We start from the raw sequence: 72,089 nt of genomic DNA on the forward strand, positions 1-72,089 counted from the left end.
AATTGGCTGGTGCACTGTGGTGGCGCACAGTGGCTGGTGCACAGAGGTGTCGCACAGTGCCTGGAGAACAGTGGCTGGTGCACAGAGCCTGATGCACAGAGGCTGGTGCACAATTGATGGCGCACAGCGGCTGGCGCACAGAGGCTGGTCACAGGAGTGGTGCACAGTGGCTTGAGCACAGTGGCTGGCGCAAAGTGGCTGGAATACAGTGGCCGGTGCACAGTGTCTGGTGCACATTGACTGGCGCACTGTGGTGGCGCAAAGTGCTAGTGCACAGTGGTGGCGCACAGTGGCTGGCAGACAGTGGCTGGTGCACACTGCAAGCCCACATTGACTGGCACACCGTATTGTCGCACAGTGGCAGGTGCATAGTGGGTGGCACAAAGTGGCTGGCGCACAGTGCTGGCGCACACAGGCTGGAGCACAGGAGTAGCGCACAGTTTCTGTCCATTTCCATTTTACTATTTTTGTAGTCAGGGTGTATACATGTTCCATATCTTAGAAGGTGATTGCAAAATACTTCTGCTTTATTTCCTTGTTATTCCAGCACAGATGATCCAGGTTTGTGATTCAGCAAGCATTATGTCCCACCATCCAAGTAGGAGGCACACCGTGACCATGACATTGCAGGTTCTAGAGATGTGCACTGCTATTGAAGACAAAGGTGTTTAAAAGTGTTCCCCTCTTTCTGTCAAATTACAGCAGAAGTTTTGGAAGGAGACGTGAGGTAAGAAATCAATCTAAGGACTTGTATGCATGCATATAAGCATAACCAATGGATGGAAGACACTGGGGTGGTGGTAAGGGCATGCATTAAGTGGGATGGGAGGGGACAAAAGGAAGATATTTATACATCTGATACTTTAATCAATTAAAAATTGAAAAAAAATAAAAAGTTAAAAAAATAAAAGTGTTTCCCTTTCTTATCCAATAACTTTCTACAGCTGTTAACATGGACACAGTTAATTCGTGTTTTTTACTGTAGTAAATTCTGAAATTGTGATGGCTGTGTCAGCAGTCCTGATAGAGATTATTCTGAATGTCAAACTAGAGGCTTTAAAGGATGGTTTTTATTTTTTAGACATTATAGATTTTTTTACAGAGAGGAAGAGGAAGGGATAGAAAGTTAGAAACATCCATTAGCAGCCTCCTGAACACCCCTCACTTGGGATGTGTCCTCAACCAAGGTACCTGCTCTTGACTGGAATTGAACCAGGGACTCTTAAGTCCGCAGGCCGATGCTCTATCCACTGAGTCAAATTGGCTTTAGCTCTTAAGGCCATTTATGTGAGAACTATGGTTTCTGGATATACTGTGTGTGAGAGATAGGATTGGATTTAATTGCCCGCCTTGTGTTACTCTAAGTTCACTTCCAGTTGCCAAAAGGAGTACTATATGCAGTATGGGCATTGTATTATCTTGGAGATCTTGTGTTCTTTTCTTATAGCTCACTTGGAACATTACATGCTTTCAGTGATGATGGATCACACTCATTTATCTTCCTTATTAAAGAAACAAAATTCTACATTTCTTTTTTTGTTGTTCCTCACCTGATGATATTTTCTCCAATTGCCCTTGGGGAGTGGAATGGAGGGAGTGGGGGTGAGATAGAGCCACATCAAGGGGAGAGAAATACCTTGAATTTTTCCTCATGTACAACCCTCAACCTGGTGTAGGAATGTACCCTGCAACCTAGGGGCATGCCCTGGTCCGGTCCTGCAAACAAATCCTACAGGGCCAAGGCTGGTACTCTTCTCACTTATGCATACCAGTCAGGTTTTTTTTTTTTTGTTGTGTTTTTTTTTTTTTTTTTTTTTTTAACATCTTTTAATCAGAGGGAGAAGTTGACAGAGTGAAGCATGGGAACAATACAATGGTAAGAATTTCAGCCTGTTTTCAGAAAAAAAAAAATCTGCATTCACATTTATTCATAATCAATTATTTAAGTTAAAATATTATTTGTCAGCTGCCTTTTTAATAATTGTAAGCTCCATTGCCAACCTCAGCATTACTATTATCTTTTCAGCACAGGCAGATAAACTTATAGGTTTCCCTAATATTTAGGACTTTATGGGGTCATGCCATACTGATGCAAAATTATTCAATAAGAGGTTCAAGTATTGTTATTTTGTCTCTGCTTTGTCAGGAGGCTTAGGTGGAACACCTTCTGCACAAAGGTCTCTTCTGACTTATGGTGGAAGCAGTCACTGAGATGATGAATATAGCCACAGATGAGATGTTTATGATGTGGGGCATGACAATTAATGCAGCAGAATATGGGTAACCTCTATAAGGGGTCCTGGTGTTGGCAGAGATCATAAGATTCACCATCTACTCATGCAGTACAGCAGCTCAACTTATCGGGCTCCTCTGGGAGACTCAGGAGGGAAGCTCCTGTGACAGAGGAAGTAGACACTGAAATTAAAAATGAATCTAAGGTATGGATGACATTTAATTTTTTTTAAAAAAATTGTCTTCTGTTATTTAAGAATGACCAAAGGCTAATGGTGGGATTGGGGAAGAAACAAGAACTGAAGGTGCCTTCACATCCTATGATTTTTCTGCATAAGGTGCAAAGTTTGAATTATTCAAGGTTATTTAATAAGCATTTATGTTAATTACAATAAACTTAAATATTTAAATTGAACATTTGTATTGTTAAAATATTTAGAATAAAGTTTTCAACACAATGGGATTTCTTGTCTGATTTTACTCAAAACACGTAGAAGCAACGTGTTTGGACAGTGAATTGAATTCTTGGCCCTAAATTCCCCAATATGTCTTTGACCATAGTGCATACCAGATTTTGAAAGAACTGCATACAGAATGAAGCAGTGTGCTATTTCTTTATGGCATACTGCCTTCTTTTCCAGTTAGGCAGGGCAAACAAAGCACATTTTCTTTGGAAAACCTAAATGGAAAAAAGGATTGAGGAATCTCCAACAAGGCTGCAAAGCAACTGTTTGCCTCCTTCCTATGGCATTTTGTATGCCTTCAACCTTTAAAGGAATAAAGTAGGGAGAAAAATTACATACAGAATGATATAAATGTTTGAAGAAGTCTTAATGTAAGCATCCTTTTGCTTATTGAATAGCATCAGCACCTTTCCGATATAGGAATAATAAAATTGAAACAGATTGTCACTTAAACCGAACCAGTTATCTTTCCTGACAATACCTCTGAATGACATGAACAAAAGTGCCCCTCAGTAGTGATATGTATTTTACTGTAGAACTACTCATGCACTTCCCTTCAACTGTTTGACATTTAATGTACTACAAAGGGTGTGCCCTCCTAAACATCAAGTTACCTGAAGCCTCCTTATATCTACCAGTGTATTTAAACAAACATCTCATTGGTAAGGTTTTTTATTTATTTTTTAAATTATATTTTATTGATTTTGTACAGAGAGGAAGGGAGAGAGATAGCAAGTTAGAAATATCGATGAGAGAGAGTCATCAATCTGCTGCCTCTTGCACACCCCCTACTGGGGATATGCCCACAACCAAGGCACACGCCCTTGACCAGAATCGAACCCGGGACCCTTCAGTCCCCAAGCCAATGCTCTATCAACTGAGCCAAACCGGTTTCGGCTAGTAAGGTTTTTAAAAACTCATGTCTTTGCCTTTTAAGTGTATAGTTATTAACTACACTTCCAATGAGAATTTTAAAAATTACCAGAAAATATGCTATTTCTTAAAAGTATTTTTATTACAATGGTGTATGTGAAGTTCGGTGAAAAATTTGAAAGCTGGAGCCTCAGTTTTTTTAAGGACTTTAAAGTCCAGCATGTAAGATTGGGGGCAGTGAGGGAATAAGCCCTGTTGGGTTTGGCTCAGTAAGCCCCTTTTCATTGCCACCTGATATGCTGCTGGCCTGATGAAACACTTAATAAAGCCACTTGGATGTAACATTTACTCAGGTGAATTTTACCAATGTAGGTTTGAATTGATAGCACATTTGGTGCAGAGAAGTACAAGAAGGCAAACAATGCAAAACTTCCCAGCATAGAATAGATCACATTATATAAATCCTATAGGGACATGGCTAGAAAGGAAGATTAAGGAGGAGAAAAGGCATAAAATTCTGACCAAGGAAAAGGGCTCCTCCTTCTATTTCTTAAATGGATATTGTGGAATCAAACCAAGCTATTTACATACTTTTAAATATATTTATTTTTGTCTTCAGAGAGGAAAGAAATTGTTAGAACCACCAATGGTGAGAGAATCATGCGTTGGCTGCCTCCTAAAAGACACTTACTGGGCTTGGAGCCCACAACCTGGGCATTGAACCCTGACCTCCTGGTTCACAGGTCAGAACTGAACCACTGAGTCAAGTGGACTAGGATTTGGCTTTTTTATTCAGAGTTTTCCCTTTGTCATCTGTCCCCCAGCTGTCCTAAATCCAACCTGCCTGATCACAGTGCAGATTGGTGTAATCTGGGATACATTCAATAGTAAGCAACCGACTGTTGTGCCTTACTCTCCCTGCTTGCTTTCCGATGGCCTGGAGACCGCCATCCATACAGTCTTCATGTACAGGATCCCTGTGCACCAGCCGTCACCACCTACCCAAGGCCCTTGTTTGCCCATCTTCACAGATGATGTCTCTATATAAACATGCACTTGCTAAGCCTCCTTGCCCTGATACTATGCCTTTTTGTGCATTTTGATGGGAAAGTTCATCAAAATAAATAATTTTGCTGGATTAACCAGTTGTGGTCTCCAGAACAAATAAAGTGTCAAGTGCAAGAGACCTGTTGAGGGACAACATGCAGCAATGAGTTTTCATTTATTTCATCTTGTTTTTTGGTGTGTTTTTAAATTCATTCTTCAGAGAGAGATGAATGGAGAGAAACAGAGAGAGAAGCATGCATTCATGTGAGCCAGAAATATTAACGGTTGCCTGGGGACCGGACCTGCCACCTGGACATGTGCCCTGACCAGGCATCAAACAGGTGATCCTTGTCACTCACAGGACAATGCTTAGCCCCACTGGAAAGGGTCACTAACTTACACTTTTCTTCCTTAACATGGCTAATAATCATTATAAGTGGCTAATAATCACTATTAATGCTAATAACAGTGAACAAGTCCAGAACAGGACATGTAGACAAGTGCTTTACATAAGTTAGCCCCACAGGTGAATCTCACCACAATGAAATGTGGCATGGTCTCTATAGTGGTGAGGAACCAACACCCAGATCATGAGATGTTTAGCCCATGCCCTTCCATCCCCCAAACCTGCACAATTTTTATACTTTTCCTCAAATTCCAGAGATTCTGATCCCAATTATGGACACTGTTCCCTGTCAAGCAGGGATAGGATGACAAGGTGCAAGCAGAGAAAGAGAGTGTTTGATTAAGAGATAATCTTGTTCTCTGGTCCTCTTTCATGGGGTTTGGGAGACTCACCGTCTGTTACAGATATCTCAGCATTTTCTCTCCTCTATAGAGGTAGCATATAGTGCCTTGCCGGTGTGGCTTACTAGACCTATGATCCAAGAGGATATAGTTCAATTCTCAGTTGGGGCAGGCCCCCAAGTTGAGGCCTTGATCCCAGGGGGCATACAGGAGACAGCCAACTAATGATTGTTTCTCATTATTGTGGTTTCTATCCATCTCTCCCTCTCCCTTTCTCTCTGAAATTATTAAGAACTGTACTAAAGAAATGGTAATATATGCTCCCAAGCTGATGGGCCCAAACTAGAAGAGTGGGAAGGAAGAGAAAATAAAGTAATGGCAATAAAAAGAAAGGAGGGCCAGGTGCTGTGTGTGGCAAGCTGCGAAGCTGCTGATACCCAGCAGAGAGCAGCAAGCACATGAGTGGCTGGCACTGAGTGAGAGACAGAAATAGCACATTAAGGAAGATGAGAGGAACACGTGGAGGCCTATCCCTGGGCCTGGGTGTGTGGCCTTCTCCCCAGGTGCTCCTATGGCTGAGTGCTGACTGAGCCAAATGAGACAGCCCAGGGCCAGAATGCAGTGGCATGTGGGCAGAACGCCTGTTTCTTGCTGGGCAGCTGACTGTCCTTTGACTATGGGAATCCAACCGCACAATATGACTTTTTTCTTTCACTTGGTTGAATTGTCCCTCAGGGAGGCCCTCCCAACTACCAAGAGTGAGCTTCACCTGTGTCAACTTAAGTGCTCTCCCAAAACTGGCTTAGGGTAGGCCACTTGTGAAACACAAAACTCAAGGCCTGTCACTGCTCAGAGTTGGTTTACCACAGCCTTGACTGATAGAAATGAAGATCATGTGGAAAGAGCCTTCTCACATTATGACCTAGCCTCCACAGAGGGTTTCATATTAGTAAGGGACACAGATATTAAGCAAAGATTTATGCCAGCTTACCAGTTTGTTGAAATGCTAAGCTGGCATAATGCTAGCATTTCAACAAATGCTAAGCTGGTATTGTCCCAATCAAGCAGGGGCTGAATCCAGGGGGATGACAGGTTTGGATTTGGAACTTCAGGCCTCTGACTAGCTGGCAGGATGATGTCCCTTTCAGTACTGGAGACCTGACTTGTGCACAGGGAAGCTCTACCATGGAGTGACCACAGGCCAGTGATGGAGGCTCCCAGTGGGGAGGAGTGTTTTAATCCATGGCCACTAGGAAGTTGTAGTTCAGTGGTGCTAATGGGAGCCACTTGTTCCAGTCCATGTGGATGACCTTCTGTGGGCTGATCCACTGAACAGTCACAGAGCTAAGGGAAGAGGTACTGGTGCCCCAGAAGAACCACCAAACCAGAAAGGATAAGTGGTAATGGAGCTGCTGGAACCAAACTCACCCACTAGTGTCTGTGCATCACAGATGCTCATGCCCTCTTATTGGACCAGCAACTGCAGATGGTAGAATTGGGTTAACATGCCATAGGGGACTCCAAATGGTTCACATTCAGTTTCCTTTATTACTGACATTTATTCACAACCATTCAAACAAAGGTAATCTTGCTTCTACCTGCCATGCCTGAATACCACCTCCCTAGAGTTTCAGGTTCACATCTCTAACTCCTTAGGACCCATCTCCCCAAAGAAAACATCTGCACCCAGTCCGCATCTCCCCCCACCACTGAGTAGTTGTGTGAAAATGGTTGCTGGATTCCTTTAAGATTCACTTATTTCTGGGCTTCAGTGTCCAAGGGCCCAGAGTAAAGCCTATGAGATGTGCACCCAGCTAGACAGGCATGTAACAGGGTCACAGAATGGGTTTTGGGTTATAGAAGGTTCTCTAGCCAGTGTGAGGACAGGGGTAAGCACAGAACCAGAACATGCCAGGGCGCCCCAACCCCTGCAGCATATGCTTCAGCCCCACATGCACCTGGGCAAGTCGGCCCAGGTCAATGATGTTGTTGCTCCTTTTCTCGTAACTCTCTAGGGGGGCAGGATACAGCACACAGTTCAGCTTGCTCAGCCCAATGGTGTGGCGAAGCAGGTCCTCCAGGATGGTCATGGAGATGGTGTTTTCACAGATGCTTAGGGTCATGAGCTGAGAGCAGTGGTTCAGGGCAGGCAGGAGGTCCATGAACTGGGAGTCCATGATCCCACACTCATCCAAGTCCAACTCCTGCAAGGTGGGGGAGGCTCTCTCTAACAGCAATTGGAGGGGCCCAGAACTGACGTGGGTCAGGTTGAGCCTCCTTAAATTCAGGACTTTCAGCTGGCTCACATTCAGATGCTGGGAGAGATGTCTCAAGTCACTTTCTAAGAGCATGCAGCTAGTGATGGACAGAGACTCCAAGGGGGTCTTCAGGCAGCTGGGGAGACACAGAGCAGTTAGGTGAGAGTGGGGGTGGAATGGTTATACAGAGGGAAGTGAGCATGAGACAGGCCTTAAGGTAAAGAGGCCCATGTCACCTTAGTGTCAGGTCTTCCAGATGATGATCAAGCCCAGGACCTTGCACAGTGAAAAGTGTGATTTAGTCAGTGCAAGTTTGAGTGTAATCCTTTCTCCATCTCCTACCTGCTCTGGGAGGGATTCAGCTCCATGAAACATCACACCCTTCATTTGTTCATCTGTCACCATACACCCAACCTCAGACACATAGGTGTTGTGAGCATGAATGATGGGAGGTAATGGTGAGAGGCTCAGAAAGAAGCTCAAGCAGTAGGCAACCAGTGAAATTTAGTATTGGAGACAGGAACCAACATGCCATCCATTTGGGCTCCCTACCAGCCACAGCCTGGACTCCTGTAACCCTCATCTCTTAGCCCATGAGACTACTGGCATAGTTGCAGAAAGAGCTAATCTGGATATGGTTGGGTATCATCCAGCTGGAGCTGCCATCCTGCAGGAACTTAGATCACTGCATCTTCTACAAACTACCTATACATTTTCATGATTCATCACTCAAGAATCCTGCATTCATGAGGCATTCCTTAGCAAGAGCCTTTGGCAAGCCTTGGAAAACAGGTGATTAGAAGCAGATTTGGATTGAAAGGCTGCCATCACCAAATCAATAAGTGTGGACTTAAATCCCTGAAACCTTACTTCTGATGGGCTTTCCTCTCCTCACTGCCATCCTCATGATTCCATTGCACAATCTTCCCTTACACACCACTTAGGATTCCCATGTTCCCATCACCTCACCCAAAGCCCCCATTACCTCCATTCCTATAAGGAGTATCTTCAGTAGCATCTTTCTTAGTTCAATCATCCTACCTTTGTTTGGGGGGGGGGAGTTACCTGACAACATGGAAGGGGACAGAACAGTGAACAAGACACTGATTGTGTGGACCCTCTAGTGACTCAGGCTCTGTAGCACTGCTGATGAATGGCACATAGGAGGTCCTATCACTTTGGAATGAAATGAGAAGGGGCTTGCTCTGGTCTGCAGAGAAACCTCGCCATCCCTCACCTGTGCATCAGTTCCAAGGGGCTTTTGAGGATGGCGACATCATCCAAATAGAGCTTCTGGATGCAGGAAAGCCTGAGTAACTGAGAGGAGAACAGGCTAACACAATGCTCCTCCTGCTCCAAGGTGGTGTGAGAAGACGTAAAGACATGAGAGAAGAGGAACTGACGCAGATTGCCCATCTGGCCCAGGAAAGGAGTGAACATCCTCAGAGTGGACATTTTCCAGGTACAATTTAACTTCAAATCCTGGACAGAGTTAAGCTGCACCATACACAGGATGTTAATGTTTTCCTTTGACACAGCATAAACCTTCAGCTTCTTACAGCAAAAGTGCAGCAAACCTCTCCTCTCGCTGACTTTCTTAATAAGGTAACTGAGGGACTCATCAAGGACACCTCTCTTGAGGCAAAGGTCTACTAACACCTCCATGGGGGCCAATAGTGGCTTTGGCCCCGTCCTTAAGCTGTCCAGTTTCCCCCTCTTCCAAATGGGCTGTGGGGCCTCATAATCCAGCAGTGAGCACACATCAGCACTGGTTCCTGCCCACACGATCCAGAACTCCTGATGAGCTCCCTTCTGTAAATTCAGCATCAGCATTTTCCACCTTCTGTGGAGAAAATAGGAGATAGACAGGGGTACATTAAGATATCAGGGAATAAGACCATGGCTATGAGTCTGGAAATCTTGACAGCTGGGCCAGACACCCAATGGGACTTTTACTCCTTACCCCAGAAATCAGATGCTCCTTGCACTACTGGGATCCTTCGTGGTCCCCATTTCTGGTACCTTTCAGTGCCACCAGGAAGGGGGTTTCATGTCCTTCCTGTCACCCTCTCATCTTCAACAGCTCTATATATCTGAAGCCGTTCTCAGAATTACCCCAGCAGTGGCGCCAAGGCCTCCCTGAGCTCTCCCTGTGGCCATATACAATCATATATCCCAGAGGTAACTGCTCAGACCCCTGGTGCCCAACCAGGCCACTGAATCGCCCTCACCTGGGTTGAGTCTCCTGGGCAAGCAGGGAATCTAGCCCATCGAGCACAGCCTGCAAGATATCATGGTAAGACTGCTGATGGTTCAACAAGGCCCCCAGAGGGAGGTAGGGGAAGGGCCAAGCCTGCACCATAACCTTCAGGCCATTGCTGTGCCTTCCAGCAAAGGCTGCTGTGAACAGAGGTGTGAACAGAGGTGCCACTTCACTGCAGCAATGGTGGAGGCTTCATCCCTTAGCAGGCTGTGGCATGCCAGGTCCAGGATCTGAGTGGAGCCTCACTATTCATCTTGATGAAGTCACTCTGAAAGAGATCCTGGGAAATGGTCAGGAGCAAGGCATCATGTCAGGTTAAGCATAAGCAACCCCATTCCCTCTCCCTTCAGAGGAGCCAGCTGAGGGCCAAAAGCACTGCTCTGACAAAAACTGGAGCGTCCCAACTTACACCAAATCCCATCTTTTGTTTAGGGCCACAAGGCCACTCAGCCCTGCCTCTCCTAGGCTGGTGCATGATATATACCTCATCAGGCACCAAGGAGTGGTGAGATGACCACTGCACCCCTCCCACATGTACTCACTGCCTACCTGTAATTATGCTGTGCAATGAGTACAGGGAAACCAGAAAGATGGTCCCACCCTTTTCAGGAAACCTTTCTTAGTATTGCTGAAGGACTGAAAGCCCATGGAGTAGTCAGCAGCCCCTGGTCCATAACATCTCTTGCTAAGCTACAATAAATTAAATGGATGGGGAAGATTAAGGAGCACCCACACAACGCATACCTTGTGTCTTCTGATATATTCTAAAAGAGTAAAAGCAGAGCAAAAGTTTTCATAGCATGGGGGAGCTAGAGATGAGAAAAATAACCATTAATTTGAGATGTACATTTATTGTGTGTCCCTTCTATGAATATTAGAATGACCACTTTATCCATGACAACAGAGGGCTCACATGCCACAACTAAGCCTACTCCCAAAAGAGACTGCAAGCCCTGGTCAGTGTTGCTCTGTTGGTTGGGCATTCCCCCTTGCACCCAAAGCTCATTTACAGGTTCCATTCCAAACTCCAGTACAGAGTAGGCAGGAGCCAGTTGATGGATGATTCATCAATCAATGTTTCTCTCTCTCTTTCTCCCTTCCTCACTTTCTAAACATCACTTGGCTTTTATTAAAGAACTCCCTTAAGACCTGTTGTTAGACACATAGCCTGGCCTCCAAAAAATCCAAAAGGGATATTGCCACTTTGGTCTGCAGTAGGTTCCTTAGGAATATTATACTTTCAGACCCCAGGGAAACTTGCCCTGAAAATCTATATGAATGGCACACATCAAAACAGAAATAAAAACCTTTTGGATTAAGGCTAACTTGCATCTGCTGGCAAAGGCAAAGTCAGTTCATTTATGAGGAAATAAACCACAATTATCTGTGGGACCTGGGGAACCACCTTAGGCTTAGGATTCACCAGACTGGGTATGATGCAAGAGCCATCTGGTCTGACCTCGGCAGTGTCTCTCATGCTCTTGCCTCTTGTCCCTCAGCCTCCTCAGAAACCATTATACCCCATTTGGCCACACCTTCCTGTTGACATCCTAGCTGAAATGGCAACTTCCAACTGAGAGCTGAACCTTAGAACTGGTTCTCCAGGCAGTTTGCCTGATTGGGTTTTGCACTCTGCACACCTCCAACTGAATCCTAGGTCCTTTCATGATAGGAAAAGAAAATGAAACCAACCTGGAAGTAGATTTGATGGGCTGTTGGTACCACATAAAATTCCCCAGTATTCCTGGTAATACACCATTAGGCAGACAAAGTATCCTCTCAAGAGAAAAAAGAAATACAATGCAAAAGCATTGAGTACCAAACAGTCCCTGACACGTGATGTTACCTCAAGTTCAAACTCATTCCTATTTAAAGAGTAACAGAAGGACAGTTGTTGTTCCAGATTTTGAGGATCAAGCCTTTCCCAAAGGAGGAAGGGCCAAAATCACATCTAGGGATTGATCAGTAGAAGGAGGGGTGCAAGTTTGCAATGGGACCAAGAAAATGTGCCAAAAGAAAGTGCAACTTTAGGAAACTCACAGGCTCTGACTGGGTAAACTAGAGAACTGAAAGGCTGGTGGTTAAGAAGGAAATGGGTGGATCCCTTAAACCCACGCTTATGGGAGTACAGGCAGGAGTTTCAATCACCCTCCCTCTGTGGAAGTAAAGGCCATTTCCTACAGAACAACCAGCTAAGCTCAGCAAACTGGCTTGAGAAAATTAAATGTAAAAATATGGGCTATGCAGAGGCCAAAGGAGAGGTGTTTAGTGGAACCTAAAACTTACCCAGTTATAAAAGGCATTGAGAGGCTAGAATTGTGGGCTCTTTTGAATAATGGAGGCACAGAGAAAAATAAACCTGGACCAAAAGCCCTAAGTACCCCTATCAAGGAGCTGTTCCCAGAGGGCATTCTATTTAGCTCAGGCCTCCTATTTCACACCCTAATCTTCCAAAGGTAGCAGATTAGGCCCAGGCAAGTTCCAGAGTTATGGCCAGAAACATAACTGCCAAAGAATGTATGGATAATTAATGTTTGCTCAACCCCAGGGAAGAACACATGCTATTTGGCTTCAAAAAGTTTCTTAAAGGCCTAAAACTTTCATTCAGATTGTGAGGGAAGAGTGTCCTCTCTCAGGATGAAGCAGAGTGCAGAGATACACCTTCCCCTTCAAAGATTTGGCATATTTGGTAAAGATATGCCATATTATAGGATGTCCCATGGTGCACTGTCACAAATTGGATCTTTTGAAATTGAGACTAGAGAGAGACACACAGAGAGAGAGAGGCGCACCACTTTTCTGCAGGGTCTTCTTTACCTCCTGCAATGTGATGCCTAAACAACTCACTTAGAATGACCAGGAAACAAAGTCTGAGCTGAATTTGTCTTTTTCAAGAGCAAGAACCTCTCTTCTAACCATGCAGATTCTGTTTTCCCGGAACATGAGCTGGGGCACTGGAGGCAGGAGCACATCTGCATCAAGGGCTGTCCTTCCTGCCCAGTATAGGAGAGGACCTGCCAACTCCCAGCACCCATACATGAGTCTGGGGATGTTTTACCACATCCTGGTCCCCTTCCACCTGCCCTCATCATGGCACTCACTTATGTACAGGCCACAGCAGCCTTTGAGCACATGATTCCTACTGGAATCCCAAGGCTTCTGTCCTTCCAACCTTTTGTTTTCAGTTTTGTTTTTCAGTTGGGAGAGTGGTACTTAGAATGTGCTCAGAAGCCTGGGAGCCGTTGTTATGCATCCCTGGGATGTCAGCCAACCTCTCATGAGCTTGATGCTGGGACACTCACTGAAGACAGAAATCAGGAGATCACCCCAATTCATTCAAGTTCTTTTGGAGAACATGACTTGCTACAGTGTAGAGAACAAAAGGCAATATCCCAGCTGCTCTCCTGGATCCAGAGAGGTAACAGAGAGGTGGTAGTACATCTTTCCTGGTTTCCTGTCTCTGTGGGCCTTCAGAGGCCCAGTGGATCAGTCCCCATGCATGGGCTTTCCCACATTCAGCTCTCTTATCCCAGCCTTTGAGCAGACATGCTTCCACCTGGCGTCTTTCCCTTTGAAGTCTGACCTCTTCTTACCCTGAGGTATATTGTCCTCTGCCTTTTGGAAATTCAAAAGTCTCTGCTCGCCTTCCCTGCCCTGCCTGTGCCCAACAAGGCCTGCTTTCACCTCAGACACAGTGACATCTAAACAATGGACTGCCCCTCTTTCTTCCTCCAGAAGGAGGGCTTGAGAAAATTAATAAAAATGTGGCCTGTGTAGAAGCCAGATGAGAGGTGTGGTAGCAAATTCTGGGACATGACTTATCCAATTATGAAAGGCACTGAGGGGCGAGAGTTGTGGGCTCCTTAGAACTTTGAGGCACAGAGAAAAATATACATGGGCTAAAAAAACTATGTAACCTTATTAAAGAGCTGCACCCAGAGGGCATTCTCTTTAACTCAGGCCTCCTCTTCCACATAATGATCTTCCACAGGTAGCAGAATAGGCCCAGGCAAGTTCAAGGGACCTGACCCTAAACATGACTGCCAAAGTTTGTATGGATAGCTAATGTTTGCTCAACCCCAAGGAACAACCCCATGAGAATTTGCTTCAAAAACCTCCTGGACTTAAAATACTCAAATTGTGAGGGAATTGGGATTCCTACTGAGATCCCAAAGTATCTGCCATTCTGACCTTTTATTTTTGTTTAGTTTTTGAGTGGAAGGGTGGTCCTTAGAATGTGTTCCCAAGGCTGGATGCCCTTGTTATGCATTCCTGGGATGTCAGCCAACCTCTCATGAGCCTGATGCTGAGACACCAACTGGGGACAGAAATCAGGAGATCTCCCCAATTCATCTGAGCTCTTTTGGAGAACACGACATGCTACAACCTGCAGAAGGAAAAACAACTTCCCAGATATTTTCCTGGATCCAGAGAGGCACCAAAGAGGCTGGAAGAAGCCCTTCCTGTGTTCCAGAACAGGCCCTGTATCTGTGAACCTTCTAAGATCCTGGGGATAAGTCCCTATGGATGTGCTTTCCCACATTCCGTTCTCTTTTCCCAGCATTTGAGCAGACATGCATCCACCAAACTGGACAACCTGGACAAATGAACACATTCCTAGAAAACCCAAGCTTCCAAAACTCAATCAGGAAGAAAAAAAAATGAAAAGACCCATAACTACCGATGAAATTCATATAGTAATCAAAAAGCTTCAAGCAAACAAAAGCCCTGGACCAGATGGCTTCACAATGAAACTTTATGAAACACCAAAGAAGAACTAAAATAAATACTTCTCAACTGTTCAAAAAAATGCAAGAGAGAGACATACTTCTGATATATTTCTATAATTATAGCATTATTTTAATACCAAAACCACAGAAAGACACCACAAAGAAAAAATAATTACAAACTTATATCTCAGATGAACATAGATGCTAAAATCCACAGTAAAATTCTAGCAATCAAGATCCAACATTACATCAGAAAGATCATAAACCATGAGCAAGTAGCACTTATTCTATAGAAGCAAGGCGTGTATAATAACCACAAGTCAAAAAATGTGATATATCACATAAACAGAGAGACAAAAATCACATAATGATATCATCCATGCAGAAAAGGCATTTGCCAAGCCCAACACTCTTTCCTGATAATCATGCTCAGCAAAGTGGGAGTAGAAGGATCCTATGACAAACTTATGGCCATCCTCATACTCAATGGGTAATAAAATCATTTCCCTTGAGAACAGGAACAAAACAAAGATGCTACTATCACCACTCCTGTTCCACACAGTACTAAAAGTGATTGCCACACTAATCAGACTAGAAAAAGAAATAAATGGCATGGCACCCAAATTGGAAAAAAAAAAGTAAGTAAAATGTTCATTACTTGCAGAGGACATGATACTGTACATAGAAAACCCTGAAGAGTACACCAATAATTATTAGACAATAAATGTAGTAGGGTAAAAAGTTAACACCATAAAATCTATGACAGTTTTATACATATGTTTACAGAACAGAAATTTAAAAGCACAAGCCCACTTACCATTGCATCATAAAATTAAGATACCTAGGAATAAACTTAATGAAGGAGGTAAAAGACCACTACCCATAAAACTACAAGATGCTGAAGGAGATACAGAAGATGGCTGCTGTCAGGACTGCAGACTACAAGATAGTGTGTGAGTGAGAAAACAAAGGGAGTGTGTGGTCCACGGGAGTGTTTGTTGGTTACTTGAGGGACAGTTATATTTCAGGAGACTGTGGGGGGACTACTGGACAGGGCTTCCTTGAACACACACACCCCTCTACTGCTGGGTTCCCACCCAGAGTGACTGTCTAAGATGCAGAGACCATGTCATCTTGAAGGGGAAAGTGGATATTATGGGAAAGAGTGAAAAGCCCAGAGTATCTACATCTATGGCATCCATCTAACAGCTGTGAACCTTAGAATATGGATCCCCAAATGGTGCAAGCATGCAAATTCAGAGGAACTCTACACTCACTCACAGAATGTTAGATTTTGCCTGGGATAAGCTGAGGCTCATGGTCCCGGTAGGAGAGAGAATCTCGTAAACCATGGGAGCTGGAGAACCTGGGGAAGTCTCCACCTAGAAAAATCCGTGGCCCTTGGGGCTGGCATGATCCCCGAATGTGGAAGTGGGCCCTCACAGCTGCTACCAGAAGGAACTCTAAAAAGCAACTCATTTACATCTGGACACAAAAGGACAGCCTAAATATTTTGAAAGTGTGACAGCTGCTTAGACCCAAGGGGGGAAAAAAGACTGCACAGACTTGCATACAGCCCTGGAGTTTGCACACTTACTCTGGCTCCTTTTTTTTTTCCCCCCTCTCTTTAAATCCTTGCTTCTGATTACTAAATGCATTACATAGGTTCACCCAATTGGGGGCACCCAAAGAGACTGCAGGGGAAATCTGTTTTTCTGTAACCTGGGGATCAGAGCAGAGAACCAGCTCTTGGGCAACCAGCTCTCAAACCTGGGAATAACCATCAGAGAACCAGCTCTTGGGCAACCCATTCCCATAAACAAGTATTAAATGCCACAAGGAAAACAAATTCTGCACACCAGCTAAAGAGAACCTATAAACCCTGAGGTCAATCCAGAAACACTGCCACCCAGAGGTTGAATTACAATTAGACTCCTGTGTAAACACAAAGAAAGGAATACAAGAAATAGAGATGTACTGCCTGTATAAAACTCAGGACTGGATGACAACATCTAGGAGCAATGGAACTTAGGGAACTTCAATACTCTCCTGACTAGGAAACAGGCGAGCCAAACAGAAAAGCAGAGAAAGTGAATGACCTTCACGACTGCACATTTTAATTTTTTAAAAACATTTTACGTAAGAAACTAATTTCCTTTTTCCTCACTTGATTTTATCTTTTTAATTATTACATTTTTATTTTCCATCAGTATTATTACTACTACTTTTATGCCTTTTTTTAAAGTGTCATTTTATTTTTACTTTATTTAATTTGGGATTAGTGTTCTACATTCTATTTTCATCTTTCCTTTAGCATCCTTTTACTCTTTGAACTTTCCCTTTGTGCCAACACTCTTCCTCATTTTTCCCCTTTTGTTGTCCTTTTTCTCTTACCCTGTTCCAGCCTTCGATTTTCCCTTTCACTTTTTTCACTCTTAAAATTTCATACTTATATTCCAATCCCCTGCTGCAAGTATATACACACCTCTCTTCTATTTCTTTACTATCAGTAACTTTCCTCTCTTTGTTGTTGTTTGTTTGTTTATTACAGTATATCATTTTTATGCTTGTTTGTGAGATTATTTTGCTTATTCCGTTTTGTTTGTGTTTTTGGTGTGGGTTTTTTTTTTGCATTTTTTTGTTTTTGTTTTTGCTTTTTATTTCCCCTCGCCCAACTTAATATTAGTCTTTGTTTCTCGTTTGCATTCAGCTCCATGTACTTGTTGCTGGCTTTTGTTGGTATTAGTGACTGTTCGATTCCAGTTTTCTTCCCATATATGTAGTTTGTTTCTCTCTTCTTTATTATTCTCTTTATTTTTTCTGTTACTTTTTGTTCTTTATCCAAATTTCATTTTTGCGCTCGTTTTTTTCTCTTCTTTTTTCTCACTTATTCACTAATTCACATTTCCCTCGTGGTCACTTTTATTTGCGGTTATTAAATCATGAATACATTTCTATTCAATGCCGTATGCATTTTACCTGGTTGTGTTGAATTTTGTGTCATTAAATCAATACAGGAGCGAGAAACTACAAAAACATACACTTGGAGAAGTGAAATACTGGGGAGCCAAAGAAACAGCCCACATATGGGGAAAAACAAAACAAAACAAAAAAAACAGGCATCAACAGAAAAGAAAGGAAAATTGAAGCGAGCAACCTGTCAAAAAAAAATTCAGAGAAATGATCAAAAGGTGGTTGAAAAGAATGGAAGATAAATTTGAAAGTATGTGTAAGAACCAAGAGTAAATGAAGAATAACCAAGAAAAAATGAAATTGCTGCTATAAAGAATAGAAAGCATCAAGATTAGACTAAAAGAAGCAGAAGACCATATCAATGAGCTATAAGTTGAGGTAGGAAAAATACCCTTGTAGAGAAGCTTCTACAAAAAAAATTAAAAAGCAGGAAGAGAGCCATAAAAAATTAAAAAGCAGGAGGAAAGTTCTTTGGAACATCATGAGAAAATAATCTGCAAAATAGAGTTTCTAATAGGAGAGGAAATTGTGTAATGAACAGAAAACAAGTTTGAAGGAAAAAATGACACAAAATTTCCCTGATATAGGGAAGAAAAAAAACACAAAAATCCAAGAAGCTCACAGAGTCCAAAGCAAAATGAACCCCAAAAGAACAACCCCAAGGCACATTATATTTAAATTGGCTATCATCAACCACAAATAAGAATCTGAAAGCAGTAGAGACACAGAAAGTTACCTACAAAAAAACCCCCTTCAGAATAGCAACTGCTTCTTCAACAGAAAAACATCAGGCCAGAAGGTAATGGAATGAAATGTACAATTCATGCAAAGGAAGGTCTGAATCCAAGAATACTGTACCCAGCAAGGCAATCAATCAAAATTGGAAGTGAAATCAGGAGCTTCAAAGAGAAAAAAGGATTAAAAGTGTGGATTACCACCAAACCAGTCAGGCAAGAAATGATAAAGGCCCTGTTGGGAAAGGGAAGGGAAGGGAAGGGAAGGGAAGGGAAGGGAAGGGAAGGGAAGGGAAGGGAAGGGAAGGGAAGGGAAGGGAAGGGAAGGGAAGGGAAGGGAAGGGAAGGGAAGGGAAGGGAAGGGAAGGGAAGGGAAGGGAAGGGAAGGAAAGGGAAGGGAAAGAAAGGGAGAGAGAGAGAGAGAGAGAGAGAGAGAGAGAGAGAGAGAGAGAGAGAGAGAGAGAGAGAATCAAAAAGAAAAGAAATAAGAGATATCAGAAGTGAAGAAGGAACACAGGAATAAAGAATAAAAGTGATGACAAACAAGTACCTATCAATAATAACTTATATGTAAATGGATTAAATGCACCAATCAAAAGACAAAGGGTAACAGATTGGATAAGAACACATAACTCATATACCTTCTGTCTACAAGAAACCCACCTCAGAAAAAAAGATGCACACGGACTGAAAGTGAAAAAATAGAAAAAATTCATCAGGTGAATGAAAATGGGGGGAAAAAATGCTGAGGTAGCAATACTTATATCTGACAAATATGATATCAAAGTGAAGGACTTAAAAAGAGATGAGGAAGGCCACTTCATAATAATAAAAGAAGCAATGCAACAAGGAGAAATAACTCAAGTAAACATATACATAACCAATACAGAAGCACCCAGATATATAAAAAGACTCCTGGAGGATATCAAGGGAGATATTGATAGCAATACAATAATAGTAGGAGATTATAATACTCCACTATCACCATAGAACATAGCCTTTAAACAGAAAATCATTAAAGAAACATCAATCTTAAATGACTCACTAGATCAGATGGAATTAATTGAGATTTTCAGAACATTTCACCCCAAAGCCACAGAGTATACATTCTTATCAAGTGCACATGGGTCATTTTCAAAGATAGACTACATACTGGGTCACAGGCAAAGACTATTGAAATTCAAGAAGATGGAATGCATATCAAGCATCTTCTTTGATCTCAGTGACATAAAACTAGAAATCAACTACAATATAAAACAACCCAAAAAAACAAACATATGGAGACTAAACAGCATGTAATAAAACAATGACTGGGTTATCAGAGATATCAGAGAAGAAATTAAAAAAACAACAAAAAAACAAAACAAAACACAGCAATGGAAGAAAGAACAATGAAAACACAAAATCCAAATTTACGGAACACAGCAAAAGCAGTCTAGAGAGGAAAGTTCATACCTCTCTAGCCTACTGCAAAAAACAAGAAACAATTGTAATAAATCAGCTACAGCTACAACTGAAAGAGTTAGAAAGAGAGCAAAAAAAAAAAGCCCAGTGTAAGCAGAAGGAAGGAAATAATAAATGTCAGAGAGGAGATAAGTAATACAGAGAACAAGAGCTTGTTCTTGAAAGGTTAAACAAGATTAATGAACCCCTAGTGAGGCTCACCAAGAAGCAAAGAGAGAGGACCCAAATAAACAAAATAGGGAATGAAAGGGATCTCAGCAAACACCACAAGAATTTTTTTAAAATACTATGAACAAATCTAGTCAACAAACTGGACAACCTGGAGGAAATGGACATATTCCTTTAAAAATACAACTTTCCAAAACTCAATCAGGAAGAATGTAAACATCTCAGTAGACCAATAACTATGGAAGAAATTGAAGTAGTTATCAAAAAGCTTCCGTCAAACAAAAGTATGTGGGCAGATGGCTTAACAGGGGAGACTTACCAAATATTCAAGGAAGAACTAAAACCTATCCCTTTCAGACTATTCCAAATGTTTTAACAGGAAGGAACAAGAATGCCAAAATTCTCAACAGATTCTTGTAAATCAGATCTAGAGGTACATCAGAAAGAGCATATACCAAGGACAAGTAGGATTTATACCAGCATGCAAAGATAGAAAAATATCCATAAGTCAATAAACATGATACATCACATAAACAAATTGAGATATAAAAATCACATAGTTATATCAATGTAGAAAAAGCATTTGACAAAATTAAACACACTTTCTTGATAAAATCTCTCAAAAAGGTGTAAATAAAAGGAACATACCTCAAAATAATAAAAGCTATCCTATCTAATAGGAGAGTAAAATGCAAATTAACCTACACTCCTCTATACCCACAAGACAAGCCCATCAACCACACCCAGCAGGCAATCAGGAGCGAATATACAAATAAACTGAACCAAGACGGCTACAGCCACAGAGTGAGTAGGAGGAAGGCTTGGTTTTTCCTGACAATGGAGGAAGCCAACCTTTCTGCATACTCTGGCTGCTCCTGGCCTTTGTTCCAGGCTACCAAGTTTCCATTTTAGAAGATAAATAAATCCCAACAGAAACGGCTGTCAACATAGAGCAAGCAGAAAGCTTGGCTACAAAGTTTCAATGGTAGAAGAAATGATACCTCCATTTTGGTCGCCGAGGGACGTGGCTGGCCTGCAAATCACCACAGGCCCCTAACCAAGGCTGCCTGACACCCCAAAAAAAATCCCTACCCTAATCTAGGGCATCCTTTAGGGCAAACAAGCTGGCCCATATCTGTACACTAGGCCTCTATCCTACCTAATAAAAGAGTAATATGCAGATTAACCACGACTCCAACACACAAGATGGCCACGACAAGATGGTCAGCAAGAGAGGGCAATTGGGAGGGTTCAGGCCTGCAAGGGAACACTGTTGGGGGCTATCAGTCTGCAAGGCAAGGCAGTCAGGGGTGAGCAGGCTGGCAGAGGAGAGGAGTTGGGGTCAAAAAAGCTGGCAGGGGACCATTTACACAACAGTCAACCTGGCAGAGGAGTGATGTGGAGGTGTTCAAGCCTCCAGGCAGAAGTGCATAGGGGAAATCAGGAAGGTAGGTAGATGAGTGGTTGGAAGCCAGTAGTACTGGATTGTGAGAGGGATGTCCGACTGCCCATTTAGGCTCGATCCCACAGTTAGGCATCCCTCTGGTCTTAGCACTTCTCCCTTGAGTAACTGCTGAGGGGCCTATTCCCTATTGGATGTTGGAGACTGGGTGTAAGCTGACATGGTCCTTGCACCCAAAGGGACTAGCAAGGCTGGCTCCCCTACCCACACAGTTTTTCCCAGGCTTGCTTTCATGGCAGTCATCAGTAGGAAAGAGCAACCTTTCAAGGCTTGCCAAGAAGTCTGTAACTATTTACTGAGATTTGCTCTACTGAGAATTTGTCCTTCTGTTCTGTCTCTCCCTTTGAGATTAAGAGGAACAAAGAATACATTCCTCTTGACAGACCTTTTTCAAGTGTTTGTGTATAAAAATCATTAAGCAGTACATAAAGCTCTTGCAGTCAGTCAAAGCTACTTTATAAATTAGCCTTTTTAAAATATAATCAATGTCTCATATAAATTAAGTTACATTATAAACCAAAATTTAAATAATTGAATTGAAGTAAAATCTAGGAACAGATTAGAAGCCATCATTTACTACCTAACTTTATATAGACACCTGCAATAAGTTAGAGGCAGGGCAACATTAACAGCTTCGAAAATCTTTATTTTAAATAAGATACCTACTTTGGGATTTATTTCAGGAATGCAAGGATGGTACAATATCCGCAAATCAATAAACGTGATACATCACATAAACAAATTGAAAGATAAAAATCATATAGTCATATCAATTGACGCAGAAAAAGCATTTGACAAAATCCAACACCCTTTCCTGTTAAAAACTCTTTAAAAAGTGGGAGTACAAGGATCATACCTCAACATAATAAAAGCTATATATGATAAACCCACAGCCAACATTATACTCAATGGGCAAAAACTAAAACCATTCCCTCTAAGAACAGGAACAAGACAGGGATGACCACTCTCGCCACTCCTGTTTGACATAGTTCTGGAAGTACTAGCCATTGCAATTAGACAAGAGGAGGAAATAAAAGGCATCCAAATTGGAAAAGAAGAAGTAAAGTTATCCTTATTTGCAGATGACATGATATTGTACATAAAAAACCCAAAAGACTCCATTAAAAAACTAATTGACTTAATAAATGAATTTGGCAACGTAGCAGGATATAAAATTAATGCAAAGAAATCCATGGCATTTCTATACACCAACAGTGAAACTACAGAAACAGAGGCTAAAAAAGCAATTCCATTCACCATCGCACCAAAAAAATTAAGATACCTAGGAATAAATTTAACTAAAGAAATAAAGGACCTATTTGCGGAAAACTACACGACACTGAAAAAAGAGATAGAGGAAGATGTAAGGAGATGGAAGAACATACCATGTTCATGGATTGGTAGAATCAACATCATCAAAATGTCCATACTTCCTAAAGCAATCTATAGGTTCAATGCACTCCCCATTAAAATACCAACGACATATTTCACTGACCTAGAAAGAACTCTCCAAAAGTTCATTTGGAACAATAAAAGACCCCGAATAGCCACAGCGATTCTGAGAAAGAAGAGTAAAGTAGGAGGGATCTCAATACCAGACTTCAAACTATACTACAAAGCCACTGTTCTCAAAACAGCCTGGTACTGGCACAAGAACAGACAAATAGATCAATGGAATAGAATTGAGAACCCAGATATTAACCCAAATCACTATGCTCAATTAATATTTGACAAAGGAGGCACGAATATACAATGGAGTCAAGACAGTCTCTTCAATAAATGGTGTTGGGAAAATTGGAAAGACACATGCAAAAGAATGAAACTAGATCACCAACTTACACCATTCACAAGGATAAACTCAAAATGGATACAGGACTTAAACATCAGATGGGAAACCATAAAAATACTAGAAGCATCCACAGGTAGCAAAATCTCAGACGTATGCCAAAATAACTTCTTCACTGATACTGCCCCTAGGGCAATGGAAGCTAAAGAGAAAATAAACAAATGGGACTACTTCAAAATAAAAAGCTTTTTTACAGCAAAAGAAACCATCAATAAAACAACAAGAAAGCCCACGGTGTGGGAGATCATATTTGCAAATATTACCACTGATAAAGGTTTAATCTCCAACATTTACAGACAGCTTATACAACTAAATAAAAGGAAGATGAATGATCCAATTAAAAAATGGGCAATGGACCTAAACAGAATATTTTCAAAAGAAGACAGAAGGAAGGCCAAAAGGCACATGAAAACATGCTCAAAGTCACTAATTATCCGAGAGGTGCAAATCAAAACAACAATGCGGTACCATCTCACACCTGTCAGAATGGCCAACATCAACAAATCAACAAACGACAAGTGTTGGCGAGGTTGCGGAGAAAAAGGAACCCTCGTGCACTGCTGGTGGGAATGCAGACTGGTGCAACCACTGTGGAGAACAGTGTGGAGTTTCCTCAAAAAACTGAAAATGGAACTCCCATTTGACCCAGTAATCCCACTTCTAGGAATATATCCCAAGAAACTAGAAACACCAATCAGAAAGGATATATGCACCCCTATGTTCATAGCAGCACAATCTACAATAGCCAGAATTTGGAAACAGCCTAGGTGCCCGTCAGCAGATGATTGGATCCAAAAACTTTGGTACATCTACACAATGGAATACTATGCTGCCATAAAGAAGAAGGAATTCTCATCATTTGCAGCAACCTGGATGGAATTGGAGAGCATCATGCTGAGTGAAATAAGCCAATCAACGAAAGAGAAACACCACATGACCTCACACATCGGTGGATGATAAAGATCTTTATAAACTGATGAACCAAGAGACAGATATAGAGAAAGTAAAGCAACAGGCAGACTGTCAAATTACAGTGGGGAGGGTAGGGATATCAGGGGGAGATAATAGATCAACCGAAGGACTTGTATAAATGCATATAAGTACAACCAATGGACATAAAACTATGGGGAGGGAGGGGATGTGTGGGAGGGAGGGAGGGGGGCAATAAAAAAAAATCAAGAAAATATGTAAAAAATAAATAAATAAATAAATAAATAAAAAATAAATAAATAAATAAATAAATAAGATACCTACTTTGATTACTTAAATAAATAGCTTATTAAATTATAACCAAGATTTGCAGCTAAATCAAAAGCTAATATGTTATAAACAAATTTAATAAAGACCAGAAACAGCTACTAAAGTTTTATCTACAATATAATTTGACAGATTGAGCTGCTTTCCCTCTGGCCACATGGCTTTTGGCCAGGCCACCGTCTTAAAATATCAAAGGCCAACCTCCTTTCTTTGAGTAAGTCCATGATCCCTCTATATATACAAAAAAAGCCTAAAGGGATACTTTCAAATATAATTGAAATTTTAAGAAAAATAAATTTAAAATTTTGAATTCTCTTTTACTAATATTTTCAGTATAAACTAAGATTGATGTTAAAATGTCAAATTTAAAAGTAAATTAATAGTCAGCCTTACTGTAAAAGTACTTTTAATATGGCTAGCTAATCTCCTGTAGGCTTGACCTTCAAACTACAACCCTACAGAGTAATATGCGAGTTAGTCATCAATCCACTACACCTACAAGACATGCCCACCTGCCAATCAGGAGTGATTATCCAAATTAACTCAACCAAGATGGCTGAGGCCACTTAGCCAGCAAGAAGTTTGGGTTTCCCAGGCAACTGAGGAAGACAAGCTTTCTGTACACCCTGGCCAGCCTAGGCTCCCACTCAAGGCTACAAAGTTTCAATTATAGAAGATAAATAAATCTCTGATATCAGGGACTCTACTTGGGTCACCAGGAGCAATGGCCAGGCTTCACACCACTACAGGCCCCTGGCAGAGGCCACCCCATGCCAGAAGGGAACACCCACCCTGATCAAAGACACCCTTCAGGACAAACAAGCCAGCCCCCACCCATGCAGAAGGCCTCTATCCTATCTAATAAAAGAGTAACATGCAAGTTGACCATCACTCCAACATAAAGATAGCTGTCCCCATGTGGTCTAAGATCCATATGGACAAAAGATGGCTGCTGCAAGATGTCAGCAGATGAGGTGAGTTGGGGGAACCAGTACTGCAGGGGAGGGCAGTTAGGGGCGACCAGGCCTGCATCAGAGAGTAGATAGGTGCAAACAGAATTGCAGGGGAGCAGTTAGGCATCAATGACTCTATCAGGGCAGTGGGTAGGGTGTGATCAGGCTATCAGGCAGAAGTGAGTAGTATCTTTGACCACATAGGGGCAGTCATATGGTATGTATAAATGATGTTCTATTTGCGTATTATCCTTTTATTTGATAGGCTAGAGGACTGGTGCATGCTAGCTGGTTTGCCCAGAATGGGGTCTGGATCAGGGTGGGGCTTCCCCTGGGGCGTGGGATGGCCTGGGAAAGGTGTCTGTGGTAGTTTGTAGGCTGGCCATGGCCCTTGGCCAGGAGGAGGCCCTGGTATCTGGGACTTATTTATCTTTGATAATTGGAACTTTGTAGCCTTGAGCAAAGGCCTGGCCAGGTGTACAGGAAGCTTGGCTTCCTCCATTGCCAAGCCTCCTGCTTGCTCTGTGACTGCAGCTTCTCTGAGCTTCCTGGATTTGTATGTATATTTATTCACATAAGTTTTCAATTGGGTGGATTAATTTGCATACTAGCTCCTGATTGGCTGGTGGGCATGGTTTTGGTTGTATGTGAGGTAAGGCCAATTTGCTTATTCTCTTTTATTAGATAGGATATTTAGTACTCCTATATTTGGTGCATTCATTTTTACCAGGGTTATATCCTCTTTTTGGGTCAGTACCTTTGCATTATGTAGTGACCTTTGTTGTCTCCTGTGATGGCCTAATTTTAGGGTCTGTTTTGTCAGATATGTTTACTTCTACTCCATCTTTTCTTTTATTTTCTATTTATATCGAATACCTTTCCATCCCTTCATTCTCATTCGGTGAGTGTCTTTTGTTTTGCGGTGGGTCGCTTATAGACAGCTTAGAGTTAGCTCATATTTTTGTATCCATTCTGCTACCCTACGCCTTTTGATTGGGGCATGTATTCCATTTACATCAAGGGTTATTATTGATTGGTACTTATTATTTTTTTAAATAAATATTTATTGTTCAGATTATTACATTTTTCCTCCTCCCCTGCCCCATAGCTCCCCTTTGACCAGTCCCCACCACACCCTCACTCTTACTCCCTCCTCACACTGTCCTCAGGCATAGGTGTATGATTTTTCTCCAGTGTCTTCCTGCCTTCCAATAGCCTTTCCCCCAAGGATGTCAGTCCACTCCCTTTCTATTCCTCTGTTTCTATTATCAGTTCATTCTGTTCACCAGATTTTTTATTCATTTGAGTTTTAGATTCACTTCTTGATAGATATGATTTGTTGTTCATAATTTTTTTTAATCTTTGTTCTTCTTCTTCCTCTTCTTAAAGAATATCTTCCAGCATTTCATATAATACTGATTTGGTGGTGATGAACTCCTTTAGCTTTTTCTTATCTGTGAAGTTCTTTATTTGACTTTCAATTCTGAATAATAGGTTTTCTGGGTAATCTTGGTTGTAGGTTCTTGATATTTATCAATTTGAATATTTCTTGCCACTCCCATCTGGCCTGCATAATTTCTGTTGAGAAATCAGCTGACAGTCCTTTGGGTACTCCTTTGTAGGTAACGAACTGCTTTTCTCTTGCTGTTTTTAATATTCTCTCTTTGTCTTTTGTTCTTGGCATCTTAATTATGTTTTGGTGTGGTCCTCTTTGGATTCATTTCTGGTTTTGCTTCTCTGTGCTTCCTGGATTTGTATTTATATTTCATTCACCAGTTGGGGAAGTTTCTGTCTATATTTATTCACATAAGTTTTCAATATCTTGATCTCGACTTCTTCTGGCACCCCATAATTCTGATGTTGGTTCGCTTCAAGTTGCCCCAGAGGTTTTTTACATTATCTTTAACTTTCTGGATTCTCTTGTCTTCTTGCTTCTGCAGAGTAGTGTCTTCTGGCTCTTTATGTTCCAAATCTTTGATTTGATTCTTGCTATCTTCCATTTTGCTTTTAGGAGTTTGTATAATATTTTTTATTTTATTTTATACAATGTAATCTTTATTTCTAGTTAATCCCTTATTGTTTCTAGTTGAACACTTTTCATATACTCCTAGGTCTTGTTTATTTTATCAGCCTTTTGTAGGAAATTCTTGAAAAATCTTATAAGTGTGGTTTTGAATTCTAAATCCAGTCACTTTTTATCCTCCATTTCTTTCGTTTGTGATCTGTTTCCTTGTCTTGGCATTTTCGCAGCTTCCCTGAGTTGGTTGGGTGGCGTTGTGTCCATGGGTCATCTCCAAGATACCTGAGGTGCACACACTTGGTGCCCCCTTTTGTGGACTGTGTGTATAGCCTTGTTGTAGTTAAGTTTTGATTGTTCTTGGTATCACTGTGAGGAACTGACCTCCAGGTTAATTGGCTGTGAGGATCAGCAGTGTCAATGCCAGGAGACAGCCTTATTTGAATAGACTTGGCCAATTGCAAAAGTCTCTGTGCTCAGCTTGGATGGGGAGGAGATTCAGGGTGGAGCCTTCAGCCTTGGCTTCCATCAGCCCTGCCGTATGAGGTTCCTGAGTGTCAGTGTTCCTCAGTGTCCTCCAGTACTCGCTACAAGCACTTCTGAGAGAAAGGTGCCCTTGCGTTTCGCTCGTTACCAAGCAGTCTAGGCTCTTCCCCAATGAGCCCAGAACTGGGGTTCAGTTCAGTTGGAAACGGGGTTGGAAGTGGGATTCAGAACCGTCTGGAGCTTTTGTGTCCTTCCCGGTAGGGCAATCCAGCGGCACAGTCAACCATCTGTTCTCTGCGCGCAAAGTGCGTGCCTCTAGGACTTCTATCGCTGCTCCCCTGAGTTTCTGCCTTACAACCCAGACTCTATCCGTTTTAGCCTGGGTCCCCAGGGTCTGGCCTAGAACTGGGGTTCAGTGCAGTTGGAACTGGATCTCAGCACAGTCCGGACCTTTTGTCTCCTTCCGTTAGGGCAATCCAGCAGCACAGTTAACTGTCCGTTCTCTGATTGTAATGTGTGTGCCTCCGGGACTGCCTTTCGCTGCTCCCCTGGGTTTCCTCCTTACAGCTCAATCTCCCTCCTTATGTGTCTTGGTCCCCAGGGCCTAGCCCAGAACTGGGGTTAAGTGCTGTCGGAACTGGGGTTCAGCACAATCCAGAGCTTTTATCTCCTTCCTGCTAGGGAACACCAGCCAGGCACTCAGCTGCCCTCCCTCTCCAGCTTCGTCCTCTACCCACACGCACTGTGTCACCATGCCTTAGGCTGTTACAGCTCCTCTGATTTTACTTCTGGTTTTCTCTTTCCTTCTAGTTGTAGAATTTTCAGTCAGTTGACTTTTCTGTTGTTCTGGGTTATGTCCATTTTCTATTTTAGTTGTATTTTTTTTTTTTTTTTGAAATTGTGTGAGGCTACAGTTAGGTGTTTACCTATGTCGCCATCTTGGTTTCTCCCAGAAGCTCCTTATATTATTTATTTCAATCAATGTATGCTTAATTTCTAGTTGGTCCATTTTCATAGCCTCGAGGGTCTCACTAAATTTATTTGCAGTTTCTAGGAAATTCTTGAAAAATCTTATAACTGGTTTTGAATACTACATCCAGTAATTTGCTTTCCTTCAATTCTTTTATTTGTGACCTGTTTCTCTGTCTCTGCATTTTGGCTACTTCCCAGTATTGATCGAGTGGCTTTGTGTACTAGGTGTTCTATACTGCCCAGTAGCTCAGCCCCCTTTTCTCCCCCCTTCTCAGTTACCTGAGGTGGACATTTTTGGTGCACTCCTTTGTGGGTTGTGTGCACAGCCTGGTAGTTAAATCTTGATTGTTGTTGGTACCACTGGGAGAATTTGATCTACAGGCCAAATGGCTGTGAAGATCAGCTGAGTCTACAATGGGAGAACTTGTATGCTGGAGATCCCCTTATGAGGCAAAACTTATTGCCTTAGTGGGACTTTGTTTCTCACTGACTGAGTCTTTGCTATGAGTGTGTCCTTTATGGATCTGAGAAAGTTGTAATCTGGATGGTCTCTTTTTGACCACCAGGTACACTTGCTCTTGGATCCCCAAGGAGGTGCTAATTTAGCCTCTACCTAAGGCCACCCAGCAGGAGCTAAGGAGAAATCTACAGATCACTCTTCTCTGTGTTATGGAGGTGCCAGATGAGGCCAGTAGGAAGCAATGCAGTATGCTGTGATGCCTTGGGTCGACTTTTGGATGTTCTGGGTTTCTCAGATTCAACCACAATTTGTTAGGTAATTTTAGATTTCAAAGGACCAGGTCATTCTTATGCAAAAGTCTCCGCACACAGTTTGGCAGGGGCCGGGTCTCAGAGTAGAGCCAACAGCAATGGCTTCCAGTCAGTTTTGCCCTAAGAGGCGACTGGATCTCAGTGTCCCACAGTAATTGTTGCAAGCACCTCTGAGAGAAAGCTGCCCTCGAGTTCTGTCTGATGGCAGACAGTTCAATTTCTCCCTGTATGAGTCTGGGTCCATTGAGACTTGCCCAGAACTGGAGTTCAGAGGAGTCAGGAGCCTGTGTCTCCGTCCTGCTTGAAAATGACAACCTCATCCTCAGTTGCCAGCCCTCTTGACAAGTGTCTCTCCATACCTCTGCCCTTACTTACACATCTCCTCTAAGTGTGCTTTTCTCTTTCCTAATAGTTTTAGAATTTCCACTCAGCCAGATGTTATATGGGTACCCTCCTTATTTCTGGTGCTCTCTGCTAGGAAATCCTGCTTAGGAATTATACCCCTAAAGTTCTCAATAGCAAAACTCCACAATTAAGATATTTCTCTGGGACTTTAGTTTCTGTCTGTGGGTGTCTGGCCAGACCTTAAGTACCTCCTCCCTTCTTACCAGTGTTTACATGGTCTCCATTTTCAGTCCTTAGTATCTCTCCTATGCATTTTCCGTTGATTATTCAGGAAGTTTTTCTGTGTGTTAGTTGTTATATCAGTTTGTTCCTGGGGCCATGTCCCTGCAGCATCCACTTCCTCTGCCACCATTTTTAATCCTCTTCAAATCTCTCTTAATTTTAAAGTCCCTGCTATATTTTTGTCCAATAGACTTCTTTTTCACTTGGATTCAGTACGGAGTTTTGCATGAAAGCCCTAATGTCCTGTGAGTGCATATTCGGATCAACAGCACCATCAGGAAATGTGTTTTGAGGCATGATCAATAAGTATGTAATAACAGAAACTTGCTATGCACCTTATTGTTTCTTTCTGTGTTTGGATCATGTTGGAGCCAAACTAAGGCTGTTGTTTCAAGTATAGTGTGGAAGGATGTGCTCTTGATTTCAACACATGTTCTTCTGCATAATTGTTGAGGAAGTATCAAGACCAATTAACTACATCTCAATCAATAGTACATAAGTATATTGTCAACAGGCTGAAAAGCGATCAGTGTGGGTTCAGATGGTGTCTATATGTAGAGGGCCAAATGGGAAGACACGTGGACATTCTTTAGATTGTTGTTGACTGGGCCCGGGATATTAGCAGAATCATGTCAGTTGCACTCCCGCCCTGGGAGTGCAAAGATGTTCTTAGTTCCTGACTTGTGTTTGTCCAGGAGGAAGGAGTGGGTGGGACCTGGGCCCTCCCAGGCTCCTTGTTTTCCTGTGAAACCCCTTTGTTGTATTGGAGTATGAATAGATGTGCTGCATGGCTTAGGAGGTGGTCGTCAGTCTGCCTCTCCAGCAAAAGAGTTCGGCGGCCCTCCCAGCTCCCAGCTTAAAATCTATCTCTATGTCTTTTCTCTTTATTTCTAATATTTCTCAATCCCTGGCCGCCTCCACTTAAAACCAATTCGTTCAACTCTCTTCCCATGCAGGACGCCGAAAAGGGAATCCCTCCAGATCAGGCGCCCGCATTCTGGAACCAAACGTGGGGCATGGGCCGAAAGAGGCAACGAGAGGTAAAGAGGTAAGGGATCGCTCCCAAGAATTGTGCATGCCACAGATTTAAGGAACTGTAGGGTAGAGGGAGTGTATTGCTATGAAATTGAATTAGCTGGGTGTAAAACATGGGTGTCCTTCTAAATGCTTTAAAACTACGCTCATGGCTCCAAGAGATTCTGTTAAGCTTAGTCAGATTCTTGATTTCTTTCTTAAAGTTTGTTGATGAACCTGGGAAAAGGCTAGAAAGCAGTCGCATGACCAATACTCAGCAGAAAGTCCAGAGAAAATTCCTATTCCTACTTCAATTTTTGATTCAGCACAGGAGAGTTTAAGAATGTTTAAGTGGGTGCAGCCATGACCTTGCAGCCTGGTGTGGAAGCGTGTGAATCTTTAAGAATACCATCTGCACCTCCTTCACCTCCACGTGTAAACTACTTGTAACCAAGTGAAAAAGAGTAAAGGAATTTCTTAGCAACTGCCAATAATTCTTTATCTTACAATCTTTTTATTTCCTTAAAAATAAAAATAAATAAAAAGTGAAAAAGTAACAAAATAAAAAAACAAGATAAACAACACCATTCTCCAAAAAGGCCACTTTAAGAGGCCTCGTATTCACCACCTTCTTTTTTTCCAGCTAATGACTTAAAGCTTTAACGAATTCATAAATGCATTAGGGATTTCTGTGCACATGTAAAGGGGAAAAGCCTGTTTAAAATGAGTGCGTATCGTTTTTGAGCTGGGCTTGGCTCTTTGCTGTGTACAGACTGTTTTTAGCCTTATAAGTGGTGGAGATGAATACAGGCTAGTTTCCCAAGGCATTTAAATTTTGAAATGTCTGCCCAGAGGCAAGTCTAGTTCCCACATGAATGGCTGAGAGTTTATCTCTTGACTTGCCCAGCAGGAAAATTGTGACCATTTTGAAAACCAAAGCCTTGGTCAGGCCTATTGGTTGGAAATTCAAAAGAATTTGGAAGTTAATCAAATGATAAAAACTCAAATCTAAATGTATTGAATTGTTATAATACGACAATGTTGATCCGAGTATGCCTTGCATGAAGTCTAGATAATTGAAGTTAGTCTATTAATTAAATATGCCTCATATTTTATTTGAAATGTATCTTTAAAAATGTAAAAGTATTATTAATTTGAGAAATGCTAAATAGTTGATTTGCTACCTGAAAATTTTAAAGTTCTGAAAGTTTAAAGTGTCTTTTTTTTGCCATGATACCGGAAACAAATCAGTTGCACTAAAAGAGACATGTTGACAGGAAACCAGGAAGGCTGGTCAGCAACCTTAATTGCTCTAACCACTCTCCCAGTAAGCTAAGGAAGGTGGTAATTTGCACTGAATGGCTACAAACTTCCTCCAAACTCCTGTGGCAAAAAGAAATTTTTTTTGTAAGTTGGCACTTAATTATAAATAAAAAAGTAAAGTTTAAATTTGCCTCATAAAAAATCTAGAGGACAGAATTGAGGTCCTTAATTATGTCTTGTATTTTTCTTAGAAATGTAAAGTGTTCTTAATCTAAGACATGCAAAATATATTTGACTTGTTAGCTATAAAAGGTCAAAGTGTAACTTAAATGGGGAAAAATTATATAGTTAAAATGTGTTTTCTCTTATATAATTAGGAATTGAAAATATGTTACCTGTTTGGTCTGGTTTAAAAGAAAGAGGATTAATTCATTGATCCAAATTAAATGAAAATGATATTCTCTAAGATAATTTAGGTTTATAATCTTTAAATCATAAATATAAATGTATTCTGTATTTGATCTTTCCAAGAGTATTTCGAGGTTTTTTGAGAGTAACTTTTGGATGTTTCAAGGGCCCTCAAATTGTTGCGGGGTGGAACCCTGGGTTCAAAATAAGACCACTGGAGGCTGATAATTTATTTAAAAAAGCAAACAAGATTTTATTGAACTGGCCAGGGCAGGTGCAAGAGCACCACACGCAGGCAGACCCTACACAACTGCACTGCTTTAGGGGCAGGTAAGTTATTTTTAAAGGTTCTTAGAAGGGAAACCCCCATTCTGCAACAAACTGTAGTTTGGAATTTTCTGCTGTTCTTCCTAGATAAAATGTTGCTTTCTAGTTTGCTTTAGCCTGTTTGAAGAATGATGAAGATACACTTAGCTGTCTGACCTTGCAGGCCAGAGACCAGATATACCCACAGTCTCAATACCATGCCAGGTGCATTTTTTAATTGGATAGAACAGCATCGTTTTCGTGGCCAGCATCGAGATAACCACTAAGTGCACATAGGGCTGGCTCTTTTATGAAAAAGAAAGTTCTGCCTGTAACCTTGCCCAGAACTTGAACTCATCCTCCCTAAGCCCATTGCGCGATGAACAAAGCAAGTAAGTGAAGGTCGAAGTCAGAATAGTAGGGTTAAAATTCAAACAGTAGTTTTCACCCAAGTATGACTGCTACCATATTTCAGAAATGTTCAAAAGTCTGTTCTCTCCTAAAATAAATATTTTAATTAAACAGATTGATACCTGAAATCACATGGAAAGCTTTATCAAATAAAAATTATATACTATATATTAAATGTTATGAACCTTTCGCCTGTAAGAAAGGCAAAAACAATATATTTCTTAAATATAGCCAAAATTTTCAACAGCAGGAGAATTTCAGGAAAGACAAAAAAGGCCTCATGCAGCCTGTAATTTTAAATTGGCTGAAGGTGGGACACTTAATGCTTTTGGATCAGAACAATAAAGTGTCAAACCTATAAGTTTTACTGAATAAGTTTCTTTGCCTCTTTTTTAAATTACAGATACCTACTTAAGTTACTTTACAAATTAGCTTTTACAATATGATCAATGTCATATAAATTAAGTTACATGAGAAGCCAATATTTTATAAGTATTAGGTCTAGTAATAATTAATGCCGTTTTCTAATACTTTTTTAAATCGAATTTATTTAAACAATACAACAAAATTTAATCAACAATACAGTTGCCGTTGTTTTCTACTACTTGTGCCCAACGCTCAGGAAGCATTTTAATCCCTCTGTTGTAAAATTATTGTGATTTTGATGCAAAAAATTCGGTCAATGCATTTTTGAGGCATTCTTCATTATTACATTTTTTTCCAAGAAGAAAGTTTTGCAAAGAACAAAACAAATGGTAATCGGAAGGGGCAATATCAGGAGAATATGCAGGTTGAGGGAGAACTTATCATTCCAACTGGCGCAGTTTTTCAGCAGTGATTCTTGCAGTATGCGGTCGTGCGTTATCGTGGTGAAGAATTATGCCCTTCCGATTAATCAGCGCGGGTTCTTTTTCTCTTAAAGCTTGGGCTAACCTTTCCAATTGGGCACTATACACTGCACTTGTAATGCTTTGGTTAGATGGTAAAAGTTCATAATGAAGAATTCCTTTAAAATTCCACCAAACACACATTACTTTTTTTGCATGCAAGTCAGGTTTTGGCGTGGGCTGCGGAGCCTCATTTTTGTCCAACCATTGAGGCCGCCTTTTCAAATTAACATACAGGACCCATTGTTCATCTCCGGTAACAATTTGCTCTAAAAACAGCAAACGGTTTTGACGAGAGAGGAACGAACTGCAAATTGTGACTCTTTGATTACGGTTGTTGTCGGTCAACTCATGAGGAACCCATTTTCCAAACTTTTGGACTTTGCCAAGTGCACGCAATTGATTGGAAATTGTTTTTTGTGAACAATTTAAAGTTGTCGCAAGCTCTTGTTGGGTAATTTGAGGATTTTGCACCAAAAGAGCTTGAAGAGCTTCTTGATCAAAATTGGACACACGGCCTCGACCACTCTTGTCATCTAACGAAAAATTTCCCTCGCGAAATTTCTCAAACCAATGCTGGCATTTTCTGGCGCTAACTGCATCTTGACCAAGAGCACTACAGATGTTTTTTGCAGCCTCACTTGCTTTTCTTCCTAATTGGAACTCGTAAAGCATGCAGTGCCGAATATGCTCTTCATCCGCCATATTCTTAGCCCTAGTTTTGCAACAAAACCCAAACCAAACACAAACTTTTTCAAGCAAAACTTGTTAATTGCACTTCACACGTTCTGTAGATACCACGTGTTTGAAGGTTATGTCAATACAAGTCAACGCCAAGCAAGATTTTAAACGAATGTTAAAAAACGACATTAATTGAATCCTAACTTTATGTAGCCACCTGCATTTTTAATTAAGCTAGAGGCGGGGCAACATTTGTGGCTTGTGAGTTCAGAAGTAAATTTGCTTTATTTTAAAAATGAAGATACCTACTTTAATTACTTAAGTAAATTAGATTTATTAAATTATAATCAAGGTTTTTAGCTAAATGAAAAGCGAATAATTTTATAAACAATTTTAATAAAGACCAGAAACAACTAGTGATTGCTTTATCAAATAAAAGTTAACATATGATACTTATGTACATATATTTCAAATTTTATGAAGGCTTTGGCCTCTTTAGAAGGACAAAACAAAGTAACTAAATATTTCTTCCAGTTTGAAATTGAATTATCATGGATTAAAGCAAAGAATATCTTTACATGATATTATTCTACAACGTCATTATAATTTTTGATATTTTATACCAGTGTATATCAAACTTACAAATTAATTCTTTGAACGTTTGGCAGCAATTTAAAAAGCACATGAAAGGACTTAATCCCTTCCACTATATGAAAGGCCCCCTGGGAAGGCATTCTATATTGGTCCTTCTTGTCCTTTTTGCCAAGAAGGACCTCTTGTCACAATGCAATTGCCCACAGCTGTTTCCTGAGCTCTCTGTTTATGATGAGGTTGAAGCCTCATTGTGGATGGTACCATGGATCTCTCTCTTGCCCAATGGCGTAAGCTGGGCCCTCCCTGGAGAAGAGACCTGGGTTCCCCAAGATATGTGATCAATGCGAGGGTCCCGCCAGCTGGCTAGGGGATCCCAAGGCAGGTATTCGGCATGGAGCCATAGGGGCATAGGCTACCGAGGAGACAGAACTGAACCTCACATCACCCTGCTTGGCCCCAGAGGATGGCTGGTTAGCCAGTGATGTGTAAGATTCCTCAAGGGAGGGACAACCTAACACAGGCACAGTCGCAGAGGGGCCATCAGGAGAGAACTTGGGGGTCAACAGAGGTGGGGCACAGATCCTCACCCCCCCCCCCAACATTGCCCCTTCTGAGGGAGGTCTCCTGCCTCATGGCTGCTTCGTGCTTCCCATGCCCAGCTCAGATTGGGACCCAGGCAACAAACGGAGACTTGTCCAGTTTAGACCAGGACCTAGGCAACAGAGACATGGCTGATGCTATATTTAAATCCATTAATACCAGGAATGCTTAAGACCTTCTCAAGGATGCAAATAATCCTTTCACTAATATTCACTGAATAAACTAAAATTACTGTTAGAGTATCAAATTTTTACAGTAAAATAGTAGTCAAGTTTTCAGGTTAATTTAAATTGGCTAATTGAAATAAGTAAACATTCAAGAAAATTACATTGTACAAAAAGCTGTTTCTAAAGCATTAACTAGCCGAAACCGGTTTGGTTCAATGGATAGAGCATCGGCTGGGGGACAGAAGGTCCCAAGTTTGATTCTGGTCAAAGGCATGTACCTTGGTTGCGGGCATATCCCCAGTAGGAGGTGTGCAAGAGGCGGCTGATGGATGACTCCCTCTTATCGATATTTCTAACTCTCTCTCTCCCTTCCTCTCTGTACAAAATCAATAAAATATTTATTTAAAGTATTAACTAAAATTTCTATTGGTGGTTCATTCATGGTAAAATTGTTTAACATGCAATTAACCCTAAAGCAGTGATATTTTTGTGCGAAAAATTAAAAATTTGAAGACTGCATTATAAAAATTTTCCAAAAAGCCTCCTAATAATTAAATACATCAAAAAGGGGGGTGAGTAATGGAAAAATATTATGTAAGGAAACATACCCAGAAAAAATTTTCTTTAAAAAACTAATTTTTATTTATAATGCTGGTAACGAGGCACCTATGAAAAATCTTATGGTGTCAGAATAAGCCAAAGGAAAAATTTGGGGGGCAAAAATCAAAAAGATCCCAATTCTAATTTATGGAAAAGATTTATTTATTAAAAGGTTGAGAATATGTTTATATTTCCAGAAAAACTCCAAGATTATATGGGTTCCTGCAACACCGGATCCAAGAGAGGACCTGATAGGGCTGTTCTAGCCACAGAATAAGTAGGAGCTCAAAAGAACAGAGGAGAAATAGTCCAGAAATAAAGATAGTGAAGATGCCTTGCCATGATAGCAGTAAGCACCTGTGCATTGCTGCAGGTTGCCCAGGACCAAGGGCAAGGAAGAAGGAGCAGTGCAGCCAATTCGGGTACTGGAGCATTACGTCCATCACCACATTGGACTCAGAGAAGCTCCTATGTCCCTTCACCCAAAAGGACTGAGAGTTGCTCATTGACAGCAAAGCAGCAGAAGAAAACTGAAAGCTACGTAAGGGTCTGTGGTGCTAACATGGAGTCATCTCAAGAGTTAAAGACTGAAGTGGAAGCTACTTCTTCAACCTTGTACCTGCTCGTGCTAGTATCCGTTAGCTTCCAGTCTTCTGAAGTCTTGCGCAGCCAAGTCCAAGGACTCTGAGTAAATAAACACCAGGCGCAAAAGACACTTTCTTTCATTTGGTAGCTAAAAATTTTAATATGTCCATAGTTCTGATTTCTCATATTGTTGTTTTGCATTGGTATTGTTTTGTTATCATTTAATAGCCAGAGTTTTGCTCTTGACATTCAAGTTTTGAAAATGACAACATGTACGTAGTTTAGTTTTGCATTGGCATTGTTTGCAATTGTTTTAATTTGGAGTTTTATTCTTAATGTTTAAATTAAAAAAAAGAAAAAAAAGGTGAGATGTAGAGGGCCAAATGGGAAGACAGCTGGACTTTCTTTAGATTGTTGCTGACTGGGCCCTGGATGTTGGCAGAATCATGTCAGTTGCACTCCCGCCCTGGGCGTGTAGAGATGTTCTTAGTTCCTGACTTGTGTTCGTCCAGGAGAAAGGAGTGGGCCCTCCCGGGCTCCTTGTTTTCCTGTGAAACCCCCTTGTTGGACTGGAGTATAAATAGATGTGCTGCGTGGCTCAGGAGGTCGTCAGTCAGTTCGGCGGCCCTCCCAGCTCTCAGCTCAGCTTAAAATCTATCTGTGTCTTCTCTCTATTTCTATTATTTTTATATTCCCTGGGCACCTCCACTTAGAACCGGTCCGTTCATCTGTCTTTCCTTGCGGGATGCAAAAAAGGGAGATCCCGCCAGATCAGCCCCCCGCATCTATATAATAAAGAGCTAGGGTCATAACATCAACTAGGACCGAAGGCTTCACCATGCCAGGCTAGGGAGTTGAGGGAATGGGATCTGATCAATTAGTGGCAGCAATGACTATTGAGCAGCTTCAAAGGCAGACCTCTTAGTCCCTCCTCCAGCCCCCAGACTCCAATCAATAGGTGGCAAATGAGTGGCAGAACTAGGGACTGGCTTCCTCAGTAATCCTCTAGGTTCAATCTCAAGAGGACAGGTCAGGCATCAACGGACCAGCACAGCTAACATGATCCCAATAGTGCAGCCCCCTCCTGGAACTTGGCTTTGGACATTAAGGCCACTTCCCCTCCCTAGAGGCTCCACATGATCACTTACTTGAGCCTGCCCTGTTGCAGAGGAAGTGTGATCACTGCACAGGGCAGAAATGTAGTAAATTAAATTTAAAAAAAAGATGCTGACAAAGGGCCCTTCTCCATGAGCTCATGGGAGCCTCTGAACACTGGGCACCCAGAATATTTTAGGGGCTCCAGAGGAGCAGGGGATGCAGCAGGATCAGGAAACATCCCTCTTATTTGAGCAGTAACTGCAGATGGGAGAATTGTGTTAAGATGTCATAGAGGACACTAGATGGTTCACATTCAGTTCCCTTTATTACTGACATTTATTCACAGCCAATCAAGCAAAGGTAATTACCACATCTATCTCCCAAGCCTGAATCCCTCCCCCACTAGAGATTCAGGTGCAAATTTCTAACTCCTTAGGATACATCTCCCCAAAGAAACTATCAAACCTCCTCAGAATTAGATATCTCTCTCCCTCTCCCCTCACTGAGTAGTTGTCTCAAACTGGCTGCTGGGTTCCTTTAAGATTCACTTATGTGCGGGCTTAGGTATCCAAGAGCCCAGAATAAAGCCTATGCGATATGCACCCAGCTAGACAGACATGTAACGGGGTCACAGAATGGGGTTTGGGTTATAGAAGATTCTATAGCCACAGTGAGGACAGGGGTAAGCACAGAACCAGACCATGCCGGGGCGCCCCAACTCCTGCAGCATATTCTTCAGCATGGCATGCACCTCGGCAAGTCGGCCCAGGTCGATGATGTTGCTCCTTTCCTCGTAACTCTCCAGGGGGGCAGCATACAGCACACAGTTCAGCTTGCTCAGCCCGATGGTGTGGCGAAGCAGGTCCTCCAGGACGGTCATGGAGATGGTGTTTTCACAAAACCCTAGGGTCATGAGCTGGGAGCAGTGGCTCAGGGCAGGCAGGAGGTCCATGAACTGGGAGTCCATGATCCCACACTCATCCAAGTCCAACTCCTGCAAGGTGGGGGAGGCTCTCTCTAACAGCAATTGGAGGGGCCCAGAACTGACGTGGGTCAGGTTGAGCCTCCTTAAATTCAGGACTTTCAGCTGGCTCACATTCAGATGCTGGGAGAGATGTCTCAAGTCACTTTCTAAGAGCATGCAGCTAGTGATGGACAGAGTCTCCAAGGGGGTCTTCAGGCAGCTGGGGAGACACAGAGCAGTTAGGTGAGAGTGGGGGTGGAATGGTTAGACAGAGGGAAGCGAGCATGAGACGGGCCTTAAGGTAAAAAGGCCCATGTCACCTTAGTGTCAGGTCTTCCAGATGATGATCAAGCCCAGGACCTTGCACAGTGAAAAGTGTGATTTAGTCAGTGCAAATTTGAGTGGAATCCGTTCTCCATCTCCTACCTGCTCTGCGAGGGATTCAGCTCCATGAAACATCACACCCTTCATTTGTTCATCTGTCACCGGGAGCACATCATACACCCACCCTCAGGCACCCTCAGGTGTTGTGAGCATGAATGATGGGAAGTAAATGTGAGGGAAGATCAGAAAGGATCTCAAGCAGTAGGCAACCAGTGAACTTCAGTATTGGAGACATGACCTAAAATGCCTTCAACTCGAGCTTCCTTCTAGACAAAGCCTGGACTCCTGTTACCCTCATCACGTAGCCAATGAGGCTACTGGCAGAGAGGTAGAAAAGGCTAACCTGGGTAAGATCAGGCAACATCCAGGGGCTGGCACCTTGCAGGAATTTACATCGCTGTATTATTCCTAAACCACATGTCTCTTTTCATTATTGCTCCCTCCAGAATCCTGCATTTACGAGGCATTCCCTTAGCCGGAGCCTTTGGCAGACAGGTGATTAGAGGCAGGTTTGGATTGAAAGGCTGTCATCACCAAATCAATAAGTGTGGACCTAAATCCCTGAAACCTCACTTCTGATGGGCTTTCCTCTCCTCACTGCCATCCTCACGATTCCACTGCACAATCTTCCCTTGCACACCACTTAGGATTCCCGAGCTCCCATCACCTCACCCAAAGCCCCCATTCGATTCCTAGTAAGGAGTCTATTTAGTAGCATCTCTCTTAGTTCATTCATCCTACCTTTGTCTGGGGGGCGGGGGAAGTTACTTGACAATATGCAAGGGGACAGAGCAGTGAACAAGACACTGACTGTGTGCAGCCTCTAGTGACTCAGGCTCTGTAGCAGTGCTGATGAATGGCACCTAGGAGGTCCTGTCAATGTGGAATGAAATGAGAAGGGGCTTGCTCTGGTCTGCAGAGAAACCTCGCCATCCCTCACCTGAGCATCTGGTCCAAGCGGCCTTTGAGGATGGCGACATCATCCAAATAGAGCTTCTGGAGGCAGGAAAGCCTGAGGAACTGAGAGGTGAACAGGCTAACACAATGCTCCTCCTGCTCCAAGGTGGTGTGAGAAGACGTAAAGACACGGGAGAGGAGGAACCGACGCAGATTGCCCATCTGGCCCAGGAAAGGAGTGAACTTCCTCAGAGTGGACAGTTTCCCAGTACATTTTAACTTCAAATCCCGGACAGAGTTGAGCTGCACCATACACAGAATGTTAATGTTTTCCTTTGACATTGCATAAACCTTCAGCTTCTTACAGCAAAGGTGCAGCAAACCTCTCCTCTCGCTGACTTTCTTAATAATGTAGCTGACGGACTCATCAAGGACACGTGTCTTGAGACAAAGGTCTACTAACACCTCCATGGGAGCCCAGGGTAGATTTGGCCCCACCTTTATGCTGTCCAGTTTCCCCCTCTTCCTCATGGGCTGTGGGGCCTCAGGATCCAGCAGTGAGCACACATCAGCACTGGTTCCTGCCCACACGATCCAGAACTCCTGATGAGCTCTCTTCTGTAAATTCAGAAGCTGCAGTTTCCATCTTCTGCAGAGAAAATAGCAGGTAGACCCAGGTGCATGAGATAACAGGGAATAAGACAATGACTATGAGTCTAGGAATCTTGGCACCAGGGCCAGACACCTGACTAGAATTTTACTCCTCACCCCAGAAATCAGATGCTCCTTGCTCTACTGGGATCATTCTTGGTCCCCCTTTATGGTACCTTTAGGTGGCACCAGGAAGGGGGTATCATGTCCCTCGGGTCACCCTCTCATTTTCATCAGCCCTATATATGTGAAGCCTGTTCCCAGAATGACCCCAGCAGTGGCTCCAAGGCCTGCCTGAGTTCTCCCTGTGGCCCTATACGATCCTATATCCCAGCTGTAACTGCTCAGACCCCCAGGGCCCAACCAGGCCACTGAATCCCCCTCACCTGGGTCGAGTCTCCTGGGCAAGCAGGGCATCGAGCCCATCAAATGCAGCTCGCAAAATATCAATGTAAGGCTGTCTATGGTTTATCAGGGCTCCTAGAGGGAGGCAGGGGAAGGGCCAAGCCTGCACCAGAGCCTTCAGGACGTTGCTGTGCCTCCCAGCCAAGGCAGCCGTGAAGAGAGGTGGGAAGAGCTCCATAGGCAGCCACTCCACCGCTGCAATGGCCGAGGCTTCATCCCTCAACAGGCTCTGGCATGCCAGGTCCAGGAGTCTGCGTTGAGACGGGTGGTTCATTCTGATGAAGCAATTCTGAAAAGGATTCGGGGAGACAGCCAAAGAGAGGCATCCTGTCAGGCTGAGCATGAGCACCCCCTTTCCTGTCTCTTCAGAGAAAGCAGCTGAGGACCGAAGGCACTGCTCTGGCAACAACTGCAGCCTCCCAACTTACTCCAATCCCATTTTCTGCTTAGGGGCCGCAAGGCCACTCAGCCCTGCCTCTCCTAGGCTGGTGGCAGGATATATAGCTCATCAGGCACCAAGGAGTGGTGAGATGACCACTGCACCCCTCCCACATGTACTCACTGCCTACCTGTAATTCTGCTGTGCAATGAGTACTGGGAAACCAGAGAGATGGCCCCACCCTTTTCAGGGAAACCTTTCTTATTATTGCTGATGGATTGAAAGCCCCTGGAGTAGGCAGCAGTCCCTGGTCCAGCACTGCCTCTTGCTAAGCTCCAACAAGTAAAATAGATAGGGAAGGTTAAGGAACACCCACACAATGCGTACTTTGTGGCTATCGAGACATTTTAAATGAGAAACAGTAAAAGCAACAAAAAAGTTTTCTAAAGCATGCGGGAGCTGGGGATGAGAAAAATAACCATTAAGTCTGAGATGTTAGTTTATTGTGTGTCCCTTCTATGAATATTAGAATGACCACTTTATCCATGACAACAGAGGGCTCACATGCCCCAACTAAGCCCCCTCCCAAAAGAGACTGCAAGCCCTGGTCAGTGTTGCCCAGTTGGTTGAGAACCCCCCCCCCCCGACCCTTGCACCAATAGAGGGTGGGCAGAAACCCGCTGATGGACGTTTCTCCCATCAATTTTTCTCTCTCTCTTTCTCCCTTCCTCTCTTACTAAACATCACTTGGCTTTTATTACAGAATTCCCTAAGACCTGCTTTTAAAAAAGAACTTTTCTAATTTGGTCTACAATAGGTTCCTTAGGGATATTCTACTTTCAGAAGCAGGGAAACTTGTCCTTAAACCTTTGCGAATGGAATATATCAAAGCAGAAAGCAGAACGTTTTGGATTAAGGCTAACCTGCATATAGAGGAAAAGGCAAAGTCTGCTCATTTATAAGGAAATAAATGAAAGTTATCTGTGGGACCTTGACGTTAAGCTCCTTGGGGACCATCTCAGGATCCTGACTACCAGAGCAGACATGGTGCAGGGAGCCCTCTGCTCAGACCTGGGCAGTGTCTCTCATGCTCTTGCTTCTGATCCCTCCTCTGCCGCCTCGAAACCATTATACCCCATCTAGCCACACCTTCCTGTTGACATCCTAGCTGAAATGGCAACTTCCAACTGAAAGCTGAACCTTAGAACTGGTTCTCCAGGCAGTTTACCTGATTGGGTTGTGCCCTCCGCACACCTCCAACTGAATCCATTCATGAAAAGAAGAGAAAATGAAATCAACCTGGAAGTAGACTTGATGGGTTGTTGGTACCACATCTAAATTCCTTAATGTTTGTGTTAACACACCATTAGGCAGACAGGGTATCTTCTCAAGAGAAAAAGGAATACAATGTATCATAATAGTATTGAGTACCAAATAGTCCCTGACACCTGATGTTACCTCAATTGCCAATCCTTGTCCATTCAAAGAGTAACAGGACAGTTGGTCTTCCAGATTTTGAAGATCAAGCCTTCCCCAAAGGGGGAAGGGCCAAAATCACATCTAGGGATTGATCAGGAGAAGGGAGGGGTGCAAGTTTGTAATGGAACCAAGGGAATCAGCCAAGACAGAGTGCACCCTTGGGAAACTCACAGGCTCTGACTGGGTAAACTAGAGAACTGAAAAGGCTGGTGGTTAAGAAGGAAATGGGTGGATCCCTTAAAACCAAGCTGATGGGAGTACAGGCAGGGGATTCAATCACACCCCCTCTGTGGAGGTAAAGTCCATTCCCTCCAGAGATAAACTCAGCAAACTGGCTTGAGAAAATTAAATGTAAAAACTTCCGCTGTGAAGAAGCCAGAGGAGAGTGTGGCAGCAGTACCTGGAACATGACTTATCCAAATCTAAAAGCCACTGAGGGTCAACAGTCATGAGCAATTTGGAATTTTGAGACACAGAGAAATATTCACATGGGCCAAAAGACCTATGTATCCTAATCAAGGAGCTGCTCCCAGAGGGCATTCTCTTTAGTTCAGGCCTCCCATTCCACATCCTGACCTTCCACAGGCAACAGATTAGACCCAGGCAAGTTCCAGGGGTCTGGCCCTAAACATGACTGCCAAAGTCTGTATGGGTAACTAATGTTTGCTCAACCCTATGGAACAGCCCATGTAAATTGGCTTCAAAAATTTCCTTCTGAGCCCAGGCCTAAAACTCACTCTCAGATAGTAAGGGAAGAGTGTCCCCTCTCAGGATTAAGCACAGAATGCAGAAACACCTTCCCATTTAGGATTTCATGGTGTACTATAATTTGGCTTATAAAGATATGCTGTATGCTGCACAATGAGAGAGAGAGAGAGAGAGAGAGAGAGAGAGAGAGAGAGAGAGAGAGAGAGAGAGAGAGAGAGAGAGAGAGAGAGAGGAGGAAGGGAGAGAGAGAAAGAGAAGAGAAGAGAAGAGAAGAGAAGAGAAGAGAAGAGAAGAGAAGAGAAGAGAAGAGAAGAGATAGAGATAGAGATAGAGATAGAGATAGAGGTAAATATTTTCTACGGGCTCTTCTCTATCCCCTCCAATGTAATGTTCAAACAACTCTCCTATTCCAGAGATAGGGATCATATGACATATTACCACAGTGATGTTTACCAGAAATTCCAGACTGGTGGATTAAACTTCTGGAAAAGGTTCAAACTGTAATGAGTTCAGGAAGTTTATCTTGACTTTTTCCTGGGCTTTTAGCAGGAGTGGTGCCACATGGGGGGCTGTATTTCTCTTTAACACTGACATTACATGCACCAGGAAGAACCTGGAAAATTGTAGGAGCCCAAGCTCAGGCAGCTTCCATGAGATCCCAGCATCCAGGAGTTACAAGGAGGCAGGAGGGACCACTTAGAATGACCAGGAAAGAAAGTCTGAGCTGAATTTGTCTTCTTCAAGAGCAAGAAACACTCTTCTTTCCATGCAGAGCCTGCTTTCCCGGGGCATGAGCTGGGGCCCTGGAGGCAGGAGCACATCTGCATCAAGGGCTGTCCTTCCTGCCGACTCCCAGCACCCATACATGACTCTGGGGATGTTTTCACCACATTCCGGTCCCCATCCACCTGCCCTCATCACGGCTCTCACTTATGTACAGGCCACAGCAGCCTTTGAGCACATGATTCCTACTGGGATCCCAAGGCATCTGTCCTTCCAACCTTTTGTTTTCTGTTTTGTTTCTGAGTGGGAGAGTGGTACTTAGAATGTGCTCAGAAGGCTGGAAGCCCTCATCATGCATCCCTGGGATGTCAGACAACCTCTCACGAGCCTGACGCTGGGACACCCACTGACGACAGAAATCAGGAGAGAGATCTCCCCAATTCATCCGAGCTCTTTTAGAGAACATGACTTGCTACAGTATACAGAAGGAAAAACTACATCCCAGCTCATTTTCTGGTTCCAGAGAACCAGAGAGGCAGCGAGGAGGCTGAAGGATGCCCATCCTGGTTTCCAGAACAATCCCCACATCTATGGACTTTCTCAGGCCCTGGGAATCAGTCCCCATGCGTGGGCTTTCCAACATTCAGCTCTCTTTGCCCAGCCTTTGAGCAGACATACTTCCACCAAACTGGACCGTTTAGATGGAATGGACACCTTCCTAAAAAAATACAAGCTTCCAAAACTCAATCAGGAATAAGTAAAAATAGAACATAAATAGGCTAATAGCTACTGATGAATTGAAACAGGAATTAAAAAGCTTCCAGCCAACAAAAGCCCTGAACCACATGGCTTCACAGTGGAGTTCACCAAACTTTAAAATAAGAACTAAAACTAATCCTTCTCAGACTATACCAAAATTTGCAAGAGAGAGGCACACCTCCAAGCTCTTTCTATGAAGTCAGCATTACTCTAACATGAAAACCAGATAAAGACACCACATGAAATAGTTACAACTCTATATCCTGGATGAACACAGATTCTAAAATCCACAACAAAATTCCACCAAACCAGATCCAGCATTACATCAGAAAGATCATACACCAGAACAATTGGGATTTATTCCAACGATGCAAGGCTGGTCCAATATCCAAAAGTTGATAAATGTCATACATCCCATAAAGTGACTGAGAGACAGAAGTCACATAATTATATTATCAATTGATGCAGAAATGGCACTTGACAAAGTTCAACACCCTTTTCTGATAAAGTCACTCAGCAAAGTGAGAATAGAAGGATCATAATAAAAGCCTTATTTGACAAACCTACAAATAACAAAATATTGAATGGTCAAAAAGTGAAACTACCGAAACTGGTTTGGCTCAGTGGTAGAGCGTCGGTCTGCAGACTGAAGGGTCCCAGGTTTGATTTCGGTCAAGGGCATGTACCTTGGTTGCTGGCACATCCCCATTAGGGGTTGTGCAGGAGGCAGCTGGTCGATGTTTCTCTCTCGTCGATGTTTCTAACTCTCTATCCCTCTCCTTCCTCTCTGTAAAAAATCAATAAAATATATTAAAAAAAAACAACTGAAACTATTTCCCTTAAGAACAGGAATAAGACAGGATGCCTGCTTTCACCACTGCTGTTCCACATAGAACTAGAAATGCTAGACACAGTGATTAGACAAGAATAAGAAATAAATAGCGTCCCAATTGGAAACAAAAAAATAAAATTATCATAATTTGCAGATAACATGATACTGTACATAGAAAACCCAAAAGACTCCATAAAATGATTAGACTTAATAAATGAATTTGGCAATGGAGCAGGAGAGAAAAAAAACACCAAGAAATCTATGGCATTTTTATACAGCAATAGTAAATTTACAGAAAAATATTTAAAAAACTATCCCATTTACCATATCACCAATAAATAAATAAATAAATAAATAATCCTAGGAATAAATTAAGGAGGTATAAGATCTCTACTCGGAAAACTACAAGACTTTGACAAAATATATAGAAGAAGACATAGACAGGAGCAAGAACGTAGAATCACCATCCAAACATATCTATACTATGCAAAGCAATCTATGAATTCAATGTACAAACAGCATATTTCAAAGACCTAGAGGAAACTCTCCCAAAACTCACCTGGAATAAATAAAAGATCCCGAATATCTCCAGCAATCATGAGAAAGAAGAACAAAGTAGGGGGAAAATTCAATACGAGATATTGAGATATTAATAATCTCAAATACCAAGCTGTATTACAAAGCCATTATTCTCAAAACTGCCTAGTACTGGCATAAGATCAGATATATAGGCCTATGGAATAGAATAGAGAATTCAGATATCAACCCAGCCCACTATGCTCAATAAATATTTGACAAAGGAGGCAAGAACATACAATGGATTCAACACAGACTATTTAATAAATGGTGCTGGGAAATTTGGACAGATACATGCAAAAAAAAAATGAAACTAGACCACCAATTTATACCATATACAAAAATACACTCAAAATGAATAAAGGACTTAAACAGAACATATGAAACCATAAAAATATTAGGAGAATACATGGACAGCAAAACTCAGACAGATGCCCAAACAATATCTTCACTGATCTAGCTCTGAAGGCTAAAGAGAAAAAATGGGATCTACATCAAAATAAAAAGCTTTTGCATAGCAAAAGGAACCATCAACAAAACAACACAAAACCCAATGTATAGGAGAACATATTTGCAAATGTTATCACTGATAAATGTTTAATGTTCAACATCTACTGGGAATTTATACAACCTAATAAAAGATGACCCATAAAAATGGGCAATGAACCTAAACAGAGTCTTGTCAAAAGAAGACGGAAGCCCAACAGACATCTGAAAGCATGCTCAAAATCACTAATTATCTGAGAGATGCGAATCAAAGCACAATGTGGTACCATCTCACACCTGTCAGAATGGCTATCATCAGCAAATCAACAAATGGCGAGGATGGGGAGAAAAAGGAACCCTTGTGCATTGTTGGTGAGAAAGCAGATTGCTGCAGCCACTGTGGAAATCAGTACTTTTAGTCAAAAGAATAAAAATGAAACTCCCAAATGATCCAGTAATCCACTTTTATACCCCAGAAACTAGAAACACCAATCAGAAAGGATATTTGCTAAGGTGACCAGACATCTGCTTTTGACAGGACAGTCCTGATTTTTAACAATTTGTCCTGCGTCCCGTGCCGTTTTTTGTTTGTTTGTTTGTTTTTAAATCCCGATTGTTGGAAAGAATCTTTCTGGGACTCTTGTAAAACAGCGCGGGACGCAGACAAATTGTTACAAATCGGGACTGTCCCGCCAAAAGCGGGATGCCTGCTCACCTTCATACATGCACCCCTATGTTCACAGCAGCACAGTTCTCCATAGCAAGGATTTGGAAACGGCCAGACTGCCCATCAGCAGATGAGCGGATTGAAAACCTGTGGTGCATCTGTACACTGGAGAACTACGCTGCCAGGAAAAGGAAGGGCCTCTTACCATTTCAACCGCATGGATGGGGCTGAGGAGCTTCATGCTGAGCGAAGGCCCTCCGTCAGTCAGAGAAAGACAGATATCACGTGATCTCACTCAGGTGTGGGTTATAATAAACAACAGGAACTGATGAACAAAAATGGATCCAGAAACAGGGAAGCAGGGGGCATCACCTCCTGTCTCCAACCTGGCCTCCGCTTTCTCGGCGGCGGAAGCAGAGGACAATGTAGGCCACAGGCCGTATGCTCTGTCCTTTCCCAAGCGGACACTGACCGCCGTCCAGCGGCCACGTTTCTGCCCCTTCTGCCCCCCAGGCCCTGGAGCAGGCCTGAGAGCTGGGCTGGCCTGAGCGCCCACAGACTTGAGGAGCCAGAGGAGCCAGAGGAGCAGATCCCGGGGCAGGGGTGGGGAGTGGGGGCCACTCTTTGTCAAGGACAAAGTCGGCCAGCTGAGATCAAACAATCAACGCCAATGCCGGACGGAGTTCCGTGGATTGTTGCGTGTCCGTCTCCGCAGTGAGCGCCGCCATGTTTGCGCCGCTGGGGCCTGGCCTCGGGCCAAAGAGCCAGGCTGTGCCCTCAGGCCTTCACTCCAACCCCGGGGACCTCATTTTCAGAGGGAAAGTGCCGGCGGGGGAGGGGCTGCGGAATACCAGTGACCAGCTCAAGTTCACCCCGGAGAAAGCAAGAACCAGAGTGTGGACTTACCTTCCCACAGGCCGCGCTCCTCACCACCTGGTCTCCTGCACAGCACAGCGGCTGCAGGGACAGAAGCGGTGGCCGCCTGGCAAGCTTCCTGGAGCTGCGCTCTGGGTCCTTAGGAGCGAAACCTCGCGAGATCCCAAGACCGCGAGCGGGGTCTCCGGGGGGCCCACGAGGGGGGCGCTGGGGCCCGCACACCAACTGCAAGGGGTGGGGACCGGAACTGGTGGGTGGCTGTGTAGGGGACGCGGTGCTTCCGGTGTGAGCGTGGGTGGAGTGGACTCGCTGGGAGGGAGAAACGGGAGGCCCGGACCCCCAGCTTACCTCTCACTCGCCACCCCTGGTGCACAGCCTCTGGCAGAGCTGCCCTCAGATTAACCTGAACCTGGGCTCTCTTCTGGGGTGGCTCCTCTAGGGGACCCAGGGGGCTGATACCTGTCATTCAAGCTGGCCTGAGGCATCTCCCTGGGGTCTTTGAAATGAGCTTCTGACAGGGGGGAAGGGCATGTAAGAAGAACAGGGCCACAGTTGTTTAATCATTACTCACCTAACAGAATAGGAATAAGAGGCCCTGGGACCCTGGAGGACGAACCAGGCTGTATAAAAACTTAAGCTGCCTCCATGGGCCCATTACTCAGAAAGGGATTGCATTTTGGAAACAGACCAGGGACAGGGCATGCTTTGACCCTGGGCTGGGGCTAGGTCGACCGGAGGTCTTTCTCAGGAAAGCTCACCAACCATTCTGCCTTCCCAGGAAGAGGCTGAGCTGTTGCTAGGGAGATAGAAGATTAGCTACCATGTTGTAGAGTCTGCGCTCCTGAAGGCTGACTGCAGGCCCTCCCCTCCCCTCTCCCTGTAACACTTGTAGCTGGCAGCTAGAGGTAGCCATCTTCTCCCCAGGGGGTCAGAGCAGCATTGCCAGGGAGGGCGCCTGCTGACTGCATTGTCTGGATAAACGCTAACCTGTGCTTCAACTCTGTCTCTGCTTATTTTGGCTCAAGTAGTGACAGGCAGCCTCAGACACATTGTGTCCCTTTCCCTTCCTCACTCAGGCTTGGGAAATACTCAGACTCCTCAAACTGTGAGACTTTTCCTGAGAGGGATAGTGGCACTGGGCACTGTGTCCCTGCCATGCAGGTGGCCCTGCATCTCTTTACCATAGGGTGTGGGGAGGCCATGGGTCTGAGAGTGACAGGCAGGGTGATGAGGCTGCCTTTGTCTGTAATTCCTCCAGAAGTTCCCCATGCCTATGAACTAGCAGAGTTTTAGGTTTCCAGCTACATGGATGAATGGATGAGTACAAATGAGGCCACGGCACTCATCCCCAGTGGTTCTGGGACTGTCACCAAGAGCAGAGCAGATAGAAAACAACAACCACACCAAAAACCTCAATTGCTTCACCTGGGAACTAGAGGGTCAGCCTACCCTCCCTACTCTCTTCTAGATGCATTTGGCATGTATTTGCCCTATGGTGGCTGCAAATGGCATGCTGAGAGCTTCACACAGTCTCTCCTCACAAGGTTTAGGGTGGAATAGAATGAACACACACACACACACACACACACACAATGGAAGCAAAAGATACCATTGTCTACAATTGTCTCTCTGTAACTATCGTATTTTTCGGCGTATAAGACACCCCACTAATTTTACAGTTAAAACATAGACTTAGGCCTATATTCGCTGTATCAGACTACCCCCCACTTCAACGAAAAGACTCTCTTTGCTGTCAAGATCTGCAGGAAATTGTTGTGCAATTTTGGTCTTTTGCCCCCGATTTCCTGTTGACTTTTTTCCTTTCAAATGTCGTCTTATACGCTGGAAAATAGGGGAATTCTGTCAAGAAACACAGGGTCTGGTATGGAAACTTACAAAGACAGACTACTCCTGCCTGAGGCCTGAGCAAGAAGGGGCCATTGGAGGGCTTGGAAGGATCCTGTTCTGCTGTTAGGACAGACGGCACAAATGCTGGGAGAGTAAAGCGCTTGGCCAATATGAGAACACAAGAGAGACCGGGGTACAAGGTAGATGATAAGTGACAGAGGGCAGAGGATGCATAACTGGGAGGTGGTTTTCTAGCCAGACTCCTGCCAGGACACTTTGAAATTTCATGCTGTCAGTTGTTGTTTCTTTCTGGTGAAGACACTGAGAGGAGACAGATTAAGCCAGGAGTAAGAGCAGGGTGGGCTAATCAGGAAGGAATCTGGGGCTGACATGTGCTTCCATGATACCCCTTGTACAATAGCCTCCTGATTTAGTAACAGGCACTTGCAATGGCTTCTAGATGGCCAGTCTGCTGCAGGGTTAGCTGATGTGATAGGTCTTAGGGAGCACTCAGGGTGCCTGGTGTGCATTCCTTAGGATGTGCATTCAGATTTGGGTGAACCAAACCTTTTGAAAATCCTTTTGGGGTAGTATCCAGGAGCCCAGTAGGAAAAGCAGAGACCTTCACCTGTGGCCGGCATCTTTCTCCCAGATTCAGGCCTCTGAGAGACTGGACTTGAAGACGGTAGGGCCCTCCCAGGTGTGTGACTGTTGGGGGAGAGGTCTGGTGGCCCTCCCAGGGGTGTGACTGTTGGGGGAGAGGTCTGGTGGCCCTCCCAGGGGTGTGACTGTTGGGGGAGAGGTCTGGTGGCCCTCCCAGGTGTGTGACTGTTGGGGGAGAGGTCTGGTGGCCCTCCCAGGTGTGTGACTGTTGGGGGAGAGGTCTGGTGGCCCTCCCAGGTGTGTGACTGTTGGGGGAGAGGTCTGGTGGCCCTCCCAGGTGTGTGACTGTTGGGGGAGAGGTCTGGTGGCCCTCCCAGGGGTGTGACTGTTGGAGGAGAGGTCTGGTGGCCCTCCCAGGGGTGTGACTGTTGGGGGAGAGGTCTGGTGGCCCTCCCAGGGGTGTGACTGTTGGGGGAGAGGTCTGGTGGCCCTCCCAGGGGTGTGACTGTTGGGGGAGAGGTCTGGTGGCCCTCCCAGGGGTGTGACTGTTGGGGAGAGGTCTGGTGGCCCTCCCAGGGGTGTGACTCTTGGGGGAGAGGTCTGGTGGCCCTCCCAGTGGTGTGATGGTGGGGGAGAGGTCTGGTGGCCCTCCCAGGGGTGTGACTGTTGGGGGAGAGGTCTGGTGGCCCTCCCAGGGGTGTGACTGTTGGGGGAGAGGTCTGGTGGCCCTCCCAGGGGTGTGATGGTGGGGGAGAGGTCTGGTGGCCCTCCCAGGGGTGTGACTGTTGGGGGAGAGGTCTGGTGGCCCTCCCAGGGGTGTGATGGTGGGGGAGAGGTCTGGTGGCCCTCCCAGGGGTGTGACTGTTGGGGGAGAGGTCTGGTGGCCCTCCCAGGTGTGTGACTGTTGGGGGAGAGGTCTGGTGGCCCTCCCAGGGGTGTGACTGTTGGGGGAGAGGTCCGGTGTGTAGATACATACACTCACCTGAAGGCCAGCGGCTCACTGACAGGAGGGGCTCCCACAGCTCCAGGCCCTGGGACCAGCCTCAAAGCACCTTCTTGGGAAGAGGACAGGACCTAGGCTGCCCCACCAGTCCTGGTCCAGTCCTGCCTGGAACTGAGTGTCCATCAGTTGCTATCCCGGTTGCTAAGTCTCACAGCTTGGAACAAAAGAACTTAGAATCCTCAGAGCTCAGGAACAAATTTGCATGGAGATCCCTCCTCACCTGAGAAGCTGGCTCTGGAGAGATTTAGAGAGTCAGTTGTGGGCGTCCTGTACAAGTGTCAGAGTCTCAGGAGGCATAGCTCTATGGGGTCTCTCCCAAGGCCTGGGCTCTACTTCCCTTTCTGTCCTCCCTCAGGACCCAGGAGACAGTTCCCAAGGACAGTTTATGTGGCTAACTGGACTGACTCCTCTCCCTCCCCTCCAGGTTCACCTGAGTCACCCCTCCCTGCCTTCTCACTCTTCTCCAGGTCCTGGGCCCAGCCTACCAGATACCACCTCTTCCCTGTCCAGCTGTGGGATCAGGAGGTGTTCTGGGTGAGCTGGAATGCCACCATCTCCAGCACTGGTCCCAGCAGCCACTATGGAATGGATAACCCTTCCTCCTGGGACCAACAGTGTCTGGGAAGCTCCCGCACACACCTGATTGATACTGTCATAGGATTGCAGGGGATTCTAGCTAATAGACACCTGCTGAAGCCCTCTTGTGTACCATGTTTCACTCAAACCAGGCAAAGGCAACTACCGTCCTCAAGCAGGTTTCCCTCTCTGAGTCTTTTGGACAGGAGTGGGCTGGGGGTGTGCAAAGTTTCTCTCTGAGACTTTTGCCTGTTAATTAACAGCGGAAATTCAATATCCTCCACAGCAGCTTCAGGGTGGCCGAGTCTTGGTCCTTTAATTCTCAATGTTATGCTACATGAGGATTCAAGCAGGTTTCTGTCAGCTACATAACCTCTGTCATATGGTTTCTTAATTATCCTGACACGTGTTTTCTCTTCTTCCTGGACTACCTGCAAATCTCCCATTCTCCAGAAAAATAATATCCCATTTCTCCACTTTCTCCATTGTTCAAAATATGTCATATTCCTGAGGCCCATTGCATGAAGATTCTTGCAATAGTTCTTCCTCACCCAGTGGCTGCTGGCACTAGTTTTTCTCTAGCACCCCGGACCCAGGCCTTTGCTCTGGCTGCAGCTGAGAAGCCAAACCTGGAAGCTAGGCTTCTCCATTCAGTCCTCAGCAGAGAAGCCAAGGCTGGAGGCTCCTCTGCCCACCCCAGTCACAGCAGGGAAGCCAAGCCTGTTCAGTCTTCAGCCTTCAATATTTTTAAATTAATTAATTAATTTATTGATTATGGTCTCACATAATTGTCCTTATCCCCTCCATTCCCATCCCAACCCCCTCCCTACATATTCCTCCACCCCCCTGTTTTCCATGGCCACTTGTGTCCATGCACACAAGTCCTTTGGTTGATCTCTTCCGTTTACCCCAATCTCCCCTATTTTCCCTCTGAGTTTTGAGAGTCTGATCGCTGCTTTTCTTTCTTGGGTCTGTTTTTGTTCATCAGTTTATGTTGTTCATTTTTTCCTCTAGATGTGTGAGATCATGTGATCCAAGAAATACCCTTGTAAGCACCTAAACTGCGACAAGCAATCATGGTTATGCTGAGAGGCAAATGAATCAGTCTGTAGTGAGTTCCTTTCTGGGCCAACAGTTCTCATGAGTCCCAATATCAATGTCAAATAGTTCCTTATGTGTACATGTCAGCCATGATATTTCAGATCTGGTTGGTGGACAAATGGTCGTAAGACAGGTCCGATCATCTCTGGTTTGGTCCTGGGCATCCTTCAGCAACAAGCAGCTGCTATCTGCTGGTATGCTGAGGCGTCATCAGCATCTTCCATCTCTGAGTTGTATCTTTCTCTGTTCATAGCTGGAGTGCTTGTGTCTATTCCTCTCTGTTACAGGATTCCAGATGGTCCTCTGAGTTGTTTTCTGAAAATATGCAAACATATTCTTGACCAAAAGTTAATAAATGGGTATTCTCTTTAAATTTGATTTGGTATTCTTTTTCTTTCCCCCGCTCCCCAATTATTTCCCCCTGGCTTGTTTTGACACTATGTGTGTCTTTTCATGGGTATCTTGCTGTTAGCGTTTCAAATGAAGGTTAATTTTCTAAAGTACAAATTTTTTTGATGTAAATTATTCTCAGGATATTTTCTCTTACATGATAATCTTCCACTGTCACTCCCTTTTTTACTTTAAATAATAGGAGACTTTTGGAAATTTTATTCTGTATTCTTGGTAGCTTTCACATTTTAACTTATTTGCCCTACACTGTGACTGCTTTAGGTTCATAACATGTTGTGCAATTTTACCGTGGGACACTCTGCCAATAAGAACTTTTGTTAACACTTAACGCTTTTTGTACAGTGCAATCAGTTTTTCTAGAATATTCATTTATTTCCATTAGCCACAATAATTTCCTCTGAGAAGTTGGCTACTATTCATCTGGCAAATCAACCCTCTAGCAACAATCTTATTTACCATGTGTATATTAGTGGAATTGATTATTTCCCTTCTTGAGAAGGGCCTGAGCATTCCTGCTACTGGGCTGGACTTGGATATTATAAACCCACTTGGCCACACCATGGGTATAAGACCTATCAAATAAGTCTTGTTGCAGTGAGTGGGCAGCTGTTGTCAGCCAAGTCTCTGTCTGTTATCTAGGTCCCAATTTGAGCTGTGCATGGGAAGCAAAGCCGCCATTGGGACAGGAGACCTCCCTCAGAATGGGAGAAGGTTCAGGTGCCTGCCATGCTGCGGGGGGGGGGGGAGGTGTTGATAAGGGTCTGTGCCCCACCTCTCTTCACCCCCAAGTTCTCTCCTGTTGGCCCCTCTGCGACTGTGCCTGTTTTAGGTTGTTCCTTCCCTGAGGAATCTTACCCATCTCTGGCTAACCAGCCATCCTTCGGGGCCAAGCAGGGTGATGTGAGGTTACCCCTCACCTGGCGGTGAGGTCCGGGCTTTGATCTCAAAATTTCTGGGAACCCATGTTTCTTCTCCAGAGAGGGTCCAGCTCTTCCACTGGGCTGGCAAGAGATCCATAGTTCCAGCCACATGGTGCTTCAGCCTCGGCATGAACTGAAAGGTCAGGCAATAGTTGTGGGCACATGGACCATGAGAAGAGGTTCATTTTTGGCCACAAGTGTAAGATGGGCCAATATAGAATGCTCAGGTGCCTTCCCAGGGGTCTCTCTGCATAGTGGGAGGGATGAAGTCCTTTCATGTTGTTTAAATTGCTGCCAGACATTCAAAGGATTGGTTTGTATGCTTGTTTAGGATAATTGTACAATATGCTGTTGTAATTTTAAAATATCTAGAGCTGTGTTACCTCTGTCTCTAAGCACCACCAATTATTGTGTGTGTAAATATATATATATGTAATAAAATGAATGATTTTTATTAATACCGCATGGTGTGAGGTACTATTATAGGTAAAGGGGGCAACCCAAATCTGAGAAAAATTATAGTGACCTTGTAGAATAATATCTTGTAAGGATATTCTTTCTCTGGGCTATGAAAATTCCATTTTAAACTGGCTGTCAATTTCTTTTTGTATAGACAAGGTCTTTGTTTCATTTTCTACACCTCTCCCAGGAGGAAGTAGTGATGGTCCCTTCCTTTGGTGTCATCACCGGCCAGAAACCTCTTTTTAATTTTACACACAAAGGAGCAGTGGTTTTATTTTGTGTCACACAGAAGGGGAGATGGATGGTGAAAGCTATATAATTACACTTCCTTGTCCCACCTGTGGATCTCTTGGATGACCAAGGTGTTAGGTATCATCAGTGAGTACTTTGGGCAGGAGGATCAGCCCAGGTAAGGGCTCCCACCCATGAAGGATTAGGAATATAAGTTCAGAAATTCTTACCCAATAGCCCTCGATTATATTACCGTACTGCTGATGCCTGCTAACATGGCAGTAAAGGCATTCTCTGGTGTTCTTGGGGTTCTGGTTACCTCACAACTTTCTTCTCTCTCTTTCTCTCTGTCTCTCTCTCTCATATTATTATTATTATTATTATTATTATTATTATTATTATTTTACCTATGTGTTCTTATCCCCGCCTTGTCCCCTCATACTCCACCCCCATGTTATCTGTAGCCATTGATATGTCCACAATTCTCTTGCTTGATTTCTCCCCCTTACTCCCAGCAATCCCCTCCTTCCCTGGGGTTTGAGGTTCTGATCAACGTTACTCAGTCTCTGGGTCTGTTTTTGTTTGTCAGTCTATGCCATTCACTATATTCCATAAATGAGTGAGATCATGTGATGTGTATCTTTCTCTGTCTGGCTTATTTCACTTAGCTTAATGCTCTCCATCTCCATCCATGTTGTTGCAAATGGTAGGAACTCTTTTTTTATTGCAGTATACTATTCCATTGAGTTGATGTACCACAGTTTTTTAATCCATTCATCTGTTGGTGGGCATTTAGGCTGTTTCCAAATCTTAGCTATGGCAAATTGAGCTGGTATGAACATAGGGGTGCATATATCCTTTCTGATTCGTGTTTCTAGTTTCTTGGGATACATTCCTAGAAGTGGGGTCATTGGGTCTAATGTGAGTTCCATTTTTAGTTTTTTAAGGAAAGTCCATACTGTTCACAGTGGCTGCACCAGTCTGCACTCCCACCAGCACTGTAAAAGTGTTCCTTTTTCTCTGCATCCTCGTCAACACTTGTTATTTGGTGATTTGTTGATGATAGCCATTCTGTCTGGTGTAAAATGGTACCGAATTGTTTTGATTTGAATCTCTCTGATGATTAGTGACTTTGAGCATGTTTTCATGTGCCTCGTGGCATTCCTTCTGTCTTCTTTCAAAAAGTGCCAATATAGCTCAGTGACCCATTTTGATTGGGTTGTTTATCTTCTTTTTGTGAAGTTGTATGAGTCCTCTGTAAATTTTGGAGATTAAACCCTTATCATTGATATTGTTGGCAAATATGTTCTCCCATGTAGTGGGGTTTCTTGTTGTTTTATTGATGGTTTCCTTTGCTGTGAAAAAGCATTTTATTTTGATGTAGTCCCATTTGTTTATTTTCTTTTTAGCTTCCATTGCCCTAGGAGCAGCATCAGTGAAGAAGTTCTTGCGGCATGTGTCTGAGATTTTCTTGCCTGTTCATTCCTTTAGTATTTTTATGTTTAAGACCTGAATCCACTTTCAGTTTATTTTTGTATATGGTGTAAGTTGGAGGTCTAGTTTCATTTTTTTGCATGTGTCTGCACCATTTGTTGAAGAGACTGTCTTGACTCCAATGTATGTTCATGCCATCTTTGGCAAATAATAATTGAGTGTAGTGTTTTGGGGCAATATCTGGGTTCTCTGTTCTATTCCATTGTTCTCTATGTCTGTTCTTGTGCCAGTACCAGACTGTTTTGAGTACAGTGGCTTTGTAATACAGCTTGAAATCTGGTATTGAGATCCCTCCTACTTTATTCCACTTTCTCAGGATTGCTCTGGCTATTTGGGGTCTTTTTTTTTTATTCCAGATAAATTTTGGAGTGTTCTTTCTAGGTCTGTGAAGTATGCTGTTGATATTTTAATGGGGAGTGCATTAAATCTATATATTGCTTTGGGTAGTATGGACATTTTAATGATATTGATTCTACCAATTCATGAACATGGTATGTTCTTCCATCTGTTTACATCTTCCTCGATGTCTTTTTTCATTGTCATATAGTTTTCTGCATATACGTCTTTTGCCTCCTTAGTTAAGTTTATTCCTAGGTACCTTGATTTTTTTGGTGTGATGGTAAATGGGAGTGCTTTTTTAGTCTCTCTTTAAGTTCATTATAGGTGTATAGAAATGCCATAGATTTTTTGGCATTGATTTTGTATCCTGCTACATTGCCGAATTCATTTATTAAGTCTAATAATATTTTGATAGAGTCTTTAGGGTTTTCTATGTGCAGTATCATGTCATTTGCAAATAAGGATCGTTTTACCTCTTTTCCAATTTGGATGTTTTTTATTTCTTCTTCTTGTGATGGCTAGTACTTCCAGCACTATGTTGAACAGGCGTGTCTTCTTCCTGTTTTTAGAGGGATGGTTTTAGTTTTTGCTCATTGAGTATGATGTTGGCTGTGGGTTTGTCATATATAGCTTTTATTATGTTGAGGTATATTGTTTTTGCTGAGGGTTTATATCAAGAAAGGGTGTTGGATTTTGTCAAATGCTTTTTCTGCATCAATTGATATGACTATGTGATTTTTATCTCTCAATTTGTATATGTGATGTATCATGTTTATAGATTTGCGAATATTGTACCAACCTTGCATCCCCAGGATAAATCCTACTTGGTCATGGTGTATGATCTTTTTTATGTACTGCTGGATCCGATTTGCTAGAATTTTGTTGAGGATTTTGCCATCTATGTTCATGAGGGATATTGGCCTGTAATTCTCTTTCATTGTGTTATCTTTATCTGGTTTTGGTATTAGGGTGATGCTGGCTTCATAGAAGGAGCTTGGAAGGGTTTCTTCCTCTTGAATTTTCTGGAATAGTCGGAGGAGGATAGGTTTTAATTCTTCCTTGAATGTTTGGTAAAACTCTCCTGTGAAGCCATCTGGCACTGGGCTTTTGTTTGCTATAAGCTTTTTGATGACTGCTTCAATTTCATCCATAGTTATCTGCCTATTGAGATTTTTTGTATTTTGTTGATTAAGTTTTGTAAGGTTGTATTTTTCTAGGAATGTGTCCATTTTCTCTAGGTTGTCTAGATTATTAGAATAGAGTTGTTCATAGTATTTTGTAACAACGCTTTGTATTTCTGTGGGGTCTGTTGTTATTTCATCTCTTTCTTTTCTGATTTTGTTTATTTGGGTCCTCTCTCTTTGCTTTTTGGTGAGCCTGGCTAGAGGTTCATCAATCTTGTTTGTCCTTTCTAAGAACCAGCTCTTGGTTTTATTGATCTTTTGTATTGTTTTTTTGGTCTCTATGTCATTCATTTCTGCTCTGATCTTTATTATTTCTTTCCTTCTGCTCACTGTGGGCTTTTCTTGTTACTCTCTTTCTAATTCTTAGAGTTGTTGAGTTAGGTTATTTATTAACCCTTTTTGTTATTTTTTGAGATAGGCCTGTAGAGCTATACACTTCCCTCTTAGGACTGCTTTCATTGTGACCCATAGGTTTTTCAGTGCTGTGTCTTTATTATAATTATTCTCCAGGATATTTTTAATTTCTTCTTTGATCTCATTGATAACGCAATCATTGTTTAGTAGCATGCTATTCATCTTCCGGGTGTTTGAATTTTTTGGAATGTTTTTATTATACTTTATTTCCAATATTATGTCATTGTGATCTGAGAAAATGCTTGATATGATTTCAATCTTTCTGAATTTGGGGAGACTTTGCTTGTTATTCAATATGTGGTCTATTTTTGAGAATGTTCCATGAGCACTTGAGAAGAATGTATATTCCTTGGCTTTGTGGTGAAATTCTCTGAAGATGTCAATTAGGTCCATCTGGTCTGGTGTGTCGTTTAGGGTTGCTGTTTCTTTGCTGACTTTATGTCCAGAGGATTTATCCATTGATGTCAGTGGTGTATTAAAGTCTCCTATTATGGTTGCATTGATGTCTATTTCTCCCTTGGTATCTTCCAGAAGATTTTTTATGTATTTTGGTTCTTCTACATTGGGTGCATCTATGTTTACCAGAGTTATATCTTCTTGCTGAATTGCTTTCTTTAGTATTATGTAGTGGCCTACCTTATCTCTTGTTACAGCCTTTACTTTGAGGTCTATTTTATCTGATATAAGTATCACAACCCCAGCTTTTTTCTTGTTTCTGTAAGCCTGAAAATTTTTTTTCATCCCTTCACTCTCGGTCTGTGTGAATCCTTTGCTCTAAGGTGGGTTTCTTGTAGGCAGCAGATATATGGGTCATGTGTTTGTATCCATTCAGCTACCCTATGTCTCTTTACTAGTGCATTTAATCCATTTACTTTTAATGTTTCTATTGATAAGTGCCTGTTGTCATATTCTTCCTTAGCGTTTGTGTTTTTCTTGCCTTTCTCTTTCTTCCTTTTCCAGGAGTCCCTTTAGCATTTCTTGCATTGCTGGTTGGTTAGTGATGAGATGAATTCTCTTAGCCCTTCTTTTGTCTGTGAAGCTTCTGATCCCACCATCAATTTCGAATGATAGCCTTACTGGGTATAGTATTCTTGGATTCAGTCCCTTCTTTTGCATCACTTTGTATATTTCATTCCATTCCCTCCTGGCCTGGTGTGTTTCTGTTGAGAAATCAGTTGCTATTCTAATAGGAGTTGCCTTGTATGTAACTTTCTGTCTCCCTCTTGCAGCCTTTAAGATTCTTGCATTGTCATTGGTGTCTGTCAATTTAATTATGATGTGTCTTGGTGTCGGTCTTTGGGGGTTCAATTTGTTTGGGACTCTCTGTACTTCTTGGACTTGGATAGTTTTTCCTTGCCAATATCAGGGAAGTTTTCTGTCATTATTTCTCCCAGAAGGTTTTCTTGCTTTTCTTCTTCTCCTTCTGGTATCCCTATTATTGTAATGTTGTTTCCTTTTGAGTTGTCCCATAGCTGCCTTAGGCTCTCCTCTTGCTTTTTAAGTCTTCTTTCCAGTAGCTGCTGTGTTTGTGTGTTTTTTTCTACCTGGTCTTCTACTTTGCTAATGTGGTCTTCAGCCTCTTCTAGCCTACTTTTTAAGCCTTCCACAGTGTGTTTTTTGCAGCTATGTCATTCTTTATCTTCTCTTGGTACTTTTTCATGTTGGTGACATTCTCATTCATCTCCTTGTAATTGTCAGTGAGTTGTGTGAAATTGTCATTGAGTTGTGTGCATTTACCCTCTAGCCATTTGAACATCCTCATAACCATTACTCTGAATTCTGTCTCTGATAAGCTGTTAACTTCAGATTCATTAACTCCCTTTCTGGCAGTTCCTCTTTCCCTTTCCTTTGTGGATTGCTTTTTTGTCTTCCTATGTTTTCCTGTAGTGTTTTAATTGTAAACCCAATTGCCTTGCTTCTCAGGTTCCTTTGGGGAGATGCTACTGGTGTAATTTCTCAGTTCCCCTGGGCTTGTTAATCTATTGTAGCTCCCTTCTCAAGCTATATACTTGGGAGGTACAACTGTGGTGTCTACAAGTCAGCTGATGTGGAGGGGAGTTTCTTAATTTTTGCTGTCTTGCACCCTTAATTGTAATCACGCATGCCCTGCAGGGACTCCCGATGGTCCTCAGGAACTGTCTGTTAGGTGTTGTGGTTCAGGGGGCCTGCTATTTGAAAAGGCGTGGTTGAGGTGCCCAGAGATATGCAGTCATGGGATGGACAGACCCAGCTTTTGCCGTGGTACCTGTGGTGAATAGGTCCTTACTCCCAGTGGTGGTTCACAAGAAAACCCACATTAGATTGCCAATGCGGAACACGAAATGACTCTGAAGGGTTCTAGCAGTGTAGTCCTGCAGTTGCCTGTGTGTCAGTATCTAGGCAAAGTGAATTCTACTGCTGGATGGGTGTGTGCCTCCTGCTTGTTCAAGATCGCATCCAAGGCCAGATCACTGTGGCTCCCACTAGTGGCTTACAGAGGTCTGTGGGAACCTCAGCTCGGCAGTGGAGTGTCCACAGATACGCACTGCCAGGGCTCTGAGTTCCGATGTACACCTAGGCGTCCCGGCAGTCAGTTGAGCAGCTGGGCTAGCCTCCAGGAAGAGGGTGTTCAGAATTTCCACTGCAGGGCCTGAAGCTCTCCTCTGTACAGAATCCACTTTCTGGTGTTCTTGGTATCTCCCTGGAACTGCCCCAGGAGAGACATGCAAGCCCACATTGGGCTGTCCTATTGTCTATGGGGTTGAAGTAACCAGTGCCCCAGGATAGGCCCGCAACCTTGGGGTGGGGTGTACTTGCTAGTCTTAGCCTGCACAAGACTGCTAACAAGTGAATCCAAGGGTTTTTCTGTCCAGCGCAAATCAGGTGCGAACCCGCGAATGTGGGAATCTGGACGCCAGCGGAGGTGAGGGGGAGTGAAGGGGTGGGGCAGGCAGGAGCCCATGGAATCGTGGGAACCTGGGTCTTGCTGCAGGGCTAGAAAGAGCACGAGGGACAGCGAAGGCGTGAATCCAGGCACAAATGCACGAATCCAGGCCATGGGTGCCAAACATCCGGTTCAAGCGGAGGCCAGAGGGGTGGAGGGTGAGTGGTTGCGAGCTCACAAAAGCCCTAGACCCAGGATTTGGGTCAGGCACAAAATCCAGGTTTTGCTATGCAGCGGCAGCGGAGGCGAGAAGGTGGGGCTGGGGGGTGGCGCGGCAAACGGGTGGGGTGGGGCACACGCACAAACCCGGGTTTTGTGGTTAGGGAGGGGGAGTGAGTGCACTTACAGCTGCTGCGATCAGTGCATCTTTGCATGTGGAAATCCAGCCTTCAATATTTTGATTGATGTTTTACAGAGAGGAAGGATAGAGATGGAGATTAGAAACACTGGTGAGAGAAACATTGATCGGCTGGCTCCTGCACACCCCCAACTGGGGATGTGCCCACAATCAAGATACATGCCCTTGACCGGGATGGACCCTGGGCCCCTCAATCCACTGGGCCTATGCTCTATCCACTGAACCAAACCGCTTATAGCAGCCTTCAGTTTTCAGTCTTCATTTCAAACTGGAATCTTCAGTCTTCACTCTGCGCCTGGGCTTGTTAATCTATTGTAGCTCGGTGTATGAAAATTTATCCACCATCTTTGTTGGGTTAATTTGCCTACTCACTCCTATTTTGCTGGCTGGCATAGTAAAGGTATGACCAATTTGCATCTTTTGCTTATATTAGTGTATACTCCATACAACCTGGCTCAGTAGTTGAGTATTATCCTATGAAGCCAGGAGGTCACCATTCCATATCCGATGAGGACACATGCCAGGTTTCTCACTGGATAGCAGAATGGTGTCCACATTGGGCAGCTGGTAAAGGATTCTCTGGAATCATTGATGTTGCTACCTCTCTCTACCTCTCCTTCCTGTCTGAAATCAATAAAAATATGTTTTAAAAATTTAAAGAGTATCTTACACACCCAATGTTGCCTCAGTGTGTTTGAAATGTTTATGCGTTTATTATATCTATGTGAAACCTCCTTGCACATAATAGTAAACCCTGATGTTCTCCTATTAATCTTTTTCTGTTAGTTTGTCGATTAGTCCAGCCTAGAAGAACTTAGCCAACACAAAAAATATTGAGGTGTTTTTCCTTCATGTTTTACACAAAGTGTCTTTAGTTGGGTGTCTCCCAAATGCCATCTCACTAAGTATTGATTACTAATTTTAATCCTTTTTAATCAGAAATGATGGGTCTTTATTTGCATTCCCAACATTAAAAAAAATAGTTTCCCTCATACAGCCAAGGTGCTCCAAACAATAACTGAAAAAATGTGTACATTGAAAGTTAGATTAAAATAAAAACTCAGCTTCTCAAGTGTACTAGATATATTTCAAGGGATAATTCATGACATGTGGCTGGTGACTACCATACTAGACGATGAGGCCTGACTATCTGCTATGTTCAGCACAACAGTTACTACAAGGCTGAGTGAGTTGTTTCCAGGGGTGGAGAGGGGCTGTGTTGGTGGGACTGGTCCAAGGGGAGACACCACAAGCACTGGTCCAAGGGGAGACACTGCAACTCTGTTTGCCTGTGTGGCAGCTGCAGCCACAAGAAGGGACACTGCAGGGAGCCATTGTTTGGGCGCCAGTGTCCAAATTTTCATCCCAGGGCTCACTAAGTTTGTGCTGAGCAGAGGTCTGTGGGCTCTGCCAAATCTCCAAGGTGGGTGCAGGATGTGGGGTATAAGCTGTGGGTAAGGCTCCAGGTGCCCCAAACTGCCTTTAACTGAGATTCCAATTGCACCCATCAGTGAGAGAGTGACATGCATAGTTATCATGACCATTTGTTTAGAGTGTTTAGACCATTTGTTTAGACCATTTGTGGAACTGTGGAAGAAACCTTGGTTCACAGTTATGGGGACCTCTGGTCTTAGCACTTCTCCCTTGAGTAACTGCTCAGGGGCCTATTCCCTATTGGATGTTGGAGACTGGGTGTAACCTGACATAGTCCTTGCACCCAAAGGGACTAGCAAGGCTGGCTCCCCTACCCACACAGTTTTTCCCAGGCTTGCTTTCATGGCAGTCATCAGTAGGAAAGAGCAACCTTTCAAGGCTTGCCAAGAAGTCTGTAACTATTTACTGAGATTTGCTCTACTGAGAATTTGTCCTTCTGTTCTGTCTCTCCCTTTGAGATTAAGAGGAACAAAGAATACATTTCTCTTGACAGACCTTCTATTCAAGTGTTTGTGTATAAAAATCATGAAGCAGTACATAAAGCTCTTGCAGTCAGTCAAAGGTACTTTATAAATTAGCCTTTTTAAAATGTAATCAAGGTCTCATATAAATTAAGTTACATTATAAACCAAAATTTAAATAATTGAATTGAAGTAAAATCTAGGAACAGATTAGAAGCCATCATTTTCTACCTTACTTTATATAGACACCTGCAATAAGTTAGAGGCAGGGCAACATTTACAGCTTCGAAAATCAGATGTAAATTTTCTTTATTTTAAATAAGATACCTACTTTGATTACTTAAATAAATAGCTTATTAAATTATAACCAAGATTTTCAGCTAAATCAAAAGCTAATATGTTATAAACAATTTTAATAAAGACCAGAAACAGCTAGTAAAAGCTTTATCTACAATATAATTTGACAGATTGAGCTGCTTTCCCTCTGGCCACATTGCTTTTGGCCAGGCCACCATCTTAAAATATCAAAGGCCAACCTCCTTTCTTTGAGTAAGCCCATGATCCCTCTATATATACAAAGAAGCCTAAAGAGATACTTTCAAATATAATTGAAATTTTAATAAAAATAAATTTAAAATTTTGAATTCTCTTTTACTAATATTTACAGTATAAACTAAGATTGATGTTAGAATGTCAAATTTAAAAGTAAATTAGTAGTCAGCCTTACTGTAAAAGTACTTTTAATATGGATAGCTAATCTCCTGTAGGCTTGACCTTCAAACTACAACCCTACAGATAGCGTGTTGTAAAAAGAGAGACAAAGATTCTTAAATGAAACTCTCTGTTGCCTTAAAATTATAAAGGTTTTTGCCTGTAAGATGTGCAAAAACCTTATTCTAGGATTATTCTAAAAATTATTCTAAAAAGAAATAAAGAGGTTTCCTTCAAATGTTAAAGGAATTATAATGTAAATTCTATATATTTAGCCTTTTAAACTAAGGTAAATAATATTTGTTCTTTTTCTCTAGTAGTTTTTTGTAAAATTAAATATTAATAGCAAAACTGGAATGTCATTTATTATTAATAATCTAGGACAAATGAAATTTAAATTAAGCTTTATTTCAGGTCAATTTAATTTAGATAATTAAAATAAGTATTCATAAAAACTTAATAATACTATACAAAAAACTATTCCTAAAGTATTAACAAAACTTTATTGATAGTTCATCTCATAGTAAAATTGCTTAGCATACAATAAACCCAAAGAAGTCATTTTTCTATACAAAAATTAAAAAGAAAAGACGATCAAGACAGCATTAAAAATTTTACAAAAGCCTCATAAAACAAAAAAGAAAATTAATAGTATAATACCTTAAAAGAAATATCCTGTAAGTGAATTACATCAAGCCTTTATTGCTTCAAAATGTTTACTCAAATATTAATTTTCAGTTATAACACTGATAACAAGACACCCATGAAATCTTATAGTATCAAAATAAGGCAAAGGAAAATCATTTGGACAAAAATCAAAAGGATCCCAAATGTAATTTACAGAAAATAATTATTAACCTTTTGTCCTGAATAAGTGTGCATATTTCCAGAAAAGCCATGTGGATTCCTGCAACAACATATCCCAGAGAAGACATGATAGAATTGTTCCAGCCACAGACTAGACAGTGGCCCATATAACTGAAGAGAAATAGTCCAGAAATAAAAATAGTGAAGATGCCTTGCCACACTAGCAGTCAGCACCTATACATTCCTACAGATTGCCTAGGACCAGGGGCAAAAAAGGTTGGTGTGTCTACTTTCAGACCGTGTATACTCACCCTTCTACATAGAAGTCAAAATGTTTAATATTTTATAGTCTACCAAGACCCCTGGCTTAGGGGCTTGCTTTATTTCTAACACAGGGAATAGTATTAACTACCACATTAAAAGAAATGCCTCGGGCATTAACCATTTTTATAAATCCAGTTCTAGAAAGACTGGATCTACTACAGCAGAGGAGCAAAGGTCCTTCAAACCCCTTATATTTCAGTAGAAATACAAACTCTTATATATGCCTTAATATATTTTACCACAGAGCCCATCAACCTATAGTAATAATGCTTATGTGATAAGGATAGCAAAAATTATTGAAACAGCTACAACAGGGCACACTAATTCAGAGAAACTTTTAATTTACTTTTCCATCTTTTAAATGTTATTTGAGAAGGACAATTTCATGTTTTACTAGAAGCAATGCCCTCAGTATACTATCCACCTTTCTGTATAAACTGTAAGGGTAAATCTCCTAGGACTTAAACCTAATCAAATCTAGCAAAATAAATGTCACTCAAAAATAAATAAATAAATAAATAAATAAATAAATAAATAATAAATAAATAAATAAATAAATAAATAAATAAATGTCACTCAGTAATAGAAAGAGCCAATCATACTCTAAAAATCATTTATTAAACAAAACAGGGGGAGACAGTTGTTATGTATCACCTCAAGAGAAGCCCAGTCATATGTTTTATACTTTAAACATTTTTTGAATTTGTTGCAGAGGGTTATACAGCAGGCGTAAGGCATCAAGCCTCCTGTACAACAGCCTCCACTGAGTTAGCTAGGTGGAAGGAAGCATAAACCAGAAAAGAGTTTAATCAGATTCAGTAATAATGTGGGGAAGAGGTTGTGTTTTATATCTTTCCAGAAGGAGCAATACAGCCAATTCAGGTGCCAGAGCGTTATGCGCATCATCACAACGGACTCAAACAAGCTCCTCTGTCCCTTCACCCAAAAGAACTAAGTACTGCCCTAATGACAGCAAAGCAGAGAAAGAAGAAAACTTAAAGCTATGCAAGGGACTGAGGTGCCAACATAGAGTCATCTGAAGTCGTTAAGCTGTAGCAGAGTGTGAAAAAGCAAGAAGTTTAAGCTACTTCTTCAAACATGTTCCTACTCCTGCTAGCATGTTAGCTGCCAGTCTTCTACAAAGTCTTGTGCAACCAAGTCAAACTTCTCAATTCATGGAATATCATATTGCCCCAAGATCTCTAATCACTTGAACACTTGGAGAAAGTAAAACTTTAAATCTCTGCAACCAATTCAAATTTGATTAAGATAATCATTCCTTTTATAAAATCAAATACTTAAGTTAGACTTAAAACAGTGTTAGAATTTCAAATTCTGAATGGTCTGGGTCATATTGCACCATTGCCTACATTAAGCAGTTCAAATCAACTCTCTCACCAAGTGCCTGAGTTTTTCATCAAATATGAGGGTTTTTTCTAAGTTGATTCAAATCCAGAAATATTATTTAAAAAATTGAGAGGAATGGAGGACAAGATTATGAAAAGAAAGCACTAATTTATGTAAAGCCTTAGTAGTGGAATTGGATTTGTTCCACTCTATGTCTAGTCTTCTTTTAGCTATATAATTTTTTTCTGTCATTCTGCATGTTTTTTATCCAGTGTTCTCTAGCTTTTTTCTTATTTTTCCTTTAAATACTCAATATATAATAGTAGTGACAGCCTATATATAAAAAAAAAAGTTTGATTTGCAAAAAGTGAAGGGCCTTAAAATACTTTTTCCTTTAAAAATTCAATCTGATTCTAAATAAATTGGTTGGAAACATTAAAAAATGAATGTAATGCCTTTAGAGTTTTTATATATTTCTTTGCCTTCTCTAGGTTGGAAAAGTGTCTATGTAAGTCCTTTGCCCATATTTTTTTTTTTATTGGATTGTTTATCTTTGTTAAGTTTTATGAGTTCCCTGTAAATTTTGAATATTCAACCCTTATCATAGAGAACATTGGCAAATAGGGTCTCTTATGCAGTGAGCTTTCTTGTTTTGTTGATGTATACATTTGCTGAAGAGAAGCTATTTATTTTGACCTAATCCCATTTTTTAATTTTCTCATTTTTTATTGCCTGATGAATTGTATCACTAATAATATTGCTAAGAAATATGTCTGATATCTTCCTCCTTATGAATTCTTCTAAGATTTTTATAGTTTCCCATCTTTAATTAAATCCTTTATCTACTTTGAGTTTATTTTTGCATATAGCATAACTTGGTGTCCAATTTTTTTTCTTTTTCTGCAGGTATCTGTCCCATTTCCCCAATACCATTTATTGAAGAGACTATCATGCTCTTTCTTACTTTGTCAAATATTAATTGAATAAAACAGCTTGGCTGGATTTCTGGATTCTCTATTATGTTCTATTGGTCTATGTGTCTGTTTTAGTGCCAAGGACAGGCAGTTTTGAGAACCAGTGGCTTTACTATATAGTTCAGTATATGATATTGTGATATATCCAACTTTGTACTTCTTTGTCAGGATTAATGTGGCTATCAGGGTCTTTTCTAATTTTATATGGATTTTTAGAGACTTTGTTCTTGGCCTGTTAAATATTCTTTTGTTATCTTAATGGGATTGCATGCCAATCCATCAACTCAGGGTTTTCATTAATTTGTTTATGTCTACCTCTCTCTCTTCTTTCAATGTCTTCTCAATTTATAAGAACACTTCTTTTACTTCCTTCCTAAAGTTTATTCCTAGATATCTTTATTTTTTATAATGGTAAATTTGAATTTTTGTGTGTGTTTAGTTTCTCTTTCTGTGAGTTCATTCTTGGTATATTAAAAAGTCATATGTATTTGGCTATTATTTTTGTATCCTGCCACCTTGTCAAATTCATTTGTTATACAAGTAGTTTTTTTGTTTTGTTTCTTTTTGTTTTTATTTTTTTAATGTAATCTTTGGGGTTTTCTATGTACAATATCATGCCATTTGCATATAATGACAGTTTCACTTCTTTTTCCCCAGTTGGAATTCCTTTTATTTCTTTTAATCTGATCACAATAACTAGCATTTTAATACTGTATTTAACAGTAATTATGGAAATTGGCATCCCTATCTTGTTCCTATTCTTGGGGAAAATGATTTAGCTTTTGGCCATTAAGTATGATGTTGCTGTAGGTTTGTCAGATATGGCATTTATCATGATGAGATATACTCCCTCTATTACCACTTTGCTGAAAGTGTTTGTCAAAATTGGATGTTGGATTTTGTCCAATGCTTTTTCTGTATCTATCAATAAGATAATGTTTTTTATCTTTCAATTTGTTTATGTGATGCATCACATTTATTGATTTCCAAATATTGTACCAGCCTTGCATCACACTTTTATCATGGCATAGAATCCTCTAAATATGTTTCTGTTGAGAATTGCTAATAATTTGTTGAGTATTTTAGCATCTATGTTCATCAGGGATATCTTACCTAATAATAGAGAAACGTGTAAGTTGAATGTACTTCCACTACACCCACAGCCAATCAGAGTGAGTATGACACCAAGAAAGGTGTCAGTTAATTTGCATACATACCTGGGTTCCAGGTCACTCCTAGCCAGCCAGTGGGGGGTGAGTAGGGCAAAGCCTAAAGCCTGGGGAAGAGGCTTTATGCTGGGGAAAGGGCTGAGCCTGGGATTGGGGGGAAGGGGAAAAATATCAATGGAAACGTATTCTCAGGAGAGGATACAAAGAAAAATAAAGAAATGTCATATCCTATGAAAGACACATCTTGAAAATGCCTGAAGAAAGTTGTCATTTTTTCATGGTGAAGGGCCAGGAGTCTGTGTTGATGAAAATACCATGGCGGCTGTGGTGATGGTCAGTGGCTGCAGCAGTGGGGTGATGGGGCTGGTGCCTACCCCTGATCAGCCAGTCACCTGCTGCAAAGGGAGGCCAGACTGCAGCTTAGGTCTACTCCCAATGGGAAGCAGGTCTAAGTCATTAGTAGAGCATCCCCTGAGGACTCCCAGTATGTGAGAGGGGTCAGGCTGGGCTGAGGGACCCCTCCCCAGTGCCCAAATTTTGTGCTCTGGGCCCCTAGTTAGACTATAATTCCCTTTTTAGTAATGTCGTTTTAGTAGTTTTCGAATTAGGATAATGCTGTCCTCATAAAAAGAGTTTGAAAGTGTTCCTTCCTCTTGGATTTTCTGAAATAGATGAGTTATAGATGGTAGTTTTTTAGTGTTTGATAGACCTCACCAGTGAATCCATCTATACTTGGGCTTTTGTTTGGAGAGAGTGTTTGAATACTACTTCTATGTCATTAGCCGATTTCATTAGTTTTTATTAATCTATTCAGTTTTCTTTTTCCTCACTTATTCAGTTTTTGGAGTTTGTATTATTCTTTGTTTTTCATTTTTTAAAATTAAGATATTATATGCGTATCTATCTTTGCTATGCCCCCAACTCCCATACATGCCTTCGCACCCACCCCAGTGTTTTTCATCCATTGGTTATGCTTATATGCATATACATAAGTCCTTTGGTTTATCTCTTATCTCCCGCATCTCATACTAAATTTCCCACTGTAATATGACAGTTTGTTTGATGCTTTACTGCCTCAGTATTTACCTTTTTGTTCATAAGTTTATAATATTCTTTATTATCCACAAATGAGTGAGATCATGTGGTATTTTTCTTTAATTGATTGGCTCAGTTCACTTAGCATAATACTCTCCACTTCCATCCAGGTTGCTGTAAATGGTAAGAATTCCTTCTTTTTATGGCAAATAGTGT

The 72,089-nt window shown here is 42.3% G+C and overlaps 2 protein-coding genes across 2 annotated transcripts; both read right to left on the reverse strand.

The window, feature by feature from the left end:
- Positions 1-7,231: 7,231 nt before the first annotated feature.
- Positions 7,232-42,533, reverse strand: LOC311615839 (melanoma antigen preferentially expressed in tumors-like; the record flags this gene model as incomplete). The annotated part of the gene is made up of 3 exons (XM_084871276.1): positions 7,232-7,757; positions 41,247-41,852; positions 42,241-42,533. 3 exons carry the CDS (start codon positions 42,531-42,533, stop codon positions 7,232-7,234), a joined length of 1,425 nt encoding a protein of 474 aa, XP_084727402.1.
- Positions 39,587-40,374, reverse strand: LOC311615840 (melanoma antigen preferentially expressed in tumors-like; the record flags this gene model as incomplete). Its single annotated transcript, XM_084871277.1, has 2 exons — positions 39,587-40,142; positions 40,349-40,374. The coding sequence occupies 2 exons, from the start codon at positions 40,372-40,374 to the stop codon at positions 39,587-39,589; spliced, it is 582 nt and encodes a 193-aa protein (XP_084727403.1).
- Positions 42,534-72,089: the final 29,556 nt, after the last annotated feature.

The sequence above is a fragment of the Pipistrellus hanaki genome (assembly GCF_964339955.1).
Source record: "Pipistrellus hanaki genome assembly, chromosome: Y".
Taxonomy (NCBI): domain Eukaryota; kingdom Metazoa; phylum Chordata; class Mammalia; order Chiroptera; family Vespertilionidae; genus Pipistrellus; species Pipistrellus hanaki.